The 72,089-nt window shown below is 39.9% G+C and overlaps 1 pseudogene; it reads left to right on the forward strand.

Moving 5' to 3' along the window:
- Positions 1-15,490: 15,490 nt before the first annotated feature.
- LOC131755712 (large ribosomal subunit protein eL33 pseudogene) lies at positions 15,491-32,230 on the forward strand (annotated as a pseudogene).
- Positions 32,231-72,089: the final 39,859 nt, after the last annotated feature.

Here is a 72,089-nt window from a genome sequence, read left to right on the forward strand (position 1 = left end):
AGTGGGGTTTATCCCAGGAATGCAAGGATTCTTCAATATATGCAAATCAATCAACGTGATACACCATATCAACAAACTGAAGGAGAAAAACCATATGATTATCTCAATAGATGCAGAGAAAGCTTTTGACAAAATTCAACACCAATTTATGATAAAAACTCTCTAGAAAGTAGGCATAGAGGGAACCTACCTCAGCACAATAAAGGCCATATATAACAAACCCACAGCCAAGACTGTTCTCAATGGTGAAAAACTGAAACCATTTCCTCTAAGATCAGGAACAGGACAAGGTTGTCCACTCTCACAACTATTATTCAACACAGTTTTGGAAGTTTTAGCCACTTGAATCAGAGAAGAAAAAGAAATAAAAGGAATCCAAATTGGAAAAGAAGAAGTAAAACTGTCACTGTTTGCAGATGACATGATACTATACATAGAGAATCCTAAAGTTGCCACCAGAAAACTATTAGAGCCAATAAAAGAATTTGGTAAAGTTGCAGGATACAAAATTAATGCACAGAACTCTCTTGCATTCCTATATACTAATGATGAAAAGTCTGAAAGAGAAATTAAGGAAACACTCCCATTCACCATAGCAACAAAAAGGATGAAATGCCTAGGAATAAACTTACCTAAGGAGACAAAAGACGTGTATGCAGAAAACAATAAGACACTGATGAAAGAAATTAAAGAAGATACAAAGAGATGGAGAGATATTCCATGTTCTTGGACTGGAAGAATCATCACTGTGAAAATTACTATACTACCCAAAGCGATCTACAGATTCAATGCAATCCCTATCAAACTACCAATGGCATTTTTCACAGAACTAGAACAAAAAATTTCACAATTTGTATGGAAACACAAAGAGGCCGAATAGCCAAAGCAATCTTGAGAAAGAAAAATGGAGCTGGAGGATTCAGGCTCTCGGATTTCCGACTATGCTAGAAAGCTACAGTAATGAAGACAGTATAATACTAGCACAAAAACTGAAATATAGATCAATGGAACAGGATAGAAAGCCCAGAGATAAACCCACGCACCTATGGTCAACTTATCTTTGATAAAGGAGGCAAGAATATACAACAGAGAAAAGACAGCCTCTTCAATAAGTGGTGCTGGGGAAACTGGACAGCTACATGTAAAAGAACGAAATTTGAACACTTCCTAATACCATACACAAAAATAAACTCAAAATATATTAAAGACCTAAATGTAAGGCTAGACACTATAAAACTCTTAGAGGAAAACATAGGCAGAACACTATGACATAAATCACTGTGAGATCCTTTTCAACACACATCCTAGAGAAATGGAAATAAAAACAAAAATAAACAAATGGGACCTAATGAAACTTAAAAGCTTTGCAGAGCAAAGGAAACCATAAATAAGATGAAAAGGCAACCCTCAGAATGGGAGAAAATATTTGCAAATGAAACAACTGACATAGGATTAATCTCCAAAATATACAAGCAGCTCATGCAGTTGAATATCAGCAAAACAAACAACCCAATCCAAAAATGGGCAGAAGACCTAAATAGACATTTCTCCAAAGAAGACATACAGATTGCCAACAAACACATGAAATGATGCTCAACATCACTAATCATTAGAGAAATGCAAATCAAAACTACAATGAGGTATCACCTCACACCAGTCAGAATGGCCATCATCAAAAAATCTACAAACAATAAATTCTGGAGAGGGTGTGGAGAAAAGGGAACCCTATTGCACTGTTGGTGGGAATGCAAATTGATACAGTCACTATGGAGAACAGTATGGAGGTTCCTTAAAAAACTAAAAATAGAACTACCATATAACCCAGCAATCCCACTACTGGGCACATAACCAGAGAAAACCATAATTCAAAAGAGACATGTACCACAATGGTCTTTGCAGCATTATTTACAATAGCGAGGGCATGGAAGCAAACTGAGTGTCCATCGACAAATGAATGGATAAAGAAGATGTGGCACATATATACAGTGAAATATTACTTGGCCATAAAAAGAAATGAAATTGAGTTATTTTTAGTGAGGTGGATGGACTTAGAGTCTGTCATACAGAGTGAAGTAAGTCAGAAAGAGAAAAACAAATATGATATGGTAACACATACATATGGAATAAATAAAAATGGTTCTGATGAACCCAGGGGCAGGAAGGAATAAAGACACCGATGTAGAGAATGGACTTAAGAACACAGGGAGGGGGAAGGGTAAGCTGGGACGTAGTGAGAGTAGTATTCACATATATACACTACCAAATGTAAAATAGATAGCTAGTGGGAAGCAGCCACATAGTACAGGGAGATCATCTCGGTGCTTTGTGACCACCTATAGGGGTGGGATAGGGAGGTGGAAGGGAGATGCAAGAGGGAGGGGATATGGTGATATATGTATACATATAGCTGATTCACTTTGTTATACAGCAGAAACTAACACAACATTGTAAAGCAATTATACTCCAATAAAGATGTTTAAAAATAATAATAAATAAATAACAATAAAATGAAGAACAAAGATATGGAGGAAAATGGATAAAAGGGCTATGTTAATAAAAATGGAGCTTAATGAGCTATTGAGATGTAAAAAAACTAAAATTTCAGTCACACATTTAAAATATTCATTAAAAGCAGAATTGACAAAGCAGAAAATGAAATTTTGAGATGAACATTGAGAACCACTCTATGAATACAGAGGAAAAGGAACTGGTGATAGAAATGAATGAGAGGTACTCTTGCAATTGTAAAAGTCAGAGAAAGGACATCTAACGTCATATTATTGAAATGAAAGAGAGCTAACTTTGAAGATTGCCAAAAAAAATCTAGCTGGGCTGAATAAAGCTCTGCATATGCATACCAAACCTGAATACACATATGACACACCTACAACGAGGAAAAATTAAGAAAATATGTAACATATGTAAACTTTTTAAAGGCGGAGGGGAAACAGAGGAACAAAAAAAGGGAAGTTAGTCTGGACATAGACTTCACCTTTAAACACTAACTGTCCTAAGACAAGGGAATAGTAGCTACATAGTTTCAAGTAAATATGTTTTATGTCAGTCATCAGTTTGACATTTATATGTGCAAACAGCTAAAACATATTTGCATGTATGTAAGTGCTCAGAAATCTTTGTACCCTTCTAATGGAAAAGGTGCACCAGTTGACAAAATTTTAATCAAAAATAAGAACTCAAGATTAGGGACCTAAGAGTAGGTATCAAAAATCAGTTAATGTTGACTTAGTCTAAATAATTATTACAAACATAATTTTAAATATAATAATTTCAAAAATTATTTTGTTTTAATAAGCTAGGTGAGAAATCATAGACCATTACAAAACTGAAAGGCATGCTAAATTTTCTACCTTAAAAGAAGAAAGGGGATTAAAGTATGGTAATTCCTTTTCACCAATGATTAAGAAAAAATAAATTCATATATAATTATTTGTACAGGTATATAATTGTAATGTGTCACAGAGACTTATTAGTTGAAGAAGAGCAGCGTGTATAACTTCCAAACCACCAGAAGAATCAAAATTTGGTAACATTTGCATTATAATCATCAGGAAAATAGGAAAAGTATGTATTAAGAATAAAAACCAGAATGAGGCAAGTAAGATCAGTGGCATTTCTAATGACAGCAGTATAAATAGTTAACTGGAATAAAAAACATTATCCAAATATGTCATTTTTAGTTGTGTGGTTTTTGCAACAGAAATATAAAAAGTATCAAAGCAAAGTTAAGAGAAAGGTGTTGCCAAGCATGTTACTCAAACACAGAAACACACACTCACACTCACACACACACACACACACAAAGGCAATGAAGCAGAATAGGCAATGTTAGTATCTAGTATCGGAAAACAGAATAGAGGGCAAAAAAAATCAAGGTGATCTTATTACAATTTCTAAAGACATTATAATAGATGTAGACATTTATGTATTATATAAAAGTGTGTTGTGTGTATACTTTTTTAAAGGTGAATTAATGGACACTTCTAGGATTTTGTAACCAACTCAATTTATTAATATTAAATTTTATACTTATATTTTATGCTTTTCCTTTTCATCTTTCGAAGATTGAATCTTCTAATAAATAGTTCATTAATAAATCATAGCAGAAAACAAACAAACAAACAAAAAACCACATTTGAGAGGTGCAAGCCATGGAATGTCAAGGCTGAACAACTACCACCAGAAGCCAGGAAAAGGGAAGGAAGGATCCTACCGAGTCTCAGAGGGATCATGACCCTGCTAAGACCTTGATTCCGACTTCTAGCCTCCAGAACTGTGAGAGAATACATTTCTGTTATGTTAAGTGCCCCCCCATTATGTTCCTTTGTTACAGCAGCTCTGTGAAACAATACAGATGGAGTAGTACAATGGGTCATGTTCCTAATTACTCACTCCTCTTTTCCACAAGAGGAATCCTACATCACCACCCATTTGCCATCTGACTTTCAGTCCCTATTATGGGAATGAATATATGTTATTGCTCCACTGGAGTTGAGCTCGACCACAGGACTTGCTTTGGCCAGTAGAAGTGATGTTCACCACACTGGAGCAGAAGATTTAAGTATCACCAGGCATTTCTGTTGGCTCTGTTGCTCCTTCCCTTCTGCCGATAGTATGGTAGGTCCCAGACAGGGACTGTGCCTTTAGCCTGGGGCTATTTCTTTAGCCTCTATGTCAGAGATACAACCAATCTACATGCCACATCAACATTGTTGAAACCTATAGATTTGAAGTCATCTGTTACTTCAACAGAATTTTAAAATATCTAGGGCCTCAGAAAATTCAGACAAACGAATTCCTCCTCATCAGGCTTCATGTTTTTAATATCAGATTGCCATAATAATCATTAAATAATTCTATCTATGAAGGCTACTTAGACATGGGCATTTAAAGTCTTTTCGTGATGTTCTAAAACTGTACTGCTTACTGCAAGTAAATTACCTCAGTTTCTTCACTCTAAAAAATGTCAATAATACAAAACTAGCTCATAGTTCTATTAAACTTATCAGTTACCTATAGATAGATGTTATACTCTATTTCTTACACAAATGGAGTCCTGACATTGTTTCCTCCATTAGTCATGAGTGAGGCATGTTGCACACAGAGGTCAGAGCTAGAAGTATGAGGAGACCAGAGGACAGCTATGTTGTTGCACAGCCATATGACTGCAGCCAAATTTTCTAACTTCTTAGAGCTAGTTTCTCAAATTTCTTTTTTTAAACATCTTTATTGGAGTATAAGTGCTTTACAATGGTGTGTTAGTTTCTGCTTTATAACAGAGTGAATCAGCTATATGTATACATATATCCCCATATCTCCTCCCTCTTGCATCTCCCTCCCACCCTCCCTATCCCACCCGTCTAGGTGGTCACAAAGCACTGAGCTGATCTCCCTGTGCTATGCAGCTGCTTCCCACTAGCTATCTATTTTACATTTGGTAGTGTATATATGTCAGTGCCACTCTCTCACTTTGTCTCAGCTTACCCTTCCCCCTCCCCATTTCTCAAATTTTTAATGGGAACTCGTTACTGCTTAATATTTGAGGAGAGGCATTCAGCATTTTTAATATTATATTTCAAGTCCAATCCTAATGAACTAAGGCAGTAAGTAGTTTGGAAATTGCTATAGAATGAATAGTTGTGTCTTCCCAATATTCATATATTGAAACCTATTCCCCCAGTGTGATGGTATTTGGAGGTAGGGCCTTTGGGGGATGATTAGGTCTGAGCCCTCGTGAAAGGGGTTAGTGTCCTTATAAAAGAGGAGCTCCCTCCTGCCATGTGAGATTGTAACAAAAGGACAGCCATCTATGAACCAGGAAGCAATCTCTCACTGGACACCAAATCTGCTGGCACCTTGATCTTGGACTTCCAGCCTCCGGAACTGTGAGAAATAAGTTTCTGTTGTTAAAGCTACCCAGCCTTCGGTATTTCTGTCTTGGAAGACTGAATGGACTGATACATAAATAAACCTTAAGTACCCATAAGAAGAAGGATCATAGGATACTTTATATGACTTTCTTTCATTCAACAAATTCTTATTGATAATGTACTGTGTGCCAGGCATTCTTCTAGGTGTTGGAGATATAGCTATTAACAAAGCAAACATTACTTGTGAAGCTCACATTACTAAATGATATGTTGTTTATTTTTATGTCTATTTTGTCATGAGTTCTTGAATACAGATTTTAGTTGTTAATTGGTACTGCTAGTTTTTAAAAAGTACATATACACTTCCTTTTCTAATATAATTCTAAGGCTCCCATATTGCCTAATTTTTCAACAGTATAATAACCATAATTGGTATCAATACGCATTTAGAATTACATTAGCAGCAATGATTTTACAGTCCCTGAATGGAAATAATCAACAAAGCACAAATATTTACTAAACATTAGTTAGTCTGGAGACATAGAGGGTACTTTACCATTCATATAATGACAGACTTTACTTACAGACAATTTGAAAGAAATGCCACTCTCTGTATTCAAATGGTACAATAGTGCAATTAAAACAAGACATCTGTCTTCCAGTGTGCCTTCTCTATCACTACTAATGCACTGGGTCATTAGTTCCAACACTGTGAATACGTTCTCTCTACCCCATTCAGTTTAATTAATGTACCAGATAATGTATAAGAGCACACTTTGTGCTGCTGCTAATAGTAGATAATGGTTCTTAAAATGAGAGTAATTGCTTATACTTTGATGGCTATGCAGAAGAAAAAAACCTATATGTGTATATATATGTCTGTGTGTATATATATATATATATACACATTATATAAATATATAATACATATTTTCATATATATGCATTTGAAGTCATTGAAAGATGTCCAAACACAGCTCTCTTACAAGAAGCAAAGGTCATAATCATCTCTATAGAAATTAAGAACAATCACAGATTGGGATAAATCATTGCCACAAAGAGTAAACACGTCAAAAGGAGTCTTATCCTTTTTTTGCTTCAATCACAATAAATAGAGCATGGCACTGGCTGGCCTGGTGATCATTTCATACTTCTTGATAAAGTGTTCAACTCCAAGTACTTAAGCAACATACTATGACATTTTCTTGTAATGTGGGCTGATATTCTGTCAATTTACCCTCAACTATGAAATCAAATCAATACTGAAATCATATCCTTAACAGAAAAGGAAAGATGTGTTTCTTACTGTGGTGTCCATTCTACACATTGAAGGATTTAAGCTGATTCCTATGCTGAATTCACTAACACCTGAAATCTATTCTCAGTCTGTATCTATAGGCATTTATTATAAAAATCACCAGGATATACAGGCAACAGAGAATTTTCTCATTAAATGAACCTCAACTAAATACCAGCTGCATGTCAGAGTGCCAGATACTGGCATTAAGACTCCACCCAGGCCTCAAGTTGCTGATGATTTTCGGAGGAAAGACAGGTAAGGTGGATTGTGAAGAACTAGGAAATAGTTTGGCTGTCCAAGAATTAGGCTTTGAAATCAACAGAGGGCCACATATTTGAACAATTTCCTGCAGCACCCAATGAACACACTGAATCAACAGGTAATGGATGGGATCAGAAATATGTAAAATCCTCTTAAAATAGTAGAAAGGATCCTAGGCTAAAAAATACATGATTGATTTAAGATACTGTGAGAGAATCAAAATCTTAAATGAATGTCTGGAATTAGATTGTTAACGTTAAATTAATGGTTCCACTAAATTAACATCTGAAGCATTTCAGGGAGAGATTGATTTTGTGCGTACCACTATCTACCATCCCAGAACAGGTTTTTAGAGGGCCTCATTCAATTTGGATTAAGGTGTTAACATATGTAAAGCCACAGTGCCTAGGGCAGAAGAAGGACAAAGGATGCTTCTGCCCCAGGATAGGTGACAAAGACGGAGAAAAGTCAGAGTCCAATGCTTTCTGTCTTGTACTTTTTGGAACCAGGAGATCTCAGAGTTTGGGGCTCTATCTCTCAGTCCAAAATGCAATGTGGTGGTTTATTTTGGAAAGGAACTCAAAGAAATTGTTGCTGACAATGACTGACTTTATTTCCACCAAAAGGTGTAATCAAGAACTTTCACATTCAATAAGTCTCTACTAAGTACTAAGCTACTGAATCAGAAATTGAACCAATTTCCATCTGGCCCATTTTGTGAGGAGTCACAAGTGGGAATCCAAAACTGTTTAGGCCACTTTGTACCTTGGTACTCTGGCCAGTTGTCTGGCTAAACTGCCCATGGTTCAATTCTGCCTACAGGGAGAAAAAACAAATTGGCCAGGCAGTCACAAATATCTGATTGGCATGATAGCTAAACTTCTCATTTTAAATAAAGACATTGATATTCTGGCTTTTAGATTGTCTTATGAGTTTCTCAGCACGAAGTTGCAGCATCCCCACATCTAGCTCTTCTGGGACCCTGAAGAAACAAACATCATGTTGCTGCAAATTCAACACTAGCCTAGGATAAAATTACCAATCAAGTGAGGCCTGGTCACAACCTGCCTCTTGAGAGGTTTGAACAGCATGACTCCTCCCACTCTGACTATACCTAATTGGACCGAGGATTGGTGTCTAAACTCTCACAGGCTGTAGACAGCCTTGGCTCAAGAAGTGGGTGATAAAATACAGAGTTTGCTGGATGTTTTTAGGAAATTCCAACATGACTTCAAGAACTCAACAGAACATCAGGATGGATAACAGTAGAGGGATACAGAGAGACTGCAGCAGACAGATGCCCAGAGGCAACAGAGATGACAGGGCAACAGAAGTTGTAGGTAAAGAGGAGAGCTGAGAGATGGTCAGGGTAGTGACTGGCAAAGACAAATTTGCAAAGGCACCATAACATTGGAGAGGAGGACCGCAGCTGTGGTGACCTGCACAGTACCCAGGAGCTCCTCATGGACTATCTGTAGTTGTGGAAACAGTTCCTTGCCTCATTTACTTCCAGATCTATCCCTCACAGAAACACCCACTAAGCAAGAGAGCTAATAACGTTTTATTCCTCACAACATGAAAGAGCCTAACATAATTTTTTAAGAAACATTAAAATATAGACCTCCTCATTCAAACAACTTTTTGATTTTCACAAGACTGTTTTTAAAAGATGGTATAATGGTTCCCTATGTTCCTGTGTTAATATATTATCAAAAGAAACCCTTTCTTGAATGAAAACTTCTTCAATATTTTCTCAACTGAACCAATAAACATTAATTACAAATGTATGACTGAATAAATAAAAAATTTCAGAATTATCTCTTATAAATAGAAAATTATTACTTGTCAGATGTTCCGAAAATACAGCAAAATAATTTAACGAATCATTTTCTAATCTATGACATAGAAGGTACATGATATACAGTGTTGCTGTTGATTTAATACAGTTTATATATTTTTCTGAGGTTCAGTCATTTGATACAAGTATAATCATCTAGCTCAATTTATTCCTGTCCTTACATAAAACTGTTCTATTCTCATTTCTGTCACCAACTGAATCTGTCTCCAGCTGAAAAATACATATTCCTTGAAATAGTAAATATAAAATCTAATCTGCACTTGCTGCACTAACCTCTAGTTTCGACCTAAAATATAGAAAGAGAAATCCCTCCAAGTAAAATAAAATTAATATATTTTTAAAAAAAACTTCACCACCAGCAGGTAAGAAAATTGGCTTAATAGATACTAACTTAAGAAATTATACTAGATAGTAGTATAGGCTATATATGAAAATGTTTCTGGAGAAGCTCTGTGGCAATGCTGGTTATTTATGATGAAATAGGAAACTGGTGTAAGAAGGAAATCACTGTGGACTAGAGTTTGACTGGAAAAACTTCTCGGTGAATACGAGTGTTGGGTTGGGCTTTGCCTGACAGGTAGGATTAGAATGGCAGAGCAGAGGGGAGACCACCTCAGGCTCTGGTGCATGGAGTCAGGAAAAGGCTTTACCCAGGTGCAGGGGTCAGGATGGAGGGAGCAGGGAAACAAAACAAGCAGGAGATGGGGTTCATTGGTGAGAGATCCGGCACACAAGGCAAAAGTGCCTGAACCCATAAGAACTGTGGACCTTAAACAGGAAATCATCCTAATAAAATTGGTTGCAGGAAGAGAGATACTGCCAGCCTCAGGACATGCTAGGAGACAACTGGAAAAAGCTAAGCACAACAGGACAATTACCAGAGTAGAGTCAGCTGAAACATGGCAAAGGACAAATTAAACAGACTTAATAAGAGATAGGGATAGATGGGGAAATAAGTGAAGATAAAGATTAACTAACCTCTTAGACCTGTGTCATCAGAGTTTGAAAGTGAGGGTGGAAAGGGAGGGAGATGATGTGTTGGGGTGAGGATATTATAACTTTGAAATCAGCAGAGAGCTAGCCTGGTGGAACTCGACAGAGCAGAGAACAGGGTGTCCTTTGTTGTTCCTACCCAGTGATCACACGAATTCGGAGCCAGTCTCATATGCGCACTGACTGGCCACACACAGGTAAGCGCCTACATTGTTTGGTAGCTTAGTAGGGCACAAGCTCGCATCCATCTGACCAATCAGCAGCATATAGCACAGGTCTAGAAAGTGGGAGAAAAGGCTTGTGCCAAAGTTGTGCCAAAGCACGATAAGGAAACAATAAGAGTGGACACATGCATCCTATATATAAGACTCATATAACAACGCTTTCTAAAGACACTAGAACATTTTGCTCAAAACATTATCCCTGAACTCTCCTTAAAGAAACTCTGACTAGCATTTACCATTATTTTGGGCAGTTAGTTCCTCTGAGCCAAACCTCCCAATCAATCCATCGTGCTCTCCCCAGGTTCTCCCATCTTCTCTGGGGCCTACTTGCCCTCATGCCCTGACACCCCCTTAGTCCTTGAATCTGGGACCACTGTGCTCCCCTGTGTGTTTGATCTTGTCCCAGTCTCTGAATCTGTTACTATCTTAAAAGCAGATAGAACTTAAAGAGCCCTAGGCTAATCCTTTTGTGGCTCAGCGCTACATCTCAGCAGCACAGCCCACAATGTTTTGACTTCATACGCAGAAGGCAGTTAAGTAAGAGCATATTTGCCTTCTTCTATTGGACCAGACACCCAAGCCAGGTCACTTGGTCTGAGGTTTTGTCCTCTCCTCCCCTTTCAAAATTTTTTCAGAGCTCTAACTTCTGCTCTGACCACATATCCTTATATCTGGGTCCCCAGCTATTTGTGTGGCATTCTGGTAAGCTTGTCACTCCCAAATATGCATTCCATACAGATAGATGGATGAAACAGTTCCCTTTGTGACAGTACTATTCAAACAGGATGGTCCTCACTTTTAGCATCATCATCTAAATGAAACTTGATTTAATCTAGAATCAAAACTCCGTGAGTCAGAAAACAGTATGACTTTTAATAAAAGCTATACTCACATCATGGAAGGACTATACAAGTTAATAACTATATTTCAGAAGAAATGAAAGTATAAACACAAGCCTTCAAATATCTGAAGAACTGGTTTCTTTTTTATAGTTCAGTGCATCACACCCTAAATGACTGAAGTTTGACTAATCCTCAGAAATCTTCTTTTGATTCAGTAAATCAAATCGGAATGTTTTCATCATGAAAAAGATCACTCTACAAAATCTATGTACAAGAAGTTTGGTGCCTTGGATATTATGATCACTTTCCTTAAGGGAAGATTTTTTTTTTTTTGATCCGTAAAACCAATATCCAGCAAAGAAAACCTACCCATCAAAAGTAAATAAATCTGGTTCAATGTTTTGTTTCAACTCCTGTATCAAAGCCAGATTAGAGACATTATTTATGTACTTGGGTATTCTGTTCTCGAATAAGGGCTGAGTTATAATTTAGGGAAGTTTGACCTTTAGGCTAGCTTAGTTTTGTTCTATTTTGTTTGTTTGTTTGGGGCAGGAGATGGTGTTTGATATTGTCCATGTGGTTCTGGGCTTCCCCTTTCTTTGCCAAGGAGCCTGAGAATAAGATCAGGGAAAGTGCAAGGCAATAGAAATAAAAACAAAAATGAGCAAATGGGACCTAATTAAACTTACAAGCTTTTAACAAAACGAAAAGAAAATATTTGCAAATGATGCTACTGACAAGGGCTTAATTTCTAAAATAGACAAACAGCTCATACAACTCAACAACAACAACAAAAAACAACCCACTCGAAAAATGGGCAGAAGACCTAAATAGACATTTCTCCAAAGAAGACATACAGATGGCCAACAGGCACATGAAAATATGTTCAATGTCGCTAATTATTAGAGAAGTGCAAACCAAAACTACAATGAGATACCACCTCACACTGGGCAGAATGGCCATCTTTAAAATGTCTACAAATAACAAATGCTGGAAAGGGTGTGGAGAAAAGGGAACCCTCTTGCACTGTTGGTGGGAATGCAAATTGGTGTAGCCACTATGGAAAACAATATGGAGGTGCCTCAAAAACTAAAAGTAGAGCTGCCATTTGATCCAGCAATCCCACTCCTGGGCATATACCCGGACAAAACTATCATCATTCGAAAAGATACATGCACCCCTACGTTCATAGCAGCACTGTTTACAATAGCCAAGACATGGAAACAACCTAAATGTCTATCCACAGATGAACGGATAAAGAAGATGTGGTGTATATATACATACAATGGAATATTAATTAACCATAAAAAAGAATGAAATAATGCCATTTGCAGCAACATGAATTAACTTAGCTATATAACTCAGAGAAAGACAAATACCATATGATATCACTTATATGTGGAATCTAAAATATGACACAAATGAACCTATCTACAAAACAAAAACAGACTCACAGATACAGAGAACAGACTTGTGGTTGCCAAGGAGGAGGTGGGGTAGGAGAGGGAAGGATTGGGAGTTTGGGATTAGCAGAGGCAACCTATTATACATAAGATGGTTAAACAACATAAATCATACTGAATAACATAGCAAACTATATTCAGTATTATGTGACAAACCATAAAGGAAAAGAATATGAAAAAGAATATATATTATGTATAACTGAGTCACTTTGCTGTACAGAAAAAATTAACACAACATTGTAAATCAACTATACATCAATAACATTTTTAAAGAAAGAAAAGAGATCAGGGAAAGTGGCTTTGCTACCTCCTACTCAGAGGAGATGCCCGTTTGCCTGTAGGCCTTTCCAGCTAATGGTCTTCATTGGTTGGCAGGCTGAGGGGAGCTCTCAACACATCCAGGGCCCAACCAGCTGATATGGACCGTGTCCGTCTCCAGCACCTCAGTGCCCTTCCTACCCCACTGAAGCCACACTGACGTGCTGGTATAAGTGCTTCTTTCACTGAGGCATCAGACAAGCATCTCAAAGCAAATCAGAGAAAGAAGATTGGGAATTAGGGCTCTATTTCTAGCCCATTTTCTCAGAGCAACTCAAGGAAGATACAAGAGGTGAAAATTTAGGCCTTGGGAGGTTGCTGCATATAGACGCTTTCCTTACTCATTCTCTCATCGTCCCAAGTCTCCCACGTCACCTTCCCTCAGCCTACCTGTAAGCAACGATCTCCTGGCCAGCGTTCCACCTCCCTCCTCCAAAGAACCCCACCCTCCACTGTTTGAGCACCACCGCTAGCTTCCTATTCCTAATTGGTTTTTGAAAATTCTTGTGGTTTCTGTTTCAGCTGGAAGTTCATGGAGGTTTTATTCTGCTTCAAAAGGATGGACGAGCTCTGGTGCTGTAACTGTGTGCAGGGAAACAGTAAGGAGCCTGATTTTGGTTGACTCTCCACAAGTGAAATGAGAGACTGAATATACAAACAGACTGTGGCCAGGCCAGGCAGCAACATCCTGGCCCACCTTCTGCAGCAACCACCAACCCATGATCTACAGTAAACAGACCAGGAAGGCAGCCTGCTACGTCAGGCTTGCAGGAAGCCAGACCACTATTTCCAGCCATCAGTCCAGGAAGCCAAACAAGAACCCCTGTAACAATTAGCCCGAACAGCCAGAACTTGATTAATAACTGATGGATTCCTTCATTTTTGTCCCCCTTCCAACTCAGGACCAACCAGAAAAAGCCAAGTATGTACCCTGAACCAATCACATAGGCTGCCCACTTCCAGTCAGCCCATGTAAGCTTCCCCAGGCCAACGGTCTCCATTCAGGGCATACTTGAAGCCTTCCTTTTTCCCACTATAAAGTTTTCCCACTCTTCTGCCTACCTTTGAGTTTCTGCCAAAACGAAAGAGATGGTAGTTGACTCCCTTGTACACTCTGAATAAATAGCCTTTGCTTGTTTCCATTTGGTTGGTCTTCATTTATTTCCACAGAAGCCTGGTGCTAAATTCCTCCCTGACTAAGGGCAAGCACATCTCATCACACTAGGAATTGATTAATTACTAGTTAATTAATCAATTAATTATCCTAGGGAGGCTCAGTCCACTATTCTCACCTGAAGGAAACATGCTCCCCATAGTAAGACGATTTTAAAGCTACTTCTTGGGAACCTTGGGAAATAACTGACATCATTTGCTAAAGGAACATTTGACTCCTACTTGTTCCTGCTTTTATCACCAGCAGCCCACACATTAGCTGAGAATGGCTCTGTCTGAGTCAACCAGGATGGATGTGCAATCTCCCAGTAGATTATTTATTATCTTAATGGGGGGGAGGGTCATTTCATTCCATCTCACTACATTTAATTTACTTTTCCCCAATTTGAAAGCAACAGATTTTTTTGGAAAGTCATACAAACCAATGTAACAAGGGAGATGTAATATAAGATACCACATTTAGAAAGAGCAGGAGGAGGAGAAAAACCTGAAAGACAAGCCTTTACTGAAAAGAAAGTCTCACACAAAGATATTGTTTAATCAATTATTCCCATTATCATGAAAGGGGGAGAGTGGGGAGAGGATTCAGATATTTTAAGTGTTTCTTTAATTTGTTGAAACCATGTGGCAAACCAGAAAATAGGAGACCAAAAGATTTATAAGGGATTGCTTGGTATATTTACAGTTGTAAACAGAAAAGTGTAAATCTGTACATCTTTATTTAAATTATATGTGGAGGTAGGAGCTCCATATTAAGCATAAATTTTACAACCACTGTGATATAGTATCTGGAAAACAGGTTGGAAGAGCCTACACATTTTGCATTTGCGTGAGAAATTAAGGAACCTCCCAAAGACCAAACACACAAAAATATCCCAAAAGAGGAAATAAGGCTTACAGGCTTGACCCAATAGCAACACCCCAGTGACCAAAAGAGGAGCAAGAAGGTTAGATTTGCTGTGCATGAAACTGAGTGGCAAGTGAATACTGAATAAGCTTTTTATCCTCAAAACTCCCTGAGACTTAAGAAGTCTGACTAGTGTACCCGGAGGAGAGAGACCTGCTCACCACTTCCTCATGGCCCTGAGAAGGGTTCTGCACATCTGAGTGCAGCCAGGGCAGGACAGGAAGCAGCCAGGAGGCACGCCCCTACCAACTGGCAGTAGCAGCATGACCACAGCAGTCAGGTTCCCCAAGGACCCTGCAACAAGCCTTTGCAGAGCAGCGGAGGGCACTCAGTTTGCAGGTAAACGGATACGGCAACCTTGGCTAAACAGCGGCACCTCCATCGTCAGTGTTGGACAACCATGGAACGGATAAGCAGGGCTTCCCAGATAGCAGAGGCCATAGAGGAGGGTTGGTTATACATTCACGCTATGTAGAGAAACATGTGAGAAAGAATCATAGAAATAAACACAGAAAACTTTATGTGGGACTAGAGTTCCCAGGTAAAAGATAAAGATGAGGAGCAGAACAATAGTACTCATTACCATTCATAGGATCCCCATTTTTCTTCAGAATGATATGTGGTTTGGGGGACTTCCCTGGTGTCACAGTGGTTAAGAATCCACCTGCCAATGCAAGAGACACAGGTTCGGTCCCTGGTCCGGGAAGATTTCACGTGTCGCGGAACAACTAAGCCCATGTGCCGCAGCTACTGAGCCTGAGCTCTAGAGCCCGTGAGCCACAACTACTGAGCCTGTGTACCTAGAGCCCATGCTCCACAACAAGAGAAGCCACCTCAATGAGAAGCACATGCACTGCAACAAAGAGTAGCCCTCGCTCACCGCAACTAGAGAAAGCCTGTGTGCAGCAATGAAGACCTAATGCAACTAAAAGTAAACAAATTTAAAAAAATAAAAGCTTGAGAAAAGAATAGAAATTTTAAAAAGAAAAAGAAAGAGAGAGAGAGAGAGAGAGAGAGAGAGAGAGAGAGAGAGAGAAAGAAAGAAAGAAAGAAAGAAAGAAAGAAAGAAAGAAAGAAAGAAAGAAAGAAAGAAAGAAAGAAAGAAAGAAAGAAAGAAAGAAAGAAAGAAAATGGCCAGAGTCACAGATTTCAGCAGTGACAGCACACATTTCTAAGAGTCCAGGGGTCAGATTCACCTCAATGCACACCAGGCCAATGAGAACAGAGGAGATCTAGAGGATGCCTGGCAGAAAATGAGGCCCTCTGCCCCGACACCACAAGATAACATAGGGCCCTCCTCCTACATGAGGCAAGATGCCATATCAGAAAGGAGCTAGAGAGAAAAGCTAAAAACCAAGCACTTACCTGAAAGAAAATGCCAGACAAAAGAGCTTATTAAGGAGTCAGAGAATTATTTTGCAACTTCAGAATTCTCCTTTCCTACCAACCTTCCCACCCCACACTACATAGAAACCTAAGAGATAAGCCTCACAAAAAAATTATATCAAGTTCAGAAAAGACCAAGTTCCATTTTATTTTCACATTCCAGTTAACCCCATATATTTCTATGCTAGGAGTCCCTCAAAATATTTCAATATTTTAAAACTTGTCTTAAATAATAGAGTTTATGAGAGAAAATGCAGTTGATATGGAGGGAGAGAAAGTTCATAAGACAAATGGATGAAGACTGGTTTGGAAATTCCCTGTTTGATTTGAGGATGGCCAATGGGCTTGGTAGGAAATGGAAGGTGAGGCCACGCAGAACACTGGAGAGAGCACAACCCCGAGTTGGGTGATCACAGTGCAGCATGTCAAGGAGAGGACAAATGATTAGGAGTGAAGAATACAGTGGGACAGCAGGAGGCATCAGCATTAATTATGACAAATCTGTAACTGATGGAGATATCGGCATTTTCCAAATGTGTTTCCAATGTTTGATGAATCTACACCTCTACCTTCAAACGACAGCGAGAAAAATGGTGAGGCATTTTTTCCATACACCGCATGCTAAGCTTTAAAATTCAGCATTATTTCAGATTCATATTTTATTGATTCTTATAGAGTTTGAGGTACATGAATTGTCTAAAAAACGAATCATGACAGAAAGATCATCCTGATTCTAACTTATTACAGGTATTGTATGGAGTTATTTACAATAAAGAAGGTACATATTTCCAGTAAGAGCCTGGAATTTTGTTAATGCAATTTTTCACAATACTACACTTGCTTGGATGTAAGGCAGAGTAGAATTACAAAGAGTTTGTCTCTGGAGGGGCACACAGAGATCTGGAAGAGCTCTCCAAAATATCTCCTAAAAATATGCCTAAGCCCCAAAGGTCACACTATTGTCTATATTATTCTTAAATACTGATGTTCTTGAATTTTCTAGTTTAAATCTATGCTGATCCTTTCCTTGTTGAGGACAAATTCTGAGTACCCCCAATAAAGTAGGGAATAGGTCCCTGGAATGGTACTTGCATGAGGAGCTCCCAAAGGGAGAGTGAGTCAGGCAAACACCACTGGACCAGAGAAAAACTTCAATCATGGTAGAAGACTGAGGATGCTGAGTACATCGGGGGTCACTTGGGTTTGCCCTTCACACCAAGGAGGAAGGAAGTAGAAATAAAAGTTAAAGTTCTGTCTTGCTAAAGACTTAAATCAGAACTCATTAGAAACCACCTAACTGGAATAACAGTTACACAAAAGAGAGAAAAGCATTCTCCCTGACACAGGACCTGGAATCATTCGAAATCTGGAAAAGACAGAGCATGCGTGGCCCCTCAAAGTCTCCAATGCTTCAGCAGAAGCAGGACACCATGGGCCCCAGCAGAAGAGGCAGGGATGTGCCATCATCTATCAGGTGGTCATAAGTGCCTGATAGAGGTGGTCGCAGTCAGGGGAACAAGAGCTATCCAACAGAGAGGGCATCAGTGTCCAGCAAAGGCATCAGGACCAGAGGACATCATATGACCACTGTCTCGCCTTGATCATGAGCACAACCAAAACATCTCAAGAACTTCCAGATATGATTACTTGGGGAGAGAGAAAAGAACTTTGCAGCAGACAGATCTCCTGAATTGGCAGACAGACACAAAAGACACACTGCACAGGTTATTACTGTTAATATCACCCTGAATATAAGGTTAGGTTAGTGTAGCTGGAGAACACAAATTACACAGATGTCCAAGGTAAGTTTCCACAATCATCCTCAGAGTTCCAGGAATTCATAACCTGGGCCCCAGGACCCCCCAAAAAATCCAGATAAATATTTAGGGAATAAATACTTTCAAATTTTTAATAAATAAAACCACAAGTTTTCAAAATTCTATGTATGTATCTTTATGGATATTTTTTCTGGTGAAAATGTTCATAATTTTCATCTGATTCTCAGAGGGCTATGTGACACCCCCAAATTTAAGAACCTGAAATCTTTCTTGCTGCATCTCATTTCTCAGTATGCAGGGGAGATGGGAAAGCCCTCTTTTCTGTCCACCCTGGGAGCTTTAGAGTTGCTTTCAAAACTCTATGATCAAGGGTATCTTTGATTTTCATCATCTTTGCCCCTGCAATGTCAGAAACTCCCATCCAAGTGATGAGGTCATGCTTTCTCTCCTCCATCCTGCAGACTGGTAGCACACAACTCTGAACTGGGTTGACTCTACTCAAAAGAATCTCAACAGATCCCAGATGACAATGAAAGCAAGTTACAAAATTATAGCCCATTTTCACATCATTTATAAACCTTTCATAAGAATTCCCCCCCCCCCCCCACTGAAAATGGTGGAAGTCAGAGTTGAGTGAAGACTGTAAAATCAGGCTCTGTGTATTTAGCAACAAGCACTATCTGGGTAGAAAGATAAGATATTGGACCCGCTCTGGTGGGCACTCTTTATGGGCAAGGAGACAAAATGTAATTTTTTAGTTTTATGATCACAGCAGCTTCAGGTGATAGCAGAGAAGAATCTCATTTTCTTGTTGAGATCTGTAGGTATTTTATATGTGACTTGGAACTAAAAAGGAAAGAAAAAAAGTATAAGGGCATGGCTAAACATCAAATGATTAATAGACATTTTTTCTTCTCTTTTTAGTGACTGCATTCCAGCACTGTTTAGCTGGGGTATTATAGTGATAAATCCAATCAAATAAAAACATTTACCAGTATGTAACCTTAGTCCAGCACCACTGACCTTGTAGGTAATTCAGTTTTGTGAGATAATTGCCAGAAAAACAAATTATAAATACGGGCTGTTACTACTGTAAGCAAAACCCACTGCAAAAGCAGTTAGTTCTGAGATAAATTGCCTATGGAATCTACCAGATCCCCAAGGTTTTTCCATTGTGTTCTCCAGTCAAGATTCTAACATAAGCATTAAATTAAAAATTCTAGTTTCCAGGGACTTCTCTCCTAAGAACTTTAAACAGTGTCTTACAAATATATTTCACTATGCACATTAAAACCTAAAATAGAATTGGCCACTTCAAAAATTATTTCCCTGTGATCTATGTTATTGAGATAATACAGCAAATTTTGGTGACACGTAAGGACATACTTGTACCAAAAAGGGGATTTTCAAAGGACATTTCTTCTGAAAAATTTGTCTTTTCGTGACAGTAATTACTTATTCTGGAGACACTTAACCACTAATCGTGGGATAATCTCAAGATACAACTGCACACTTTTAGAAATTTAAGCCAAAATTAATCAATCTATCTAATTTCAACTAAGGGGAGAAGAAATATTCTCTGAAGACCACACTTTCTTATGAGGCTATAAGTTTAAGGTGGCAGTATAATTGGAAAGAAATTTATTAAAGGGCTGGAAATTACCCCCAAATTAAAACATTTACAGCCTAAAGCTGTAATTAGGGCAAAGGTAAAGGCACAAGGTTCACAAAGAAATCTTGGCTGCTTCTGACTGCTCCTTGGATGCCATCTTTGCTAATTCATTATCTTGTTTCCATGGTTAATTATGGGGACTCCCCAAGGTGTGATAATTACTCTTTTGCTTTTTCCTTTTCCTCTATTTCATTCATTAACCTACATATTTTGAACAATTCACATAGAGATTGAGCTAACATTGATAGATGCCCCTGAATGCTAAGCACTGTGCTAGGCACTTTTGGAGTTAACTGCAAACCTATGTGAAACGCTTAATTCCCCTGATTATTCCTTTCCACCAAACAGTTCTATGTGACTTTCTTAGCTCTAAAAGTAGGAAGACAATGGGGAGTCAAGAGGCAGGGATCTACTGATGAGCTATGTGACCCTGGGCAAGTCACTAGATCTCTCCCAGTCTCAGTAAAATAAAGATGTTGAACTAGATCAGAAGTTGCAAAACTGATCCATTGGGCAAATCCAGTCTTCAGACATATTTGCTTGACATGCAGAATTATTTTTAAATCTGGAAGGTTATAGAAAAGTCTGGATTTCTATCTTCTCCTGAAAAAGTAGAAGACCTAAGCCTGATTTCTTTGATGGCAATGATTGCCTGCAGCCAAGCAGCAGCTGCCCCTTTAGAATATTGCCTACAATTTCCAATATTCCCTATTGTGTTACAAGTGTTCCCCTTCACTCATTTACTTTATATGACTTGCCTCTCAACCAGATGGCCAACCTCAACACTAAAACACACTGGTTTGACTTCTAAATACTACCCACCCTTTACTTTATTTTAGGCTTTCTCCCCATCCTTGTCCAGTACCACAAGCATACAACTGAAATCTACCTCAATTTTTTCAGTGTTCAATTCATATATTTTACTGTGGGCTACTCATCCCTTTCTAACTTCTGTTTGACCATTTTTGTCATATTTAACCCCCAAACTTTAAAATATTTTTACATCCTTCTCTACTTTACTCATAACCAAATGTTATAAAGCCCTTCTCAGAAATTACAATTTCCATCCTCTTATACCCAAGTCATTACACTCAAGGCCAATATTCTTACTAAGACTCTTACAAATTCATACATTGAAAATAAGAAGAACCAAATTCCTTGCAGGTCTGTAAAGCTTCTAATAACTTAGTGTATCTCCTAAAAGGCAACCATAGATTTCAAGGATTTTTTCAGCAGAGTACAAGCTGCTATACAAGAGCCATTCCCTCCTCCTTCCTTACTTACAAGACCAGATCTTATGTGGGATGGAAATGCAACTTGTTAAAAGACTACATTTCCCAGACAATGTTACAGCAAGGTATGTCCATGTGACCAAGCTCTGGCCAATGAGATAAACAGAAGTCCTGTATGGGAATTCTGGGAAAACTGCTTAAAGGAAACCAACTTCACTGGAAGAAAAGTTTCCACTTTTGCCTCTTTTCCTTCTTCCCAACTACAAAACACATTTGATGACTAGAGCTTCAGAAGCCGTTTTGGACCGAGAGGTAATACTTTTGAGAATGAAAGCCATGACCTCAGATGGTAAGATAAGAATGACAGGAGCCTGGATCCCTGATGACCACAAAGCACCAGACTAGTGTTTAAAGTGTCACGTTAACATACTAATATAGTGATGTTTCATAAACTTTTTTTTGTTTAATATTTTAAGTCTAATATTTCCTATTAACAACTGAATCTAATTCTAACTAACAAAGATGGACTATCTTCTCCAGCTGATTCATTTTCCTAGTAATCCCTTACCTTTTCTCTGCGTAAATCATGATGACTCTCCTTTTTGCAAAACTGTTCATATTTAAGCTCTTCTATGAAGATTTTCCAAATTAAAAGCATCAAGCCCTTGTCGCTCCCCCTTATCTCCAGAAGCCTCTCTGCCCCTCATATTGCAAGCTTCTTTCCTAGCTACTTTCTTAGCACTGAGATGAAATGTTTTACACAGTGGATCAGAATCAAAAAGCAGAGGGGAGAACCTCAGTAGAAGGGCAGAGAAGGAGAGCTGGAAGCAATCAAGGAAAGAGAGGGCCAAGAATGGAGAAAACTTCAGGTGTCTCTCAATTTGCTGTGGAGCAGTTATGTTTGGTTTGGTTTGGTTTTGACCCATGAGGCATCTGTATCCCCTCAGCACAGAATGAACCATAAAAAAGATTTTGGGGAAAGCTCCAATTGAAAAGGTACAATTAGGGTTAAAAGAGGTATTGGACACCACAAGAAGTAGAATGGGAACTTTTACCACAGGGCACTGTTAGTATTCCTAAAAGGCTTAACTTGGCCTTTATTTTGAAGCACAGATTGGGCTTCAACATAATGCCCAGAACCATCCTCCATTCTCATACAGTCCATGGTCTATAGGAGAAGGTCCCTAGGACTGTTACTGATTTCAAAATGTGTTGCTTGACCCTCGCTTCTCAGGTCATCTTTAATTTCTCAGAAAACCATAAGATGCATGGTAGTGAGAACCATGGGCTGTTTTGCCTCTAACTACTCCTTTCCTTTCCCTGCCATTCTGATCCCATTATAGTAAAATCTATTACAGAAATCTTTTCATCATCTCTTCCCTTTATGAGCAGTTATCTTGTTACTTGCCAGCCAAGTAGAATGTCAGAAAGGTCACGATCAAAGAAAGTAAAATGATATAACAATATCCACGATAGAGAAAGAAAAACTAATGAGCCACTGACCTTAATATATTTGTGCACCCAGTGGTCAGTTATGTGAAATTCCTTGAAGCCTCTCCACTTTGAGTTATTGAAGAGGTAATTTATTTATTGAGTCATTAAGCTTTCCTAAAATACTCAAGGGGAAAAACACACTTATTATATCTTGGAATTCCATCCAGACTATAAAAGAGCATCGGAATTGAATATGAAATATCAAGATGTCCCAATAGGGTGTAAACTCAGCATAGAAAGTATGAAGGTGGGTGAAGATGATCAAAGACCCAGGCCACAGGTGATATCAAGAAGCCTGTCAGCAAGTAGCCAAGCCCAAGCATTAGATTGAAATGCTCAGTTACTTTTTTTTAAAATTCAAGATACCTAAAATCCAAGACAAACTTGTTAAAGCAAAGTAGAGAATAAACTGACCCAGAGTTGGGTTAAGACACGGATTCTTAAGATACCTATATATAATGGAATCACATTGCTACACACCAGAAACAAACACAACATTGTAAACCAACTATACTTCAATTTAAAAAAATACTAAAGACATGGATTCTTGGAAGGATTCAAATGACGTCACAAGATGGTCTGCTCTACTTAGCTCTCCTCTCCTCTGTATATTAGCTTCATTGTTTAACAAAGTCAACATCAATGGCCCATAAATGATTGCTAAAGTTCCATACCATACAGTTCCGTAGACCTTAGCTTGCAAAAACTAAAGCCTGTGTTTATTTTTTATTTTTATTTATTTATTTTTTTTTTGCGGTAGGCGGGCCTCTCATTGTTGTGGCCTCTCCCGTTGCGGAGCACAGGATCCGGACGCTCAGGCTCACGGATGCTCACGGGCCTAGCCACTCCGCGGCATGTGGGATCTTCCTGGACCGGGGCACAAACCCGTGTCCCCTGCATCGGCAGGAGGATTCTCAACCACTGTGCCACCAAGGAAGCCCAGCCTGTGTTTATTGATAGAGTCTACAAAACAGCTCTCGTTCTCACTCTGATGGAACCTGCTTGAGTCACATGCCTAGCCTTGAACCCATGTCACGAGCTAGTGAAACATGAATGACTTAAAACTGGGTCATGTATTCCATCTCTGCAACAGGGGAAGGCATGGCCCCTGAAGAAATTTGGGATGTGGTTACCAAAGAAGGCATAATGGATAAACGATAGCCATAAATAACACCCACTACACAAGTATATTGAACCCTGATTCTGGAAGCATATGTATATAATAAACAAAGATAGGGGCACCAAGAAAAGCAGGAAAGAAAAATCATTTCATCAAAATTGTTAACAAGTTTGAACCCTAGTTATCACAATAGGCATGCAGGTCAGTAGCAGAGTAACAGCAAGAAGAAATCTGAGTAAAACTCTGTAATTCTCACATACTAAGGTCAAGATTTGTCTTAGATTCTGGTCAAGAGTACGGTTGTGTCACATCATCTACAGCAAGAGAAGCACCTCAGAGGCAGGGCCTGACATTCTTCTGCTGAAGAATGAAGCAGACTTGAGCTGGGTCCAGAGGAAGAAAGATTAGCTTCATCTAGTTTACTTAAACCTGTGGTCTTTTCATTTCCTTGGCTATGATGAGGATGAGAAGAAAGTGCCCAGCTGCTCAGTTTTCATGACCCATGGCAGTCCTTCTGAAGAAATCAGTGGTTGCATCTAAGGTCTTGAAATTGTTAAAACTATGCAAACTTGGCCCAAACCGCAAAATAGTGACTAAAGAAATTAGGCCAAGTGGTTAGGAGAGCAACTGAATGCCTCAGTTTGGATTCTGAACTTGTTTCTTACCTCAACCGCTATCAATATATGCAATTCAAAAGCTTGAGAGAGAAGGGCACTCGGTGAAAGGCCTTTTGTGTCAGCTGGGGGCTGCCTAATAGCTGATGACAGCCTGACGCCTCTCCTGGAGAGCATCATGACAGGTCTGGATACTTGAAATCATCAGCTGCCAGAGGCGAGGTTCCGAGCAGCTATTGCCAGGCGTGGACAAAATGGAGATTCATGTGAGCAGGCAGCTTGCAAAACCCCAAGAGCAGCAACTGAACGGGCAAAGAAAGGGGGGTGTTGTGTACTGATCCTGATTGCCACACAAAGCTCAAGTCTAGCATAAGCAAGTGCATGCCTACTTCCAGTGCAGCTTGAAAGAGAACTTGTTTTCCAGGGCTCTTCCTAACTGTACTTCTGTCCTCGCTGGACCAGACTCTCCCATTCTCCCTCCATCAAGCCAGGTCCTCATTCCTACAGGTCACTGCTGACTGCAATTCTCCTGCAGTTCTACATGGAAGGTCTGAATTCCATTCTCACAAGCGAATTTTTAATTTAATATTCCCATTCTATCTAGATTGGGTTTTGTATCCCTAGATTGGTTTGAAAAATAGAGTAGTCTTATTCTAAACCTGAACATATGGCATAGTAGAATGCTCCAGTATTCCTTGTCCAAATATTCACTTCCTGTCAAGCTTAACGTTGGATTCTGTTCCCAAAATTCCTTTTCCAATTCAAATCATTTAGTATGTACATTGATTAAAATATTCAAGTATGTATTGAGGTTTAATTTGAATCGGTGTGTTATGCCACCAAATAGGTAACATATCCATTCAAGACAGAAAGAAAAAATTAAATAATTTTTGCACCTGCATAACAACTGGAGAGGTGCCAGAAGCTTTCCTCACTCCTCACCTGAGACTATATATATGACTACTGTCTTCAGTTTCTTCCTTATTCTGAGCTCTAGAATTAGTCCCCTTTTCTGACAAGATAACCATCATGAGCTACTCAGGTCAGTACTGAGGGACAAGCATCAAATCACACTTGCTGTCAGCCTCACCCCAATCCCATTCAATTCAGCAGTTTTCTAAGAAACCATAAACAGGTTTGACCCCAGATCCCTGGAATGTTCCTGCCTGCTGAGTCCCAGGTTGATGATGAGCCATATGCCTTGATTCTGCTAAACTAGAAGTCTTGGTGGTCACTTTCTTCCACTCCCAAGGACTTGGTTTTCCTACCTGCAACCAGGTCGACTTGATGCTTTCCAAATGCTTCCCTCTGGACATTTTATTATTTTGTTCCACCTACCTGTCAATATATTCTTTTTACCTCCTTTAGACCAGCCCAAGACCTCTAACTTGCTAAGAAATCATTTGTTCCCACTTGCCAATTTCTACATGTTCTGGGACATTATGTTCCATCCACCTGGCTAGACCTTTCCTGCTATCCTGAATCTTGGCCAGGGCCTGCCCTCCTTATGGCCATGAATTCTGCCTGTCCTGGCCACTTCAGTACGTACAGTTCTGGCTTGTATATAGCATGTACTCAATAATGATATTTGTTTTGTTTTTATATCCTCAAATAATTGAAAATGGGAAAATGGTCATCTTACTGTAAGCCTGGATCTGTACAGTACTTCTAAATACCTGAAAGCAAGTATTATTTTCCTTTTTAGATCATAACAGAATATATTTATTTCTTGTCCAAACACTAATTTCCCCATCATACAGATCAGCATTCTCAAGCTTTGCCACTGAAAAAGCCCTTACTTCAGAGAAGAATAAATTCATACTTCATAGGTCAGTTTTGCTTTCCCATAAGCTGTAATGTCTTTGAACTCTAATGTTTTATTTTATTTATTTATTTAGGCCACACCATGCAGCTTGCAGGATCTTAGTTCCTCAACCAGGGATTGAACCTTGGCCCCGGCAGTGAAAGCACCAAGTCCTAACCACTGAACTGCCAGGGAATTCCTGAACGCTAATGTTTTAGCTCAAAAATAAATACAAATTTAGCTTCTGCCTCATTATAAATAATATATATATTGCATATAATACATTTCATATATATTCATATTCTACTTTCATATACATCCATATTCTGCCAGAATGTACTCATGGCCTAGTCTGATAATGCATGACCAAGATTAATATTCTTTTCAGAAGAAAATGTTAAGATCTGTTGGACTGAGTATAAATATGATTGAGAAAGTCCACCTCCTTTAGAGTCCTTAAAAATCTACATTATTTTCTCTGTCTCCATGTCCCCTATGAAATAGGACAACTATGCTTCCCTAAGAATGTTGTGACGTTAAAAAGCTTTAGTTTTTCCTGGTTATTCCCTGGCGGTCCAATGGTTAGGACTCTTCGCTTCCACTGCAGTGGGCACGGGTTTGATCCCTGGTCGAGAACTAAGATCCCGCATGCTGCTGGGTGTGGCCAAAAAAATAAAATAAAAAACTTTATTTTTCCTTTCAAAAGTGAAACAGCAATTCCCAGTTACCTCATATAAGATGAAATACGTGAGATGATTTTTATTTCTAAATTTATTGAAAATATATTAAATCTATATACTAACTTTGCCTATACATTCATATCTGTAATTAGCCATATCAATACACATTTTTTTCTTGTTTTTTTTACTATCTCATCACCTTTCAGAGGAAAAAAAAATTTAAGCATAACATACCTTGAAATAAAAGTTAACATTATTGGCTTAGATTAAGACACTTTTTGGTGCCCATTAATAAAGAAAATTGTATATCAATTAAGATCTTCAAATAGATAATATAGTCCAAAAATGTTACTTTAATGAGTCTGATGGACCTTTACACAGAAGACTTAAAACAAGACAAATGCCAATTGGCCTGGGAGCAGAGTCCTATATGAAAAAGCAGGTTTTACCATACAGTAAAATTTCACAAAACAATAGCATTTGTTACAATGTAGTAGAGTGGGAAGAAAGAAGGATAGGGACCAGAATGACAGATTTCACAATTCCAAAGATCACAGTCCTGGAGGAGTCCTCAGGTCCTTGTGGGCCTCACCATGTCCTCAAGTATTAGACACAACTCCCTTTTCAGGAAACAGGAGAAGAGAGGAATAAAGGCTTCTTTGAAAAGCAGTGATAAAGGGGTCCCTGGAGGATTTCTGAGCTCTTGAAACAATCTTCATGGCAACAGCTTGACTCTGCTTCCTGCTACAGTGAAGGTTGCTGGAATATGAATTAGGGGTGAAGCACTGGAGCTATTTGCAAGTTCATGTTAAAATCTGATTTCCCAAACTCAGGAATACAGTTGATTCAGAATTAAATCAAAATAGTGCTTTAAAGGTGCCCTGCGAAGGACCTCAGTGCATTAAATAAGTACCAACTAGCTTTGCTCTTACAAGTGGTCTCATGGGAGAAAACTTAGAGAAGATTCCATCATTCTCATGTTAGAAACACAGAAATGTCTGCAGAATATTTGTCTGCAGATATAACTGTGGAAGTGGCTGTAAATGAGTAAATTTGTGGTAAACTATTATGGCAGCAGTAGGAAACTAGTACAGGCAGACTGCATATGCAGACAACCTAGAAGAAATGGACAAATTCTTAGAAAGTACAATCTCCCAAGACTGAATGAACCAGGAAGAGGAAATATAAACAGATGAATTATCAGTAACGAAACTGAATCAGTAATTTTAAAACTCCCATATATTTGTCTGCAGATATTGTCTGCAGATATCATATATCTGCAGAATATGTCTGAAGATATCTCACCAATGGTCATAACATCTCACAATGTCATCAAAAGTTATGTATGGAAATTGCTTATCAGGTCACTATACAGTCATCCATATTATACCACTTCACATTTATTTTTAAATTTTAATAAATCTAGTTAATGCCTTCTTTACTATTATAACACTTCTTTCCCATCCCACATCATTACATGTTTTTCTTCCATGAAAGTACATACTAATAATTAGTGATGTTGAGCAGCATCGACGTATATACACTACCGAATGTAAAATAGATGGCTGGTGGGAAGCAGCCGCATAGCACAGGGAGATCGGCTCGGTGCTTTGTGACCACCTAGAAGGGTGGGATAGGGAGGATAGGAGGGAGGCTCAAGAGGGAGGGGATAGGGGGACATATGTATGCATATGGCTGATTCACTTTGGTGTACAACAGAAACTAACACAGTATTGTGAAGAAATTATACTCCAATAAAGATCTATTAAAAAAAAATAAAGTCCATACTCTAAAAGCTAATAAGCAAACCAACAAGCCTGAAAAACATACAAGGTGGGGGGATGTATGAAATAGAATGTATAAAATAGGCATCTTGTATAAAACATGTAATGTAGAGATTTACTACCTGTATCTGTCTTAGGGCACTTTTGACTTACGGCTCCATGTTCTCTCATTTCCTAAATTCTCAGTTTCCATCGATTATAACATTACCTTAACAACACCTTTTGGGGGTCAAATACTACATAGTAATCCCTTTATTCTTCAGTATGAAAATGAGTTTGATTTTCTTATTTAGCAAGTTTAAGATTGATGGTATACATTCAAGTATTAAATCTGCACTTCCCATTTAATTAGCTGGGTTATTGAAATTCCTTATTGAATTAGTAACTAAACGTTAAATAGCTTCTCTTGCATGTCACCTGGAAGCTGGTGATAGGAGCATATATACAGTGATAGTCCTTCATGACATGAATTGTTCCTATAAGTGTTTTCTAGCTTGGAAAAAAAAAAGGAAGCTTTATCCCAAAGAGTGGTAATTCCCACTACATAAATTTACTACCTGAGATTTGACAATCATCAGTATCCATGTTCTCATTCAATGCTGCACTGAGATATGATATATTCAAAGCACGACACATGGTGCTACCAGTACCCATAACATAGCTGAGCGACCATGAGATGAACTGACACCTTCTGTGCACAGGCAATTTCCTACATGCACATGAAACACATCCTAAGTTTCAATCCTCTTATTGTAGGTTACCTGGTTTCTTCTGCTATTAATCAAATAAAATGTCTCATTTTCAGAAACTAGACCTAAAGGGAACTCATTGAGACTATATGCAAAGAGACAGTGCTTTGTTAACGCACTGTTACCCATAGATACGCTCTATAGAAGACCTCCTTTTGGGGAGGTGTGGTAACAGAATTTCGAAGATGGCCTGTTAAAAATGCCTCACCCTAGTCCCCAGAAACTGTGACTAAGATATCACATACATGAATATGTTTTGTTACATGACAAAAAGGACTTTGCAGGTGGAATTTTAAGGCTTCTAGCCTGTTCACCTTAACATGGGGAGATTACCCTGGACTGAGTAACCCAATGTAACACATGCATCCTTAAAAGCAGAGAACATGTTCTGGCTGGTGGTAGAAGAGAACATCAAAGGGGAAGTATGATAGATTTGAAGCAAGAGAAGGATTCAATGAACCACTGCAGGCTTAAGGATGGAGGGGGTCACATGGGAAGGAACCCAGGAGGCCCCTGGAATAGAGAGCGGACCTTGACTGAGAGCCAGTAAGGAAATGAGGATCCCAGTCCTACAACTGCAAAAACCTGTTTCTGCCAACAATCAGAATGAGCTTGGAAATGGATTCTTCCCCAGAGCTTCCAAGGAAGAGTCCAGCATGTTTGGCACCTTGATTTTGGCCTTGTGAGAACGGGAACAGAGAACCCAGTAGAACCCACAAAGACTTCTGATCTACAGAACTGTGGAAGTGGCTGTAAATGAGTAAATTTGTGGTAAACTGTTATGGCAGCAGTAGGAAACTAGTACAGACAGACTGCATATGCAGACAACCTAGAAGAAATGGACAAATTCCTAGAAAGGTACAATCTCCCAAGACTGAACCAGGAAGAAAGAGGAAATATGAACAGATGAATTATCAGTAATGAAACTGAATCAGTAATTTTAAAACTTCCAAAAAACAAAAGTCCAGGACCAGATGGCTTCACAGGAAAATTCTATCAAACATTGAGAGAAGAGTTAACACCTATACTTCAGAAACTATTCTAAAAAGTTGCAGAGGAAGGAATACTCCCAAATTCATTCTATGAGGCCACCATCACCCTGATACCAAAACCAGACAAAAATATCACAAAAAAAGAAAATTACAGGCCAGTATCACTAATGATCATAGACACAAAAATCCTCAACAAAATACTAGCAAACCAAATCCAACAACACATTAAAAGGATCATACACCATGATCAAGTGGAATTTATCCCTGTGATGCAATGATTTTTTCAATATCTACAAATCAATCAATGTTACACACCACATAAACAAACTGAAGAATAAAAACCATATGATCATCTCAATAGTTGCAGAAAAAGCTTTTGATAACTTTCAACATCCATTCATGATAAAAACTCTCCAGAAAGTGGGCAAAGAGGGAACCTACCTCAACATAATAAAGGCCATAGATGACAAACCCACAGCTAACATCATACTCAATGGTGAAAAGCTAAAATCATTTTTTCCAAGATCAAGAGGATGGAGAATCTTGCCTAGTCACTTTGAAGAGGCAGAGCAGCCCAGGTGACCATGGGGATGACTGGTGTCCCACCTAGCTCAACCCCCCCACTAGAGGCAGAGCTAACAATATAACCACTCGAGCTGTGCATGCAGGCCTTCAGGGTTTAGCTATCTGTACATATGATTAAGATTTTGTAGCGTTTCACTTTTTCAGAAAGAAGTTCCTGAAGACTTGTTCTTCTAAGTCTGAATTTTTTTTTTTTTTTGGTGGTACGCGGGCCTCTCACTGCTGCGGCCTCTCCCGTTGCAGAGCGCAGGCTCCGGACGCACAGGCCCAGTGGCCATGGCTCACGGGCCCAGCCGCTCCGCGGCATGTGGGATCTTCCCGGACCGGGGCACGAACCCGTATCCCCTGCATCGGCAGGCGGATTCTCAACCACTGCGCCACCAGGGAAGCCCCTAAGTCTGAATTTTTAAGTGGATATTACTGTTAAAAAATAATTGTTCAGGGCTTCCCTGGTGGCACAGTAGTTCAGAGTCCGCCTGCCGATGCAGAGGACACGGGTTCATGCCCCGGTCCGGGAGGATCCCACATGCCACGGAGCAGCTGGGTCCGTGAGCCATGGCCACTGGGCCTGCACATCCGGAGCCTGTGCTCCGCAACGGGAGAGGCCACGACAGTGAGAGGACCGCATACCGCAAAAAAAAAAAAAAAAAAAAAAAAAAAAAAATTGTTCATGGTTCAGAGCTTAAGAGGTCAAAAATCCTGAAGATCACACCAAAAAGGCTCTCTCAGCCTCCTTGGAGCCCGTGGAGGCCTACTGGGCACAGGACTTCTAAACCAACAAATACGTCTGGAAGGCTGTGGTCCAAGGCTATTTTTGCTGGCTCTAAGTGGGGTCCCCAGAACTTGAGGGAGCACACAGCTCTTCTTAAAATTGAAGGTGATTATGCTTGAGATGAAACTGAATTCTATGTAGGCCAGAGGTGTGCTTATGTGCACAAAGCAAAGAACAACACAGTAACTCCTGGTGGAAAATCGAACAAAACCAGAGTAATCTGGGGAAATGTAACTTGCATCCATGGAAACAGTGGCATGGTTCGTGCCAAATTCCAAAGCAACCTTCCTGCTAAGGCCATTGGACACAGAATCCAAGTGATGCTGTACCCTTCAAGGATTTAAACTTATTGAAAAGTAAATAAATAAAAGTATGGATTTGTTCTCTTGTTAAAAAAAGAAAGATCCACCAAAATGGTTTCATTTAAGGTGATGGTTTTGGCGAACTCAGCCTACATAAAATTGAACATATCATGTGCCATGCCAGATGTTTTCCTACTTTCTCAATGATTTCTATCAATTTAGTTTACTAGTATCTCCTTCTTTCACCCAATCTCACACCAAAAAACAATATTCCCTGTACCAGAAGGACAGACATTTGTCCTTATTCATCTAACATAGATTAAATGACACCTGTTAGGGGTCAAGACATTTTATTAGGAACTGAAGATGATCAAAGATGACAAGACAGAATTCTGCCTTTTTAAGGAGATTCGAGATGAAGTACAGAGGACCCAAAACAAGAAAACATTTACTTACTGAGCTGTCACAAATCTTGAGAAGAAACCTAGAAATTGGAACTTGGAAGATAAATAGCTCGCTGAGGTTCACAGTGTCACAGCACGTAGAGAGAATGGAAAACTCTGCCAGAGCCTTCATTAGAGATGCTGTGTGTTTAATTTTTTTGGTTCACCTTTAAAGCAGACCTCTAGATATAGAAATGGTAGAGAAGTGTGATGAATAAGTTTAATAAGTGAAAAACACAGGTGAGAAAAATATCAAGTGTTATAATTTCATCTGTACACATCTGAGTCTAATCAAGAGGAAAAATCAATCGGAATTGATTGGATTGGATCTGTGACATTGGATCTGTGTTTTCTTGATATTGTTAGTTCTATAACTAACCCAGCATCCTAGGAGCTGGGGTTTGCTTTCTTACTTGTGTTATTAATTTATTAGTGTAAATTTACACCTGTCAACACAGATTTACAGCTACCCACCACAAATATGATAGGCTTCAAGGACACACAATTAAGAACTTGAAACACTTAAATTGCTTTAACACTCATTGATATAATTCAGTTTCACTTATATGGGAATATAAATAGCCAGAGTCCTGCTAGAAAAATTATTTTGGTAATCATTCTGATTTTTCCTCCTGGCTTTTCTGAAAAAGTTATTTTTAATTCTAAAGTTATTTTCATCTACGATTCACTGCTTCTAATACCAGCTAATGATGATGGTAATTTTGCCCACATGGGGACACTGCAGAAAGGAGGGCTAAGTTTCACTCCCTGTATTGGGGCAGTTCAAATGCTAAAGGACTGTCATGCTTTGCAGTCATCTACATTCTGATTCATTACTTTACAGCAAATGCAGCTCTTAGCACTGCAGGCATAAGAAATAGGGAGTCCATGTGTTTGGGATTGTGCTGTAAAGGCCAACAGAGTATGAGCTGACCCCTGCCCACAAGAAGCATTCCAGGCAGTCCACAGAAGAAACCTAGACTGCCTGTGTCTCCATGACTACCCTCCTACCTCATGGCACCTCACTAATCCAGGTCCTCATCACCTCCTGCCAGGATAACTGCAATAGTCTCCTAACTGCCCTCCCGTCTACTATTTAAGTACCTTTCAAATAATTCCCCTATCACATACATATACAAAACAAAGTTCTGTGTTGTGTTGGATTAAACTGTATCCCTGCTTAAAATCTTTCAATGGCATAAGAAACAATGAATAAAATTCCAACTCGGTAAGTATTCAAGAAACCCGCGTCCTGGTCCCTGCCCTCCTTTCCCTCTAACCTCTTGTCCGGATGTCCCCCTTGCCCTGCCCTCTCAATGTGTGATCCAATCATACTAAGCTGCAGCACACACACCTGGCTGTGGTTGCTGGCCCAGTGCCTTCTTGTTGCCCGGGATGTTTTCCCCTTTCAGCCTCTCCTCAGTTCCCCTTCCCCTGAACCAAGTCTTCCTGGTTCCTGACAAATACCTGCTCATCTGAAGAACGAAAGTATCATTTCTCTACAAAATCTTTTGTGTTCCCACCCACCCTTACCCCAACGTCCACAGGTAGAAGAAAGAGACCACTCCACCCTTTGTGTCTCCCTCAGTATCCTCTGTAGACTTCCATCAGACTCCCTATAATGGGTTAGGAAATATCTTTCACTTCATGTCTGTAACTCTGTGCCAAACTGCCACGGGGTGGAGGACACGTCTTCTTTGTGTTTCTAGGAACTGCTTTCAAAGGCATTCAACCATTGCTGGGAGTAGAAAATCCACACATGAAACAATTGCAAATACCAGGCAACAGTATCCAAAGCAGTGCTAAGGAATGTGTATCTTTATCTAAACACCTTGAAAGTTCTAAGAAGTCATACAGCATGGTAGAAAGAGTTTTACTGTCAGACAGACCTGAATTTACATCCTGACTGTCCTATCTCCTAGCTATGTGACCTTGGATATGTCAGTTCATTTCCCTTTGCCAAACCAAGATAATAATACCTATTTCACGGAGTCCTTGTGTAAATATTAGATGAGATAGGTGATGATCCAATGCAGGAGTTGCTAAGAAAATATCCATTCTTGTCCCTTTTCTCTGAGAAAGGAGAGTGATTACATGTGCTAAACGACTCAAGTACAACTACTTCCAGGAAGTGAGATTTAAGCTTGACCTTTAAGCAAGAGGATTTGGACAAGTACATGTTGATAGAAAATGCCATCTGTATTGGGAAACAGCATGAGCAAAGGCAGCTGACCTGCTTAAAACTCTTCCCAGATCCAGTCTTCAGATGCTCTATCATTCCCGCAGTTCGGCCCCTCGTAGCAATGTGAGAGTAATTATAGATGAACATAATCCAGCTTCAAAACCCAAGAATATTGTAAATTAGAGAGAAGACATAAAATCGTCATAATGTATTTAGGAGAGACTCGTTCTTTAGCGGAGGAATGTTTCCCAAAAAAAGCTGTTGAAGGGTATTGGGCTGTTCACTCATTTGCACAGAAGTAAGCATTATACGAAAAAACAACAGAGCTGGCATGACAACATCAACATTTAAACAAACACAGGGTATGTAATAACTTCCATGTGTAGATTGTTGGAGTGTTAACAGAGCAGTCTAAAGCAATATCATTTACTTTTATGGTTAAGTGTTCAGGAAGCATCATTTTTTTTTTTCCTAACATCTGAATGTTTTCATGGCTGAAAGGATGCCAGTATAGCCTGGAAAACATTTTACAATGATGTGTAAAGTAGTTACATTTTCCAGCAAGTGCGCTTGCTCAATTATTCTACCTATATTAATAGCTCTCAGTGGCATGTGATGTATAATCGTCTCCATTCAATCACCCTCTTCAGTGGGAAAACAGCAAGTGCTACCCAAATGGAAGAGTCCAAGTTTGAAGCTGATTACAAACTCAGGCCTTTGTCCCAACTGTTTCCAGAGTTAGCCTGCTGTCATTGAGAAAGCGTGTTGTCGCTGAAGGCGGGTTGGCCTGCCATCAGTCTCATGTCAGTTCATTTCGTTTCAGGTTGCAGCTAGGTTAGTGTTATCAAAAAACCAAAGCAATTGATTTCTTTCTACCTCTGTTGAGATAAGTGGAACAACCTGTAATTTGGTTTAGAAAAAAATCTAGATGGTAGGAAAAGGTTTAAAGAAAGGGATAAAGACATGAAAGGCAACTTTCACAGTACCTTGAACATAGGAAGAATATAAGAAATTTAAAGTGAATTACAAAGAATGGAAATTAAAAATCCAAAGATAAGAACAAAATGAAAGGATGAAGTGTTGAAGTATTTGTTTTCAGTACCATTCATGTTGGGTTTTCTCCTGTGTTGGCAAATGCAATAGACTCTGAACTGGGCTCCCTGCCCCCTAAAATCTAATCTACACACAATATCTACCATGATTCTCTTTAAATGTTAAGTCAGATCCTATCACTTCTCTGATCAAAATTCTTTAATGGCTTCTAACTTCACTCAGAACAAAATCTCAAGTCTTCACAGCCCACCCACAAGCCTCTCCTGAACTTTCCATCTTCACGCCCAAAACCCTCCTGGGTTTTCTCCAACCCAGACGCACTCTGAACTCACAAAACACTAAGCCAGTTCCCGTCTTGGGTCTCACATGTGCTGTTTCCTTCCCCACCCCACCTCCTTGCAAGCTTTCTCTTCATTCAAGTCTCCGCTCAGATGTCACCAACTCAGGTGTCACCTATTCAAATGTCACCTTCCCTGACCACCCCATCCAATATACAAGCTCTGTTCCTGTTTACCTCTTGCCCTGCTTTACTGTCCTTCTTAGCAGTTATCATTACTGCATATTAGATTATTTGTCTAGCTGTTTACCAATTTGTCTTGCCTGTTAGACTGATAGTTACAAGATGAGGGATGCTGTAGCCCAGAGCCTGGCACACTGGGTGCCACATAATGGATAATAAATGTAGCAGGAGGAAAGGAGAGGAGGGAGGATGAGAGAAAGAATCCCTTGCTTTACTCACATGTTTGTGTCTTTGCTCTCCAAATAACTGGACATGCATTGCTGTACAAGTAATTGTACAGCAATTACTTATGTCCCTTGATCCATCTTCCAGAGACATTAACACCAAGAAAAGAGCATGGGCTATGGAAGCAAAGAGACCACAACTTAAACCTCATCTCCACCACCAAGTAGCTTTTTGACTTTGGTTGAGTTTTTTAAGCTCTCTATGGAATTTTACAGTTGATAGAACTTTAAACACCCATAAGAATTGGGCTAGGCACTTGGGATGCTTTGGAAAAATTACTGAGAGAATGAAATTAGCTACCTTCTATTAAAACTAACTTGGAAAAAAATGCATAATTGATACATATTAGCTCTCTGTCCCCTCTACCCTCCACCCCATCCTCTCAGAAGCCTTACATGGTATTATGCCCAATAAATGCACCTAAGGTAAGCAAAAGAACTGTGAGTCTTTCATAGCTGTGAGTCTGTGAAAACCAAGAGTGAGCAAACAAAATAACTATCACAGTAGACAAATAAACTGCAGGAATTATCATTACACTTATAAAATATTATTTTAGAACCAGTTTTCTGTGTCTTGAATTTCTAATCAAATAAATTAGCAAGAGGACTCCAGGGGAAAGAAGAAGCCAAGCGAAGATGAAACCGGGAACAGAAAAGGACAGCAGGTGAGGAAGCATTAGCAAAACGAGGGTCTGACTATCAGGGTCAGGCTGGCCAGGGGCTTCAGTACGCTCTCCATCAGACTCACCATGACTAGAGTTTCCATCTTTGTAGGAGAAGAAATGGAAGGAGGCAACGCTTACACACAGGCACAAAGCTTATCTGTGGCCATCTTTCCTGCCTTCATCAAGAATGGGGAAGAACGGGACCGATGATACAGTGAAAATCATCTCACGTGTTGACAGAGGTGAATAAAATACAAGGAACAGAACTCAGTTCATTTTATCATCAGCCTACATCGACTCTCCCTGAATTGCACCCAACAAGCACACAGTGCTGCGGGGAAGGGAACTAACACTTTTCTGAGTTCCAACAATATGCTTGGTCTTGTGCTGGATACCATCACATATATTATCTCATTTTATCCTCACAATAATGCAAGTAAATTTTAGTATCCTCATTTTCTAAAGGGGGAAAAAAAATCGAGACTTGGGAAGCTATCGAAAATATTGAAGGTAGAAAATAGCATTTCGCTCCAGGTCTGTAAGAAAAGAACCAAGTCATCCCTCGCATTCGTATAACAGCACTTCAAGTTTACATGTATTCACAAGCAAATGCATGACCTTCACACACATCTTGAGAGGCAAGTAATACCGTATTATTATTCTCACTAAATAATGGAGGAAGCTGAGGCTCAAGTCATTGAGTGATTTGTCTAAAATTACACAGGCTGTACGTGGCAGAACTGGCACTTGGACCCAGTTTCCTAATTCTAAGACTGGCGCTACTTCTCAGAAGAGGACTAGGTGTGTGCGAGAAACCTGTATACATCTTAAATCTGAGCTAAGAAAGAACATAGTTCTCACCCAGAACTACCTAATAGGCCAAACTCTATGATTTACCTGGGGTAACAAAAGCTGTTGATACCTCAAAATCTCAGTAGCTCAACATTATAAAAGCTTACTTTTCACTGAGGCAAAAGTCCAAAGCAGGTACTCCTGGCACATGGTAATCCAGGGACCCAGGCTCCATTCATCCCCTCCTTGGGCCTCAGACCCTCCGCACCCAGGCCAAAGGGGACAATATGACACACATCATTTTAGCTCCTTTCCACTGGGAGAACTAGTCACAGGCCACTTTTGGGGTCAAGTGAGCCAAGGTGTCCGTGGCTGGGCAGTCACTCCCAGGAACAACTCTGTGTCACAAGGAGGGAAGAGCAAGAATTGTCAGTGCATAACTAGTCATCTCCACCACACCCAACTAACTCAACCAACGATGGAATGATAAGGGGCTGTGAGAAAATGTCATAAAGCCAGAAGTCAGCTTAGATTGTTTGACATAGACACAAGCAAGAATCCTATTTTTAATTTGCTGCTGCTGCTATATGTTTTCTTGAAGCATACAAATAATAACAAATAAATGTACACTTACCCCCTAGGATAGTGGATTCGTATCCATCAGGGAGTATGAGATTACCTGGGATGCGTGCTTTAAAAACAGGCAGATTCCGAGGACCCAGACCCAGAGATATTTTTACGAGTGAATCTGATGCTTCAGGCCCAGAGACCACACTTTGTGAAATACAGGCATAGAACAACAGTTATTTCATGACTGGTGATTACACAATGGCCACTTAATGTTAGATTGGCGACAGCTCCTCGCAAAACCCCAGAAGAGGTCAGCTCCAGGAAGAAGCAGGAAATCTACGTGGTTTCAGATTTTCCACATTCAAGCATCACCTACTCCCACAAAGAATTTGTTTTGCTATCCAGGTTCTATTTTCTGGTCTCCTTGACAATGCAGACACAACTTGGCCTTTCACAGAGACTCAGCTGACTTCAAATCACAGGAGTTGCCTCACAAGGACAAAGGAGACAAAGATAGATGGGGCGGATCTAAGACCTAGAAAAAATAATGTCGGTACTTAATAACTTCTATTTTACCTACAACACTGTGGCTCTCTCCGGAGCAGGGAGATAGTAGGGTAGTCGGCCTGGGCCTTGCTCAAGCCATGAAACAGTTGTTACTCATTAACCTTGTATAACATGACATCTGATTCTTCCTTAACACGGGTAACAAATCACTTCTGATATCAGGTGGTTGCCCCAGAAGCCTTCAAACTATTTTAAGCCTAGTGCTGTGGCCCAGAAATTCTGAATGTTATCAACAGTGATCCAGAGGAATTCAAAAACTGCCAAAGAAAGCAATTCAAAATACTTTCCACTTTGGGTGTCTTGAAAAGACCTTTTTATTGGAAAAAACAGAAAAGTAAGATTTAGAATGCTTGGCTTCTTCCTGATTGCCCAGTTTTACAATTGCTTATTGAACTAGATAGGATACAAGAAAGAGATAGTCAAGCACCCGAATGTGAGCTGGGAAACAGTGGGGACAAAAATGAAACCAATGAAACTGATTAGAGCTGCAGCAGGCCTGGCAACTGTGGGGAAGCAGGGAGTCCTGGGCTGGGCACATGAAAATACCCCTACCTACTTGGAGGTCTCCTCAGACATAACGCTTTAGATCATGTGTCTTGAGAGCACTGCAGGGTAACCCAGCAAGACATACGCACCCTCTTTAGAGCCCTGGGAAAACTCCCAGTTCTCCAGCATGGTCAATCAAAATTATTGTCCATGAGCTTCAAACCCCACCTCCCCCAAGCGTCTGGCCTCACCAGGACGCATAGCCATTATCCTTCCAGCTGCCTGTAGATCTAATCAGACAACCCTCCCACCATGTTGCTTTGCTACTGCTCTGTCTCCCACATACCTGATCTACTCATGTCACCAATCTTCCCTCTTCTTTCACAGGGTTATCTCTAGACCCTTATCTGCTAGGCATGAGTGGGTTCCCTGCCTGTGATGGTCACTACCACCCTCCAGATCACTGACTTCAGGGTCCACCTTGCTTCCTTCATGTCCTTTGCATGCCTTCAGGCATGGCATAGCTAAGCTGGGCAATATCTCTCAACACTCCATTTCCATTTTCCAAGTCACCCCAGATTCGGGCATTGCTCTTGTTCCCCTGGACACATTCCTGTCCATGCTCCCTGCATCCAGTTTCTCTCCACTCCCATCTACCCTTTAAACTATGCCCAGAGTATCTGGTAAGGAGGTAACCCTTAACACTCCAACTGTGTGTAACCCATGGTGTTACTGATTGCATTAATGGCCCCAATTTCCTCCCCTTTCCTTAAATCCATGTTCCCTGCCTTGCAAATATGCAGTTCCCTTCCATATGACTCTGATCTTGGTCATGAGACTCGTTTGGCCAATAAGACGCTTGATTAAAAAGCCCTTGCATAATCAGTCTTGACGGCTCTCACTCTTCGACAATTCCATGAGAACAAGCATAGGCTGTGCTTAATCGATGATAGACATGTGAGTTGCTGAGTGGCCCCAGTCATCCCAGCAGGAGCTATCTTAGGTCAGCCAAAAGCCCAAAACCAGACATAGGAATGAGCCTAGCTGAGACCAGAAGAACTCAGCCAAGCCCAGACTAACTCACCAACTCACAGACTAAGTAAATGCTTATGTTTTAAGCCCCTGATATGTGGAGTGGTTTGTTATGAGGCATTATTGTGGCAACAGATAACCAATATGGCCATACACAACACAAGTGATTTCGGAGAATATGTAGCAACTTCTTTGTCAGAATTGAAACTTCCCCTTCATGTCACCATCATCTCTCCACCCTCCCATCCATGGAGTTTGCATGCCCCTGGGGTAGCAGATAAAATGGGTCAGATCTGGGCAGACCTTTTCATACAGACAACCGTGACTCCATACTGGATGAGAGGAGATGACTCCTGGTGATTGGTGATATTCAAGGTCTAGCAATGAAACCAGTAAGTCAGTGGTGACTAAGTTTCCTCACAGCCGGCTGGAACTGGTGAGAGAGGGTATTTGCTTCAGTAACAGTTGAAGTTTTACAGTCTAGATTCTCAGATCAGGGAAAATGAACACTAAAATGTGCATTTGAATTTTTCCCTTACATTGACCAGCAGCTACCCAGACAAAAGGTCTAATTTTTGCTTGTTTTTTTTCTGGTTTGTCTCATGTCTCTCTTGGGGGGCTCCAGGGGAGAAAGTGGGGGCCATAGGAGAACTCTTTGGGATATAGTTAAGGGATTCTGTGATGACTGTGGAGAAGGGCAGAAACCAACTGGTGCTTTGAAATATTATGCTATAATATTTGTGTTTTCTCTCTCCAACTTGAATACGAATTCTTTGAGAACAGGTTCCAAATCCAATACCCTTTTGAGGTGGCAGTAGAAGCAATGGAAATAAAACTAGATTTAAAATCATGAACTCTGTGATTAGGGAAAGTGACTTAATCTCTGTATTCTGATATTAAATAGTAATCATCAAGTTGTCTTATGTAATGAAAGAAGATAGGGTAGATAGACGATAGATGGATAACGAGATCAGCTAAATGTTACCTCCTCACTCTAAGAAATCATAGCCTATGTTATGCCTGCCTATTATTCTCTATCACATTACTACTTTTTTTTCTTCACAGCACTTTGTCATTATCGAAAATTATCTTACACATTTATTTATATGTTTATTTTCTGTTCTCCCAACTCAAACGTAAGCTGCACAAAGGTGAGGTCTCCACAAGAGGAGGACCCTATGAGGGCATACTACTTTACTACTGCATCTCCATGTTGTAGAAATTGTTAGCTATATGGCAGATACTCTATAAAAAATAATCGGAGGGAAGGAAGGAAGGGAGGGAGGGAGAGAGGAACGGAGGGAGGGAGGGAGGGAAGGAGGGAGAGAGGAAGGAAGGAATGTGAAGAGGAATAAATGCATGGATAATTTATCTTTAGGGCTGACTCCTTGTTAATAACATCCAATCTATCAAAGAAACTGTATTTCTCTGAGCTTACAGAAATAATTTCAATTTATTTAAAAAAAGGTAATATTTTCTATGCACTATAGAAAATTACTTGATATTCATAGAAATATTTCAGTCCAAAGATTTCTGTGTCCTCTGATAATTCATTCTCTAAATAATTATGAGCTTGGTAATTCTGCATATAGATACACATACAGACCTAGTCAAAACCATAAAATAAGCCATTTAACCTTTCTGTGCATATTTCCTTGTCTGCATAATAAAAGAGTTGAATAACATGACTTTTATGGTTGCTTTTTAAATTCTATGAGTTAATGCTAATTAGAAAACTACCATTAATGGCTGCAAGTTCTCCTCCAAGAAACCATAATTTCTACCAGGCATAGTCTCAAAATTAAATAACTAGAAAAGCACTAAGTAAGGTTTGGTCCTCAAGGCACTATGTTTGTATATTTAAGTTTGCTGCAGGAATGTCAGCTGGAATTGCAAAATCCTGATTTAAAAATACCCCTCTGCCTTGTACCTAAGTTCATTTGTATCATTTCTTCTTAGATTCTGCATATAATTGATATCATGCAACATATCTCTTTCTCTGTTTGACTTACTTCACTCAGTATGACAATCTCTAAGTCCATCATGTTGTTGCAATTGGCATTATTATGGCTGAGTAATATTCCACTGTATATATGTACAGTGGAATATATGTACACTGTATATATGTACCACATCTTCTTTATCCATTCCTCTGTCCTCTGTCGATGGACACTTAGGTCACAGACTTAGAAAGCAAACTTATGGTTACCGGGGAGGGGAAGGGAGGGGGAGAGTGATAGTTAGGGAGTTTGGGATTGACATGTACACACTGCTATATTTTAAATGGATAAGTAACAAGGACCTACTGTATAGCACAGGGAACTCTGCTCAATATTATGTAACAAGCTAAATGGGAAAAGAATTTGAAAAAGCATAGATATATGTATAACTGAATCACTTTGCCGTACACCTGAAACTATCATAACATTGTTAATCAACTATACTCCAATATAAAATAAAAAGGTAAAAAAAATAGCCCTCTGCCAACATTAATTTTGAAAGTGAGAATCAGATGCGTTTGGCCAGAGCCTAAAGAAGCATTCTATGGCCAGAGAGCTCCATCCCCACAAGGCAGGCACTGCCATGAGCTCCAGCTACGGTTGTAGAAGTACAAAATGCTCTCTGCCTTACAGAATAATCAGATTGCTCTGAATCTTTTCTGTAGGCTTCCTGGGAATAAAGCACAAATGAAGACCCAAAGCGACATTAATGAAAACTTCCCATTCCCTTGATTCATCTTCATCACAGTAGGTGTTTCAGTGAAGGCTCTTTTGTCTACAGGTAACAGAAAACCTCTTAGCAAGTTTTTTTTTAAAAAAGGACATTTTTATAATGGTACAATGTTATCTTATAGAATCTGGGGCAGGGATACACCTGGGCCCAGTAGGGGACAAAGTGTTGACTAAAAGCCAGCCAGAACCTGGCCACCATCTTCCTGGTCTTCTTCGCAGACCCTCATCTCTGCTCTGCTCTGTCCATCAGCCTCAGGCTCCTCTCCCTACAGACCTAATTTTTTCCTTCTCCATGCCCACGGCCACCACCCAGCCCTCAAGCTTACACCGTGTCAGTTCGAGCCACACGCAGAGGCTGGACTAACCTCTCCCTCAACCCAATCCAAACTCCTGGGAAACAGACTCTTGTTGGCCCCACTGGGCCAGGCAACCTCTTCTGTTCAAAGCAACTCTGACCGTGCAGGCAGTCCTGTGGTGCACACATGATTGTGAATGGTTCACAGAGGGAGCAGGCCACAGAAAAATATGGTCAATGTTAAGACACTCCAAAAAGAGCCTAACATAACATGCCTTCGAAAGGACTCTACTAAAAGGGAGGCTCTGGTCATGAAGGCTAAAAGACTGACAGAACTAAGGCTATTCCCAACAGGGATCATGTGAACAAAGGCAGCTACACCACTAAAACATACACAAACTTATTACCTTACAATTCTGTAGATCGCAAGTCCAACAGGGGTCTCAATGCACTAAAATCAATGTGTCAGCAGGGATGTGTTCCCTTCCGGAGACTCTAGGGGAGAATATATGTCCTTGCCTTTTCCATCTTCTAGGGGCTCCCCGCATTCCTTGGTTCATAGCTCCTTCCTCCATCTTCAGAGCCAGTAACGTTGCATCTCTCTGATCATCTTCTACCATCACATCTCTTTTCTGAGCACAGTTGGAAAGGTTCTCTGATTTTTAAGACCCATGTGATTATATTGGGCCCACTTAGATAGTCCAGGATAATCCCCCATCTCAAGGACATTAACTTAATCCCATCTGCACAGTTCCTTTTGCCACATAAGGTAACACATCCACGGATTCCAGGGATTATGATGTGGACACATATGAGGAGTCATTATTCTGTCTACCACAGATGGGTTCTTGACATTAAAAGATAGTTGCAGTTTTCTCTTTTAAGCATTTTTTTCTCATTTGCCTAACTCTCAATTATTTTCCAACTTTTCATTCAGTGGTCATTTCATAATGAAGATACATAATCCATGTGCACATGAAAATACAAAGTTTTCAGCCTCACCTATAAAGCCCGTATCAACATTTGATTTGATTATTATCAAATATCTGCAACCACTGATTATCAGTTCTATAAAAAAGCAGAAGTAATAAATTTGAACCTCAGCTAATTCTCAAGCACTTTCCTAGGCACTTTAAATCTCTCATTTCACTTAATTTCAGCGTGACCCTGCAAAATGGGTGGTATTAGCCCCATTTTACAAGTGAATAAAACAATGATAAATAAATTGTCCAGAGTCAAACAAATAGTAAGAAGTGGAGCCAAGATTCAAATTCAGAGCCCTGTCCAACTCCAGAGTTCCTGTTCTTTCCTTTATATCAGACAGCCACTAAAGAATAAAACCCCGGGCTTCCCTGGTGGCGCAGTGGTTGAGAATCCGCCTGCCGATGCAGGGGACACGGGTTCGTGCCCTGGTCCGGGAAGATCCCACATGCCGCGGAGCGGCTGGGCCCGTGAGCCATGGCCGCTAAGCCTGCGCGTCCGGAGCCTGTGCTCCGCAACGGGAGAGGCCACAGCGGTGAGAGGCCCGCGTACCACAAAAAAAAAAAAAAAAAAAAAAAAGAATAAAACCCCATCCTTAGGTGGCCTTATAATGTCCGTTCTCCCATAATCTGAAATAATAACCACTCTATTAATCATATCAATCATTTCATTCATAAGCAAATATTCTAGCAGTGTGGGACCTGGAGACATGAGGTTCACTCCTGAGCAGAGCCTCAGTGAGTGGGGCTGAGGAGGTTCTGAGGATGACCAAGACCTTGCAAAAAGCTGCTATTTATTGCTTGCTTACCATGCTTTAGGTTTTCTTTCTAATCCTTCCCCATTACTTAGACAGAAATAGACATGGATATGAGGAAGTGAAAAAAAGAGACGTGTGCCTCAGTATCCTCATCCATAAAATGGACATAACCAAAGGCATATAAATGACCCCAAATGATTGCTGGGAGGTTATATTAGTTAATATAAGTAAAGCGTTTAGGACAGTGCCTAACATATAGGAAGCATCATCATCCTTAGCACCACCATCACCACCACTACTACCAGCATCATCAGTGTCATTAACATCATCTTCTTCATGAAGATTTCAGTCTTAAGGTACTAATAAGTCAAAGTGCAAGAAGGTCTCTAGATATCTGAAAGAACTCCAGAGTATGAGCTAGATAAATTACCTACTTGTATTTCTCGTCCTCTTTGGTCTCAAATACAGGTATTGGTTAAACAATGAACACTCTCTTATTGAATTTTAATCGCTTTGTAATAATTACAGGTTTTACTGCTTAATGCTATTGCTCTCCCTTAGTAATTCAAGAAAATCCAAATCCAAGGACATCCAATTTTTAAGTTTATATATGTATAATTTCTCTTATAATAAAATGGCATCTTAAATTTCACTTTTGGGAACATCTTAGATACAATATGGCCTTCTTTGCAAGCAGGTAATTCAACACACATCACGCCACTTAAACTCTCATCAAACTATTTTCTTTCATCAAAAATTGACTCACTATTTTCATTCAAAATATGTCTCAATCTCCATTTTCCCCATCTCTTCCAAAGGGTTCTCTTTGAACTTTTCGTTTGTGCTTTTATTTTATTCCCTTCATTGTCTCCCACTGTCTCTAATTTTTCCCTTTTTTTTTTTTTTTTTTGGATACTTAGGGCCAACTGTTCCCCTGCTCCTTTGCTTAGCTCCCCACCTCTCTCCTCAGTAGAGCTCCTTAGACTGCCCAAGTCTCTCCCACTCCCTCCTGCAGCCTTCTCTCTCCTCTCAGGCCCCTCTGCTCCTTCTTACTCCATATGCCATGCCCCACACTCCCCTTGATCTGTAGACAGTAAGAGATTGGCTAGAGCTGCTAATCAACCTTCTTCTTGTCGGCACACAGTTGTTGGCCTCAATAGAGTTGAAACAATTTCAACCCTTTTTTTCCACCAGGGCCTTGTGATTTTCATCCTGCTGTGCCACTTCCCACTTCCTTGCCCTGCAAGGCTCCAGCCTCAGCAAATGGTGTCCCGTCCTCTCCATTTCCATTTCTTCATCTCTGTTCCTTTCCTAGGAGCTCTCAATGTCCCACCCTACCTAAAGCCTGCAACTAAATCTTATCTGCTAGGCTTATAATGTAATTCATTTCCTCTTGGCTTACTATGTGAGCAGAGTGCTTCTTAGAATGTGTGAGAATAGAGGCCTGAAGTCAAGTTTTGACTATGCAAACGTGATAAGCTGACATCCAGAGCTAGGAGGGTACATGATGTAATAAATAGTGCATGGAGATCCAGGCCTGACAGCCAGTGCTTAAGAATGATTCTATCACTAAGTCTGTATTTAAATAAAATGATTTATTTACGTTCTCTGGCCTAAGGAGATATCCAAAATATGATAGTCAAATTGCCATCCCTTCTTCCAATTACCTTTGCTGCATAACAAACTACCCTAAATTCAGTAGCATAAAACAGCAACCATGTTACTGTGCTTACGGGTTCTATGGGTCGGGAATTTGGAAAGAACACAGTGGGACAGCTCTTCTCTACCCCATGATATCTGGGACTTCCATAAGGAGACCCAAATGGCTGGGGCTAGAACAGTGAGGGCTAGAAGATCCACTTTCAAGATTGCATCTTCATTTACTTGTCTGGTTGCCTCTCCATGTGGCCTGGGCTTCCTCACAGCATGGCAGCCTCAGGAAAGCTGAACTTCTTACAAGAGACAGGGAACTCCAAAACGTGATGATCCTGTTCAACCAGGGAGAAGCTGCATGACATTGTATGACCTAATCTTGGAAGTCACATAGTGTCCCTTCCACTTATTCTACTGGTTGAAATGGTTACAAGCTTGCTTAGCATCAAAGGAGAAGAATGAGACTTCACCTCTGGATGGGGGAAAGAGCAAGTTCATACTGGAGAAGAGCATGACAGATGGGAGTTATTGCGGTGACCATCCTGAAAATACAACATGACACACCCCTTCATTCCCTTCTAGGTCCAAAAATCTGGTTCTAAGTTTTATTTAGACCTTCAGTAGATGCTCAGTTAAAATTTAGCCTCTGCTCCCCAGAGGCAACCTGAAAGACATGGGATGTGGGTTTTTTATACACACAACACAAAAGGACAATGCAAAACCATTCTTGTTCAGGCATCAAGGTGTGTGTCACAGATTGAAGTCTCATAAATGTAACAAGAATTGTAACAAGGGAGGTGTCGTTGAAAGGCAGAGGAGTCAAAGAGATCATCTTAGAGTGGACCTAAATTTACTGCCTATTAATTGCTTACATTATCTCATTGAATCCTCATAATAATCCTGAGCAGTAAATATCACACTTCCTGGTTTACAGATCATGAAGCTGAGCCTCAGAGAGGTTAAAGAAACTGCCCCAAGGTCCCATTGCCATTTATACCAGTCTCAATGCCACATTAGAGAGGAAGCACTGCATTGAACTGAGTTTGAAGGTGGGTTCTCTGTGTAGGATTTGCTATGACTGAGTGAAACAAAGAGTCAGTTCTTGGCTTGGGGGCAATAAAAATAAAGACAAAAAGTGGGAAAGACCAGGATAAATGAGAAGGGCAGTGGCAGGAGTTGGAGGTCAGGGGGCATTGCCTGGACTACTCAAAGGGGAGAGTTGCTATTGGGTTGCAGCAAATCATAAGTTCTATCCAGGGCAATAATGATCATATGTAACAATATACAGTCTGAGGTTACATTACTTCATCAGAGGAAAAGGACATTTGCACACCTTGGCATTTGCCAGTTTCTGTGAAGCCTCCCAAACTCAGGCTGTCCTGCCTAGTCTTCTTGTTAATCATTTATGCCAGTGTGATACAAAGCCCTGGTTCCTGGCCATTACCGTGCAAATTACCATCACTCTTTAGCATTTCATGTTTACAAAATATTTGCCAATAATTTAGCAATACGAGTCTCCATCCACAAAGAGAAGTGGGTAACAACCAGTATGGTTTTCATTTGCCAAATGAAGACATTGGCCATTAAAGTAAAGTTGAGTATTAAAGCTAAAAGTTCAAGTTTTTTATTAAATCCCTGGAGCCACACAATCCCCCCGACCCCCCACCATTGTTTCGTTTTAAAAAGTCATTTAAAAATGTTGAGCACTCACGCGATTCTTTAAAATTTTACAACACCATGCATTTCTGCCTTTGGTTTTAATTCTGTCATATTTTTAAGATTTCTGCAGTTAGAGATCAAGAATCCAAAGGGTACTGGGATAGAAGTGAGGAGAACTAAGACCAAGGCTAAAGCCCATTCTTTCTTCATGGTTCAACTTCATTCAGCATGTATTTTTGACTGTCCTGTGATGTAGGCCCACTAATTTGTTAGAGAGCAAACACCCAAGGAAGAGAGGGGAGATGGGGGAAAGTACTGTGGCCTAGAGGATGTTTAAGTGCTATCCAGCCTCTGCTATTTAATCAAGAAATCTCCCCCCACCCCACCCCAAATACCCATCAATTGAAAGACTAGTTGACTAGACTATGGTACATCCACTCAGTGGAAAACATGGCAAAAAGGAATAGAAAAGACTGATACATACATTCCTACAAGACATCTCCAGAATATACTGTTACGTAAACAAAAGCAAAGTGAAAAACTGTGCACAGTATACCACGTTTACGTGACAAGAAGAGGTGGGTAACAAATGTATGTACACTTATACCCTCACATTTTAAACAATAAACAATGGAAGAAAAATAATAAAGCTGATTATAGGGCATGGGGGAAAAATGTTCCCCTGCCCACAGACATAGGCACCAGAAGTCTGAGCTGCAAATAGGAGGGCTCTTTAAGAGGGCAGAAGTCCCTGGCAGAAGTCAGAGCAAGCATCATTTCAGGTCTCCCTGTTGTCATTATAGGCTCCAGAAAGCTCTGCCCCACTAATGTTTCAATCTCAGTCCTGAATGTGGCCCTACAGCAGCTGTGGGTATGATTTCAGATGCTGGGACCAGGGTTGTGGGACCCTCTGACTATGAAAGCTGTCATGCCTCTGGGCAGGTCTGTCCAGCAGAGCTAGTGTCCTTGTCTCCTCTCTCTACGATATGCTCGTGGCTTCTTACGTGTAGGAGGAACACAGCTCAGCCCATAACATATAAGTAACTGCTCATCAGCTACAGCCACTTAACACGTGGACTGAGGGCAGTACCTCATTTCTCTTAGATCTACAGGGAATGACCTATCTTTGCTAAAGAGATCCCAGCCTCAACTGTACTACTTACTCATTCAGGACCTAGAACTGTGGTCTTAACAATGATAAAACAGGAACAACTAACTTATCAAGCACATACTAAATCCTAGTCACTTTTCTAAGAGTTTCAAATACTTATCTTCCTGACTGCTCACAATAACCATAACCCTAACAAGCACCTACCCATCCTTCCTATGTTACTGATGAGAAAAAGTAAGGCCCCAAGAGATCTGGAATGTCCCTAGTGAGTGACAGAGTAACATTTGAAACGCAGGCATCTTAAAACCATGCTCATTTTTGAAATCTGTGAGTCTGTTTCTGTTTTGTAAACACATTCATTTGTATCATTTTTTAAAATTATATTCCACATATGAGCAATATTATATGATACTTGCCTTTCTCTGTCTCACTTCCTTCACTTAGTATGATAATCTCTAGGTCCATCCAAGGGATAAATTAGGAGTTTGGGAATGACATATATACACTATTATATATAAAATATAAGCAACAAGGACCTACTACATAGAACAGGAAACTCCACTCAATATTCTGTAATGACCTGAAAATGAATCTGAAAAAGAATGAATATATGTATATGTATAACTGAATCACTTTGCTATACACCTGAAAGTAACACAACATCATAAATCAACTATCCTCTAATAAAATTTAAAATAAACATGCTTGTAACAGTCTGCTTTGCAGTCTGTAATCCTCTGCTCAGATAAGGGCTAGCTGATCCAGAAAAAGCAACACTGATTGAGGTGCTATAATGAAACCAAAGGAATAATGCACATGGTCCCTGCTCTCTTGGCCAAGGTATTGTCAAGAGAAGATACCCATGCAAACTGGAATAAGTAAATAGCAGCACAAGACATAACGCTACCAAACTATCCATCAGACCCTCAACATCCCAGAGTACAAGATGTTTCCAAGAATCCCCAAATTCATCAATTCCTTTTTAGCCTGCAATCTTCCTTATCAACTGTGATTAATTATGGCTTCATAGATAGAATGACTTCATACCTGATCAGAGTAAAGACAGACTGAGCAGCAGATGGGATGTTCTCAATCACTGGGTGACTCACTCTGCCCATACCTTCAAATGATTGAAATTCATCCCTCAGCACAGTTATCAATCCCCAAAGGACCACGGGACAATCTCAGATTTTAAATGATTACACCTGTGAATGATAATCCAGGAATTCCCAAGGTTTAGTGAGTAGTTTTAAGGCCAAAATGAGAGAGGCAAATAATCAATGAAGGTATTACCAAGTCCCCTTCCGAATGACTTGCCTACTCTCTCACCTCATTGCAAAACTCTTGATACTTACACCAACATGTGAGACTGAATTACAACCCTCGAGATTCTCTTTGCCTTACTTTCAGCCTTCAGGACTCTTCATCAAAGGGGCTTTGGGCTCCATCAAACCACACACAGAGCATTTTATACCTTTCACCAACACTAGGCAGAGGGAGATCAGTTACTGTTAATTACAGATGCTTTCTGTCATAATGGGTCAGATTTTCAAAAAAGCCTCAACTGCAAAGTTCTCAAATGCCATGCACAAACCTGGTAATGGTCCATGAAAATTGAATACTTAGTGGGTCTATGTGCATTCGCTCCAGGGACTGCCTTTGAAAATTTAGCCCTATAACTCCAAAGCATTTGTAGCATCATAATCTGTCATCATTAGCAACAATGCTTGACTTAGTGCTCAACATTCTTAGTAACCATGCAATTATGAATGCAGACAATGTTTAATCACTTTTACAAAAATACAGCTGTGTTGTTGGGGAGCTGTCACTTACTGCTCATTAATGATTGATTTTTTTAAACCATCTAGATTGTTTTCATGAGAACAGCACATTAACCATAAAGAATTCATTATTGGTCATTAAGCGATATTAAAATGGAAAACCTTTACAAGATGTGTCTTGTCTGGCTGCATTCATATGCCTGAGACTCTCCTGCCAATGTAGGGGAGGAAACAAAAAATCATTCTTCCAGAGCCCTGGCAAGGAGATCCAGTCGAGGCGAGGTGGAGTGAAGAGAGAAATTAAGCAAAAACATCTCTTTTTGCTGTAATAATACACTGATTATATTTTACAACAGCAATCATGTACCCCAAATAATTACTTCAGCTATTGTCCAGCTTGTTTAAGGGCTAACTGAGCTGTGGGTACCAATCGATTTGGTACAAGTTGCTAATTATGGGCCATTTTGAAAACTTACAGCTGTTTCTCCATACCTCCCATGCACTAGAAGACACTAATTCCTTGCCCACTTAATTAAAGATGAGTCAGGGCGTTATTTTATGGTCAGATTTTCCTCATACCTTGGATGCAGAGAGCTGAGTTTTCCACCATCGAATGTCTCCTAAACAGATTGTGATAAAACGCACTTTACCACTACCTACCCACAAAGAAAATAAGTTTCGAAACCTTTTAAGGTGTTGGAAAGATCAGATTGCTCAATGTCATGCCCTTCCTGGGTTTCCAGTTCTGATGCTCACACGCTTACATGCGGGGCTCTATTTCCTCACTTGCTCAGCAGCTGCCAGGATCCTGGAAGACCTGACCTGAGGGAGAAGGATTTTATAAATCACAACTCCTCTCTCTTGTCCTGGCTCACCCTTACTCCAGGTCTTCTCTGAGACTTCTGTCTTAGTTCTTTTCAATATTTTGACTTTTTTTTCTGATAGCAAGTATACTGTGTATTTGTTTTGGAAAATACAGAAAAGTACATGGAAGAAATTTAAAGCTATCTATAGTTCCCATACCCAGAAATAACACACTGCTTACAGTGCATATTTGCTTCCAATATTTTTCCTATGAACATTTTTTATAGTTGCATGACTTTGGGTGAGTTACTGATCTTCTCTGTGTCCAGTTTTCTTCCCCATAAAATAGGGAAATAATACCACCTACTTCATAATGTGATTTTGAGGATTGAATGAGTTAACATTTGGAAAACACATGGAAGAATGTTCAATAAAACATAAGCGCTATGGATGTTTTAGCTATGATAACTCTATAAATTATTGAGGGAGAAATTTTATTATAAAGGAAAGAAAGACATTATAGTTAAATCATAACCATTTTTTAAAGTTTAAATTCCTGGTGATGCTGATGCTGCGGACCCAGGGAACCACACTTTGAAAACCACTACTTTCTGTTATATCATTAGAATGAGAAAAACAAACCACAAATGAGAAAAACACTAATAAGCCCTGGAAGAACATTTGGTCTAGTGAGCTTCCCCCTGGCAGAAGGTTTTGGAGGGATTTGAGAGGGGTGCTGTGCTGAAAAGAATGATGTAGTGAATGGAAATGATGACTTCCGTTAGGTAAAAGAACTGTAAGGGACTGACTGCTGACCTATCACTTCTCCAGTTGACTTTGGTCCAAGTCATTGCTAGGAAGAAAATCTCTTAGTTACATAGCCACATTGTCTAGCCCAGGATATTCCAGCATCAATCATGCTTGGAAAAAATCACCGTAAATTGGAAACGCAGGCCTTGGAAAAGCAGCTCCTCAAACACCCTGTGCCTGGGTAAGAGTCCAGAACAAGAGAGACAATCTGCTGATATCCTTGACTTTGCCATCATCCCTAAGTGTCCAGAGGATGGAGAAAAACGGAGTCAATGGGAATATTTGTGCAATTTAGAGAGCATCACACTATCGCTATTGGTTTTTTTTTTAGTTATCTATTTTATACATATTAGTGTATATATGTCAATCCCAATCTCCCAGTTCATCCCACCACCACCACCCGCCCCCCTGCATTCCCCCCTTGGTGTCCATACGTTTGTTCTCTACATCTGTGTCTCTATTTCTGCCTTGCAAACCGGTTCATCTGTACCATTTTTCTAGATTCCACATATACGTGTTAATATATGATATTTGTTTTCCTCCTTCTGACTTACTTCACTCTGTATGACAGTCTCTAGCAGCTTTTTCTCTGCATGGTCTGAGCACTATCCCGTTGTCTTTAAAAATTTTTAATCCATGTTATAACATTCCATCATACAGATAGGCCATAATAGTCAACTAATCCCTTCTGTTGGGTGTTTTTACTTCTCTAATTTTCTCCATTATAAATAATTCTGTGCTTATTTTTTTATTCATTCTTTATCTTTTACATCCTTCACAAATACTATCAAAAATTCTCTGGTTTGGAAGTCTGTGCCTTGAGAACTAACCGTTTAGAACCACTGCACTGGAGCTTGGTAGTTATATAGAAACTCTAGAGCCATTACTGTCAGTTTTCCAATGCCTATCGTCCAGCACGAGTAAAAACTGTCAGACTTCCTTGATTGGAAAAGCCATACAACTGCCTATCACATGACACTTTAAAGCATTTGTCTCAAAGATTTTGAGGTACCAAAGGTAACTCTAAAAAAATTATTTGTCTATTTCCATAGTGAATTTTGGTTATGAAGACACAGATGTGTTGGCTTGTAAGACTGTTCTGGTGCCTGATATGTAAAAGGATAAAACAAATATTTTGAATCAATGAATGACAATGCTGAAACATCTATTTATTAACATCAGCAGACGTCATTCAATATTGGTTGATTCTCATAGTAATGGAAGAGAAATAACTAAAAACATTCATTTCGTTGGGTAACATACATTGCTGGAGTCGATTTGGTTTTCAGAGTTTTAGTGTTGTCAGGTTAAACATAAATAAGTTACAGTTAGACCCTTAGGCGAAAACAGAACATCTGAGTGTTAACACACTTAGCCATCATATTGAGGCCATCTGCAGTGAAGCTGTCAGCTCCAACTCTTTCTTCATGAGAGCTCCTAGACTGCTACATGATGGGTGATTTCTCCCATGATAAAAGGATCTCCTCAAATTACACAACGCTAGGAAGGGGCCATCATGTTTCAATCGGTGCTTCTCAACCCTTACTGAATTACCTGGAGAGGTTTTAAAAGGGGGGAGCTTGCTAGAATCACCTGGGGAGCTTTCAAAAGCTACCAGTGCCCAGGTCTGCCAGGTTAGAGTCACCAGGGGTAGGGCCCAGGCATTGGTACTTCATGCAAGATCCTCCATTGATTCTAATGTACCACCATAGTTGAAAAGCACAGCTTTAGAAGATGTAGATAACCAGGATAATATAACTTCAGGTACCCCATGCCTTCAAAAGGGCAGTTGCCTCAAAAAGTCCTCCAGGCATCACTCTGCTACACAAAGACAAATTCCTTGAGGCACTGATTAGCTCTGGCAGTAGTAGAAGTAATATACCTCTCCAGAGGCCATAAATCAATCTTGTCCAGTTGCAAAACTATGTAATAATATGAGAAAGAGTAAAAAAATGCCAAACTGGAATAATTGGTGGGGCAATCCTGGCACCAACATATTATTGCAATAAACTGGAAATATGGTACCAGTTATGTGGGATTTTTCAAGTTTTATATTAGCTACTAAAATGGAAATGGAAGCACTTGCACCCAAATTAATAGCACCCTTAAGGGGCAAGAAAATCTCTTCTCAGCTCATTGGGACCCATTATCACTGAGGATTTCTGTGATGTAAATTATACTTTATTCTCAGAAAGCCACCATCCCTGATGCCTACCAGCTTATCCCACTGAGAGTCAAATAAACTGAGAGTCACAATCTGTTCAAATTCCATAACTGAATAATGAAGGTATAGAACTTTGATCTCAGAGTGAGTGACTTACTATCTAATTTACTTTATTACTTCCATCTCTCTCTCTCTCTCTCTCTCTTTATATATATATATATATATATATATACATATATATATATATATAGTATTACTCAATAACAATGCAAGGTGAACAGTTAGCACAAATAAATACTGCTAGGTGAGGCTAGATTCTCATACAGGGTCTTTGAACTAAATATACACCTGACTCTATACGAAAAAAATCTCATTTGGTCTCTTTTTTCTCAATTGTAAGCCATAAATAAGACTAGGTAATTGCTATAGTCCCTTCTATTTCAAAACAAAACTTCTGTGAAAGTTTTTCACTTCCTTAGAAGTGACCTTTGTGAAGTATGTGTACATGGTAGATCTAAAAACCCAAGGAATCCACACACCTACAGTCTATTAATCTATGACAAAGGAGGCAAGAATATACAATGGAGAAAAGACAGTCTCTTTAACAAGTGGTGCTAGGAAAACTAGATAGTCACATGTAAAACAATGAGATTACATTTCTTCACACCATATCCAAAAATAAACTCAAAATGGTTTAAATACCTAAATGTGAATCCATAAAACTCGTAGAAGAGAACATAGGCAAAATATTCTCTGACATAAATCTTAGCAGTATTTTCTTAGATCAGTCCCCCAAGGCAAAAGAAATCAAAGTAAAAATAAACAAATGGGACCTAATTAAAATTAAAAGCTTGTGCACAGCAAAGGAAACCATCAACAAAATGAAGAGACAGCCTACAGAACGGAGAAAATATTTGCAAATGATGCAAGCGAAAAGGAGTTAATATCCAAAATATGCAAACAGCTCATGCAATTCAATATCAAAAACAAACAATCCAATCAAAAAATGTGCAGAAGACTTCAGCAGGCATTTTTCCAAAGAAGACATACAGGTGGTTAGCAGGAACATAAAAAAATGCTCAGCATCACTAATTATTATGGAAATGCAAATCAAAACCACAATAAGGTATCACCTCACACCTGTGAGAATGGCCATCATCAAAAAGTCTACAAATAACAAATGCTGGTGAGGGTGTGGAGAAAAGGGAATCCTCGTACACTGTTGATGGGAATGTAAATTGGTACAGCCATTATGGAGAACAGTATGGAGGCACCTTAAAAAACTAAAAATAGAACTACCGCTCTCTCTCCACCACATGAAGACACAATGAGAAGTCTGCAGCCCAGAAGAGGGTCTTCATCAGAACCCGACCAAGATGGCAACCTGATCTCAGATATCCAGCCTCTAGAACTGTGAGAAATAAATTTCTTTTGTGTATAAGCCACCCAGTCAGTGGGGCTTTGTTACATCAGCCTGAACTAAGACAGAGAGACATCAGAAATAAATCTACACGTGGAACTTCTTCTATAGAACACCCACCGAACGCTGGCAGAAGACCTCAGACCTCCCAAAAGGCAAGAAACTCCCCACGTACCTGGGTAGGGCAAAAGAAAACAGAATAAACAGAGACAAAGAATAGGGACGGGACCTGCACCAGTGGGAGGGATCCGTGAAGGAGGAAAGATTCCCACACACTAGAAGCCCCTTCGCGGGCGTAGACTGTGGGTGGCGGAGGGGGAAGCTCCGGAGCCGCGGAGGACAGCGCAGCCACAGGATGCGGAGAGCAAAGCTGAGAGATTCCCGCAGAGGATCGGTGCCGACCAGCACTCACCAACCCGAGAGGCTTGTCTGCTCCCCCGCCGCAGCGGGCGGGGGCGGGAGCTGAGGCTCCTCCGGCTTCAGTCGGATCCCAGGGAAAGGTCTGCAGTTGGCAGAGTGAAAACAGCCTGAAGGTGTAGTGCGCCACGGATGGCCGGGAGGGAGTCCGGTTGAAGTCTGGAGCTGCCGAAGAGGCAAGAGACCTTTTCTTCCTTCTTTGCTTCCTGGGCGTGAGGAGAGGGGATTAAGCGCGCCGCTGAAAGGAGCCCCAGAAACGGGCGCGGAGCTGCCGAAGAGACAAGAGACTTTTTCTTGCCTCTTTGCTTCCTCGGGCGCGAGGAGAGGGGATGAAGAGCACCACGTAAAGGAGCTCCAGAAACGGCTGCGAGCCGCGGCTGTCAGCGTAGACAGTAGAGACGGGTTGCTGCTGCCGCCACCAAGAGGCCTGTGTGTGAGCACAGGTCACTCTCCACACCACCCCTCCCGGGAGCCCGTGCAGCCCGCCACTGCCGGGGTCCCGGGATTCAGGGAGAGCTTCCCCGCGAGAACCCTCGGCGCGCCTTGGGCCGGTGCGGCGTCATGTCGGCCTCTGCCGCCGCGGACTCGCCCCGCACCCGGGCCACTCCACCCCCAAGCCTGAGTGAGCCGAAGCCCCGAATCAACTGCCCCTTTAACCCCGTTCAGTCTGAGCGAAGGGCAGACGCCCTCGGATGACATACACGCAGAGGCGGGGCCAAGTCCAAAGCTGAACACCAGGAGCTGTGCGAACAAAGAGGAGAGGGGGAGGTCTCTCCCAGCAGCCTCAGAAGTGGCGGACTAAAGTTCCACAATCAACTTGAAGTGCCCTGCATCTGTGGAAAACCTGAATAGACAACGAATCATCCCAAGTTAAGGAGGTGGACTTTGGGAGCAAGATATACTATTATTTTCCCCTCTTTTCTTTTTGTGAGTGTGTATGTGTGTGCTGCTGTGTGAGATTTTGTCTGTATAGCTTTGCTTTCACCATTTGTCCTAGGGTTACACCAACCCGTTTTTCTGTTTTTTTTTTAATTGAAATTTTTCTTCTTAATAATTATTTTTTATTTTAATAACTTTACTTTATCCTACTTTATTTTGTCTTCTCCCTTTCTTTCTTCCTTTCTTCCTTCATTTCTTCCCTCCTTCCCTCCTTTCTTCTTTCCTTCCTCCCTTCTTTCCTCCCTTCCTTCCTCCCTTACTTCCTCTCCTTTCCTCCCTTTCTCCCTCTCCTCCTTCCTTCCTTCCTTTCTTGCTTTCTTCCTTCATTTCTTCCTTTCTTCCTTCCTTCCTCTCTTCCTTTCTTCCTTCCTTCCTTCCCTCCCTCCCTCCTTCCTTCCTTCTTTCCTTCCTTCCTATTTTTTCTCCCTTTTATTTTAAGCCATGTGGATTAAAGGCTCTTGGCGCCCAGGCAGGCACCAGGGCTGTGTCTCTGAGGTGGGAGAACCAACCTCAGGACACTGGTCCACAAGAGACCGCCCAGCTCCACGCAATATCAAACGGCGAAAATCTCCCAGAGATCTCCATCTCAACACCAAGACCCAGCTTCACTCAAGGACCAGCAACAAACAGTGCTGGACAACCTATGCCCAACAAAGAGCGAGACAGGTCTACAGCCCCATCCATTAGCAGAGAGGCTGCCTAAAATCATAATAAGGATACCAACATCCCCAAATACACCACCAGACGTGGACCTGCCCACCAGAAAGACAAGACCCAGCCTCATCCACCAGAACAGAGGCACTAGTCCCCCCAACCAGGAAACCTATTCAACCCACTGAACCAACCTTAGCCACTGGGGAGAGCCACCAAAAACAACGGGAACTACGAACCTGCAGCCTGCAAAAAGGAGACCCCAAACACAGTAAGATAAGCAAAATGAGAAGACAGAAAAACACACAGCAGATGAAGGAGCAAGATAAAAACACACCAGACCTAACAAATGAAGAGGTAATAGCCAGTCTACCTGAAAGAGAATTCAGAATAATGATAGTAAAGATGATTCAAAATCTTGGAAATAGAATAGACAAATTGTGAGAAACAGTTAACAAGGACCTAGAAGAAATAAAGAGGAAGCAAGCAATGATGAGCAACACAATAAATGAAATGAAAAATACTCTAGATGGGATCAATAGCAGAATAACTAAGGCAGAAGGACGGATAAGTGACCTGGAAGATAAAATAGTGGAAATAACTACTGCAGAGCAGAAGAAAGAAAAAAGAATGAAAAGAACTGAGGACAGTCTCAGAGACCTCTGGGACAACATTAAACACACCAACATTCGAATCATAGGGGTCCCAAAAGAAGAAGAAAAAAAGAAAGGGACTGAGAAAATATTTGAAGAGATTATAGTTGAAAACTTCCCTAATATAAGAAAGGAAATAGTCAATCAAGTCCAGGAAGCACAGAGAGTCCCATACAGGATAAACCCAAGGATAAACATGCCAAGACACATAATAATCAAACTGTCAAAAATTAAATACAAAGAAAACATATTAAAAGCAGCAAGGGAAAAACAACAAATAACACACAAGGGAATCCCCATAAGGTTAACATCTGATCTTTCAGCAGAAACTCTACAAGCCAGAAGGGAGTGGCAGGACATATTTAAAGTGATGAAGGAAAAAAACCTACAACCAAGATTACTCTACCCAGCAAGGATCTCATTCAGATTTGATGGAGAAAATAAAACCTTTACAGACAAGCAAAAGCTGAGAGACTTCAGCACCACCAAACCAGCTTTACAACAAATGCTAAAGGAACTTCTCTAGGCAAGAAACACAAGAGAAGGAAAAGACCTACAAGAACAACCCGAAACAATTAAGTAAATGGTAATAGGAACATACATATCGATAATTACCTTAAATGTAAATGGATTAAATGCTCCCACCAAAAGACACAGACTGGCTGAATGGATACAAAAACAAGACCCATATATATGCTGTCTACAAGAGACCCACTTCAAACCTAGGGACACATACAAACTGAAAGTAAGGGGATGGAAAAAGATATTCCATGCAAGTGGAAATCAGAAGAAAGCTGGAATAGCAATTCTCATATCAGAAAAATAGTCTTTAAAATAAAAACTATTACAAGAGACAAAGAAGGACACTACATAATGATCAAGGGATCGATCCATGAAGAAGATATAACAATTGTAAATATTTATGCACCCAACATAGGAGCACCTCAATACATAAGGCAAATACTAACAGCCTTTAAAGGGGAAATCAACAGTAACACAATCATAGTAGGGGACTTTAACACCCCACTTTCACCAATGGACAGATCATCCAAAATGAAAATAAATAAGGAAACACAAGCTCTAAATGATACATTACACAAGATGGACTTAATTAATATTTATAGGACATTCCATCCAAAAACAACAGAATACACATTTTTCTCAAGTACTCATGGAACATTCTGCAGGATCGATCATATATTGGGTCACAAATCTAGCCTTGGCAAATTTAAGAAAATTGAAATTGTATCAAGTATCTTTTCCGACCACAACGCTATGAGACTAGATATCAATTACAGGAAAAGATCTGTAAAAAATACAAACACATGGAGGCTAAACAATACACTACTTAATAACGAAGTGATCACTGAAGAAATCAAAGAGGAAATCAAAAGATACTTAGAAACAAGTGACAATGAAGACACGACGACCCAAAACCTATGGGATACAGCAAAAGCAGTTCCAAGAGGCAAGTTTATAGCAATACAATCATACCTTAAGAAACAGGAAACATCTCGAATAAACAACCTAACTTTGCACTTAAAGCAATTAGAGAAAGAAGAACAAAAAACCCCCAAATTTAGCAGAAGGAAAGAAATCCTAAAGATCAGATCAGAAATAAATGAAAAAGAAATGAAGGAAACAATAGCAAAGATCAATAAAACTAAAAGCTGGTTCTTTGAGAAGATAAATAAAATTGAAAAACCATTAGCCAGTCTCATCAAGAATAAAAGGGAGAAGACTCAAATCAATAGAATTAGAAATGAAAAAGGAGATGTAACAACTGACACTGCAGAAATACAAAAGATTATTAGAGATTACTACAAGCAACTGTATGCCAATAAAATGGAAAACCTGGAAGAAATGGACAAATTCTTAGAAAAGCACAACCTTCCGAGACTGAATCAGGAAGAAATAGAAAATATGAACAGACCAATCACAAGCACTGAAATTGAAACTGTGATTAAAAATCTTCCAACAAACAAAAGCCCAGGACCAGATGGCTTCACAGGCGAATTCTTTCAAACATTTAGAGAAGAGCTAACACCTATCCTTCTCAAACTCTTCCAAAAGATAGCAGAGGGAGGAACACTCCCAAACTCATTCTATGAGGCCACCATCACCCTGATACCAAAACCAGACAAAGACGTCACAAAGAAAGAAAAGTACAGGCCAATATCACTGATGAACATAGATGCAAAAATCCTCAACAAAATACTAGCAAACAGAATCCAACAGCACATTAAAAGGATCGTACACCATGATCAGGTGGGGTTTATTCCAGGAATGCAAGGATTCTTCAATATATGCAAATCAATCAACGTGATACACCATATCAACAAACTGAAGGAGAAAAACCATATGATCATCTCAATAGATGCAGAGAAAGCTTTTGACAAAATTCAACACCCATTTATGATAAAAACCTGGCAGAAAGTAGGCATACAGGGAACTTTCCTCAACATAATAAAGGCCATATATGACAAACCCACAGCCAGCATTGTTCTCAATGGTGAAAAACTGAAACCATTTCCACTAAGATCAGGAACAAGACAAGGTTGCCCACTCTCACCACTCTTATTCAACATAGTTTTGGAAGTTCTAGCCACAGCAATCAGAGAAGAAAAAGAAATAAAAGGAATCCAAATAGGAAAAGAAGAAGTAAAGCTGTCACTGTTTGCAGATGACATGATACTATACATAGAGAATCCTAAGAATTCTACCAGAAAACTACTAGAGCTAATCAATGAATTTGGTAAAGTTGCAGGATACAAAATTAATGCACAGAAATCTCAGGCATTCTTATACACTAATGATGAAAAATCTGAGAGTGAAATTAAGAAAACACTCCCATTTACCACTGCAACAAAAAGAATAAAATATCTAGGAATAAACCTACCTAAGGAGACAAAAGACTCGTATGCAGAAAAGTATAAGACACTGATGAAAGAAATTAAAGATGATACAAATAGGTGGAGAAATATATCATGTTCTTGGATTGGAAGAATCAACATTGTGAAAATGACTCTACTACCCAAAGCAATCTACAGATTCAATGCAATCCCTATCAAATTACCACTGGCACTTTTTACAGAACTAGAACAAAAAAATTTCACAATTTGTATGGAAACATAAAAGACCCCAAATAGCCAAAGCAATCTTGAGAACGAAAAACGGAGCTGGAGGAATCAGGCTCCTGACTTCAGACTATATTACAAGGCCACAGTAATCAAGACAGTATGGTACTGGCACAAAACCAGAAATATAGATCAATGGAACAGGATAGAAAGCCCAGAGATAAACCCACACACATATGGTCACCTTATCTTTGATAAAGGAGGGAAGGATATACAATGGAGAAAAGACAGCCTCTTCAATAAGTGGTGCTGGGAAAACTGGACAGCTACATGTAAAAGAATGAAATTAGAACACTCCCTAACACCACACACAAAAATAAACTCAAAATGGATTAAAGACCTAAATGTAAGGCCAGACACTATCAAACTCTTAGAGGAAAACATAGGCAGAACACTCTATGACATAAATCACAGCAAGATCCTTTTTGACCCATCTCCTAGAGAAATGGAAATAAAAACAAAAATAAACAAATGGGACCTAATGAAACTTAAAAGCTTTTGCACAGCAAAGGATACCATAAACAAGACCAAAAGACAACCCTCAGAATGGGAGAAAATATTTGCAAATGAAGCAACTGACAAAGGGTTAATATCCAAAATTTATAAGCAACTCATGCAGCTCAATAACAAAAAAACACAAACAACCCCATCCAAAAATGGGCAGAAGAACTAAATAGGCATTTCTCCAAAGAAGATATACAGATTGCCAACAAACACATGAAAGAATGCTCAACATCATTAATCATTAGAGAATTGCAAATAACAACTACAATGAGATATCATCTCACACAGGTCAGAATGGCCATTATCAAAAAATCTGGAAACAATAAATGCTGGAGAGGATGTGGAGAAAAGGGAACCCTCTTGTATTGCTGTTGGGAATGTAAATTGATACAGCCACTATGGAGAACAGTATGGAGGTTCCTTAAAAAACTAAAAATAGAACTACCATATGACCCAGCAATCCCACTACTGGGCATATACCCTGAGGAAACCATCATTCAAAAAGACTCATGTACCAAAATGTTCATTGCAGCTCTATTTACAATATCCAGGACATGGAAGCAACCTAAGTGTCCATCGACAGATGAATGGATAAAGAAGATGTGGCACATATATACAATGGAATATTACTCAGCCATAAAAAGAAATGAAACTGAGTTATTTGTAATGAGGTGGATAGACCTGGAGTCTGTCATACAGAGTGAAGTAAGTCAGAAGGAGAAAAACAAATACCGTATGCTAACACATATATATGGACTCTAAGAAAAAAAAATGTCATGAAGAGATTAGTGGTAGGACGGGAATAAAACACAGACTTACTAGAGCATGGACTTGAGGATATGGGGAGGGGGAAGGGTAAGCTGTGACGATGTGAGAGAGTGGCAGGGACATATATACACTACCAAATATAAATTAGATAGATAGTGGGAAGCTGCCACACAGCACAGGGAGATCACCTCTGTGCTTTGTGACCACCTAGAGGGGTGGGATAGGGAGGGTGGGAGAGAGGGTGACGCAAGAGGGAAGAGATATGGGAACATATGTATATGTATAATTGATTCACTTTGTTGTAAAGGAAAAACTAACACACTATTGTCAAACAGTTACACTCCAATAAAGATGTTTAAAAAAAAAAAAAAGAACTACCATATTATCTACCAATTCTACTCCTGAGTATATATTTTATCTGGAAAAAATGAAAACAGTATATTCTAAAAGATACACACACCTCAATGTTCACAGCAGCACTATTTACAATAGCCAAGACATAGAAACAACCCAGTGCCCAACAATAGCTGACTGGATAAAGATGTGGCATATGTATATATAGAGGAATATTACTCAGCCATAAAAAAGAATTAAATTCTGCCATTTGCTGCAACATTGGATGGACATAGGAAACATTATGCCTAGTGAAATAAGACAGAGAAAGACAACTACTCTATGGTATCATTTATATGTGGAATCTAAAAATAATACAAATGGATGTATACACAAAACAGAAAAAGACAAAGACATAGAAAACAAACTTGTGATTACCAAATGGGAAGGGGGCTGGGGACAAATTAGGGGTATGAAATTAACAGATACAAACTACTGTATATAAAATAGATAAGCAACAAGGATATACTGTATAGCACAGAGAATTAGACCCATTTTCTCATAACCTATAATGGAATATAAACTGCAAAAATACTGAATCACTATGCTGTACACCTAAAACTAACACAATATTGTAAATAAACTACATTTCAGTAAAAAAAATGAACAGATAAATGACATTAAAAAATATATATCTAAGGTTTGCACAACCATGAATCCAAAGGCCACAGTCCTTCAATTGTACCTGGGAAATGATGTAATGGTATAAATCCAGTGAATGCAAATATGATTTAACTTACAGAACTGTGATTTTGCAAACAGATTATTTAGGGACAGTCATTGTAATGTGGGTTCTAACATTTTGAAGAATATTTTTCTTCAAAAATGTTTCTATTTATATTCAGGAATTGACCAATATGGAAATTGCACTCAATACCACCTCAGATCACAAATTAGATACTTCTGAAAACTTTATTAACGTTTCAAAGTATTAATATTAGAAAAGCCTGACAGGTAATTAAATGGCAGAAGATATATTATATCAAATCTACTCATGAAGATTTCTAGGGTGATCAAGACTCACTTCCAGTGACTTCCCTGGTGGCATGGTGGTTAAGAATCTGCCTGCCAATGCAGGGGACATGGGCTCAAGCCCTGGTCTGGGAATATCCCACGTGCCGCGGAGCAACTAAGCCCATGCGTCACAACTACTGAGCCTGAGCCCTAGAGCCCACGAGCCACAACTACTGAAGCCCACGTGCCTAGAGCCCGTGCTGCCCAACAAGAGAAGCCACCGCAATGAGAAGCCAGCACCCCACAACGAAGAGTAGCCCCTGCTTGCTGCAACTAGAGAAAGCCCACGCCCAGCAATGAAAACCCAACTCAGCCTAAATAAATAAATAAATAAATTCATTAAAAAAAAAAGACTCACTTCCAAACACAATCAATCAATGGATAAAGGCAATAAGTCATTTCCTCCTATAAAATTAGGCTTCCATCTTTTTAAAGGACTGAAGCTGGGCATTATCAAATGAACAACTAAGATCAATAAGAGTCCATCTATAAACAGTAACTCTGGTGGTTTTAAGACCATAGAGTATGTTTTAAAGAAAGACACACACAAAGCTTTGAATATTTAAGCCATGTCTGTAAAGCCTTCGAACAATAGAATTCATAATGGAAACAATGATAGACCTTTAATGATAGACACATTAGCAGTCTCTATAACAATGTTGTAAATCATTTCTAAATAACAATATTGATAAGACAGGACTTTCAAAATCACTCAGGACACCTCTTTAACAGCTAATTAAAACTAGGGAGTAAAGGCTTCTCTTTTATCATTCACAGTATTGTAGCTCTGATCATCCCACAGTGAATGATTTTACTTCAGTAATAACCCTGATCCAACATTCAGTCGGCAATTACCATATCAGACTTTATCTACTAGTAACAACTGGTTCGGAAGATATTGTCCTGAATGCATTAATTTCATCATGCTAATACAGTTCACTGTTATAAAATGCAAAAACATATTAACCTGTCTAATGCAATAGAAGAAACATATATATCTTTCTTGCAGAATGATGATACACCAGCATTTCATTTCTATTTCAAAACTTAAGTGGGTAAAGTATATTAGAGGAACAGAAAGTAACAAGCTATAATCTGCAGTGAACAGAATGACATAACTAAGCGCCAACAAATTTTCCTGTGAGTAATTGCACTTATTGTAACTTATACACATTCTATTACCTTGGCGTTTGCATAACAATGCACTGAACACATTTCCAAACACTGAACACTGTAACAGAAGAAGCATATGCATCTTATCTTTTCCACAGAATTCAGGGAGGCCACTGCTGACTCCAGTTAACTCCCTTAGAGCACCTAGCAAGCGTGGACTGATGGAAACATTTAATAAAGATGTAGATGTGACTAATGATGACAAGCCAGTAACCCGAGGGCACAATCCCTGGCACAGAGTAAGCAATCTGTGAAGGTGTGCGGAATGAAGCAGGGGAGAAGCTCTGCGGTCTTGCTCAGGAATAAGAAGCATTCTGTTTGCGATTCCAGGATCTGTCCTGGATACCCTTTTCCCTTCCACCCTCCTCTTCCCCTGCCTATCTCACCACATACCATCGCCACTGCTAAGTGAGCAATCCAAAGCAGAGATGCCTCCCTTTCCCCTTATTAGTACCCTCACTCACCTTCACCAACTTCACTGTCCTACATTTACGATGTGACACATGACCACTGCCTGAACTATATGCAGCGTTTGCCTTGCTCTATTTCTTTCTCGCCACCCCAGGTTCCCCACTGGCTTGTTCTTCTTTCAGAATTTTAAATGTGAAGATGTTACAATTCTTAAAATACCAGTGGAAGAAAATGAATCATGTGATTAAAACTAATACATGTGACATTTGCTCTCCCGTCTCCAAGGACGCATCCACAATTGTTAACTCTTTATTAAAGCCATGCCTTCACTTTCTATAGGAGATGGTTTCACTGCTGGTGCTGCCAACCTTGGGAAGCCCAATCATCCTACTAGAAAGAAAACAAAAGAAGTGTCTGTGACTCAATTAAACCCAAAGCCAAATGAACACATTGCCATCTTCCATAGTCAGAATAGACTGGTCAGCCACCCCACCGTCAGGGGCAGCTCAATGCTTCTGCCCGTAAAAAGCCTGAGCCCTGGGCTTCCCTGGTGGCGCAGTGGTTAAGAATCCACCTGCCATGCAAGGGACACGGGTTCGAGCGCTGGTCCAGGAAGATCCCATATGCCGCAGAGCAACTAAGCCTGTGCACCACCGCTACTGAGCCTGCGCTCTAGAGCCCGGGAGCCACAACTACTGAGCCCACATACCACAACTACTGAAGCCCACATGCCTAGAGCCCGTGCTCCACAACAAGAGAAGCCAGCTCAATGAGAAGCCCGGACACTACAACGAAGAGTAGCCCCCACTTGCCGCAACTAGAGAAAGCCCGCACTGGCAATGAAGACGCAACACTGCCAAAAATAAATACATAAATAAATGTATTAAAAAAAAAAAGCCTAAGCCCTGCCCTCGGACCCTGGTCAAAGGAGAGCACAGTCTGAGCTAGAACCCCTCCTGTTCAGCACCTGGAGTTTTATCCACACGGTCCAGGTAAGAGGGCTGAGCTCTCTTGGGAAATGTGGCATTCTCACATACTATGGAGTACTGGCTGAAGGCCTAGAGAACAGGCATGGGAATACAGAGGATTTATAGACTGAAAATGTGCACACAGACAGCAGCACTGAGTTTGCTCAGGAAACATACGTGCTGTGGCCGCACTGTGGGAGGTCGTGGTGGGACCCCCCAGACCTTGGCAAAAACTCTAGTGGACACCCAGCATAGATGTGCACAGATCAGAGCTTTAAATGTGGTAAAAAAACACTCCTTCGTGGTTTTACAAAGACTGAAAACATAGGCTCTGACTGCGATGTCAGGAAAGAGGGAGGCCATTTGGAAAGCTAACTCTCACACGGGTTGGTTTCTAGACTTCCAGAGTGTACACAAGACAAGACAGAGCTGGGCTTCCCCCCAGAGCCCCGAGAGGCATCCGTGTCCACAAGGCATAACTTCTGGAGAGAGCTGTGCCTCTGAAGGGGAACACACTAATTTGATGGGTTTCTTGTTTGGTCCCAGATGCTAACCAAGACATCTCATGAAAATTTATAATGAAATCTTTAAAAAAATTTATCCAGCCAAAATTTTACCATTTCATTAAATTGTATATTCTGTATTAACTGCAGGGTTACATTCAGAAAGTAACAAGTGGGCTAAAAGGAGGAGGAAGCGGTAGAGGTGGAAGAGACCAGAAGACAACTCAGCAACTGAATTTCACATAACTGACCACTGGGTACACAAATATATTAAGGTCAGTGGCTCATTAGTTCTTCTTTCTCTATCGTGGATATTGTTATATCATTTTACTTTCTTTGATCGTGACCTTTCTGACATTCTACTTGGCTGGCAAGTAACAAGATAACTGCTCATAAAGGGAAGAGATGATGAAAAGATTTCTGTAATAGATTTTACTATAATAGGATCAGAATGGCAGGGAATGAAAAGGAGTAGTTAGAGGCAAATTAATGCATTCAGGGCAACAAGACAACAAGCAACTGCTTGTCTTGTAGTTTTTTAATAGACTGTTGGTCTGAAATTACAGCCCATTAACACTTAATCTGCCCAAACTTAATCCTACAGACATAAGGGAAAAACAGCAAAAATAACAACAAAAAAACTCTCAGGCCAACGGTTCTGTAAAGAAAATGGCCAGTCATTTTATTTCCCAATATTTCTCTTCTCAGGTCCATTTCTCCAACTCACCATCTAACACACCTAACACCCACCATCATCACAAAGGAATTTTGACAACCCAAGTAAGAAAATGCCATCACTCTGACTTTACTACTCAGAGGATGTTCATCAACTAATGTAACCTCCATGTGCCAGCCAGGAAGAATGACCAAATTCCATAGGTTCTCCCTGTCTCCTGGAAGAGTTTTGGAGTTCATTTTCTAATTGTGTTTTGTCATTTACATTTGGCCAAACAGCAGCTCATAGACACAGCGGTGACTACCTTCCCAAACCTGCCTATTTCCAAATAAACACCCTATCTTTAAATGCTCAGATGGCCACTATGTAGATTAAACTAACTCTAAACAGTGACACATTTTTTAACAGGGTAGGTATGACTTGAGGTAAGCACAGTAAACAAACGCCTTATCAACTAAGAATTATTTTTACTGTCTCGTGCCTTAACAAACATACATATATATGTACATATACATACATACACACACACACATACACGGAGAGGGAGCAGTAATAACAAAGGCAAATTTTCCTCATGTTCTTATAATGTACCAGGCACCATACTAATAATTTTTCCATATATGCAATCTCATTTAATCCTTGAAACACCTCTGAGGTAGGTACTGTTATTGTTACCATATCACAGAGATTCAAACTCACATCCTTCTGCCTCTAGCATCTAAGCTCTTAACTGCTGTGGACCAGGGCATAGAAACAGAAGAACTGGCCTTAGCTGTGACCAAAAAGAAAAAAAATAATAAATATGCATATGTCTATCATAAGTATGATACGCATATTTAGAGCATATATTTTTAAACTCCAAAAGTTTTTCCACTTCTCCAGTATAATGTACACATAACTTGTGAATTAAAATTTAATTGAGCACACTGCTATTGGCAAATTACAAAATACTGAAAACTTACATCAACTCAGCCTCCATTCCATTATCAAGAGAGAAGCTGCTTATGCATTCTTATTCGGGCGATTAAGGACAAGTATGTTTCCGAAAGTGAAGGTTATTTTTACTTTGGTAAGTATATTGCTCACCGTCTGATCATAAAGGGCCAGGGCTGGAGATGAATAACATAATACTTTGTCCTTCACTTCAGGCATGAAGGCTGGACTTCCCTAGCTGTAAATTTACCAATATTTGATGGCCCCAGTGTCAGCAGCAAAATGATGCATAATAAATACAACAATACATTATGTGCCACTTCTTGGTTTGGTGCCGAGTCAGGGAAGGAAACCGTCTACTTCTGAGTGGGTTTTCTGAAATAATACACAGACAGTATGTCCTGGAGAGATCTGAAGAGGAAAACTGCAGCTTGTTTTTCATCCCTCTGTCTCCAGGCTAGCCTTTGAAATTGACTGTCTGGAGTGACGTGAACCCCGGTACTGCCATCGCTGGGTTGATATCGGGAAAAGCAGAATACACAGGCTTTCATCTAGCCAGGAAAAAGGAAACTGCTTATTTTGAACAAGAAGGAAAAAAGATATTTGATGAAAGCCAGAGAAACAAGCTGCCTAAGTCCTTTGACAAAGAAGAGACAAAAAGAATGGGTTTGTGAAATAATGTGCAGACCTAAAAATAATGTTTCAATAGCAGTTTTAATTGTTCCATTTTATCCCGAATGGTTTTTGCAAAGTCGAAAATCTTGCCTTAGAGTAAAAAGAGAAAACACTATTCTAAGGCCTGCATCTATGATAAAGTATTTCTTCACCACTAAGGAAATGTAAACTATGACAGAGGGTGTACATATAGCTTCACCTTCCTCTTCCTGCATCCAGATCAGGGACCTCAGAAGTCACTGGGTCCAACCCTGACATTTCATAGATGACAAGCTTAAAACTGTTAAGAGACTTACCCAAGGTCATGCTTGGAACTGTATTGTTTTTATTCTCTGAATAGCAAATGGCAAATGGAGGAGAGCAAAAGAGATCATGTTACAATTTACCCAAAGACTTCCCATAAGAAAAATGGTGATAATTATGGTTCCTAAATTCACTTATCTAGCAAAGCATATTACCATAAAACCAAGAAATGTAAATATTGCATACACAATGTTTCCTAAGGCAAGAATCATTTTCTAAAATTCATATATTCTGCCAGGTATACCTTCTTTATCAGTTCCAGTTTACGGTTGCCTAGTCAGTTGTTTTTTCCAGAAAGGATAGTGAAAAAGTCCAGGAGTTCTTCTCAGGGAGCAAAAACAAAGCTAGACATTTGGGTACCTCTTTCATTTGGATCTCATGTCAAGTCTACAAGTGCAAAAGCACTTATACTTCAGTCAACAAAATTCTTACTGGCAAACCCCAATAGATAGAGCTTGTAGTAGAGAAATGTGGTTATTTTCTAGCTTCTCTGCACTCTACCACCTCAACCCAGGAGCTAAAAAATGAACCTACATGTTTCTAGATTAAACAGGAATGAAAATCCCTGGGTTGTTTGCCCTCTCCCTACCTCATTATCCCAGAACCTAGGCCACATCTTCAAGTTCCAGATGACATTCATCCAGCCCTGGAGACCTGCTTTTCAGTTCACAAGATGGTCCACCCAAGGCCACTCTCCATCTGGAAGGTTCCTTGGAAGGTGGGATAGATTTTAAACATGCCAGAGGCCATACGTGCTCCCTTCAGTCTTAGACCCTTACCCAGGAAACATGGTAGCATTCAAAATGGTAAAAAGACTCCTGACACCCAAGCTTCCCCTAACCTCCTATCATCATAACTTTTCCATAAAACATTAAACATTAACATTAAACTTCAGAAGCGTAATTTCTTCCCCAAGGCCAAGCTCATTTTGACCTGGTATCCAGGAACTGCCCATGATTATTGACCCAACAACTATCTTTACAAGTGTTACATTCATTCAGTATTTTCCAATACCGAAGAGTGAGTCAGTAGTCAACCTGTTCTCCAGTCCCCATTTCCCTTATCTCCTACAGAATCTGAAC

This window comes from Kogia breviceps, chromosome 4, assembly GCF_026419965.1.
Source record: "Kogia breviceps isolate mKogBre1 chromosome 4, mKogBre1 haplotype 1, whole genome shotgun sequence".
NCBI lineage: Eukaryota > Metazoa > Chordata > Mammalia > Artiodactyla > Physeteridae > Kogia > Kogia breviceps.